This window comes from Theropithecus gelada, chromosome 10, assembly GCF_003255815.1.
Source record: "Theropithecus gelada isolate Dixy chromosome 10, Tgel_1.0, whole genome shotgun sequence".
NCBI classification, from domain to species: Eukaryota; Metazoa; Chordata; class Mammalia; order Primates; family Cercopithecidae; genus Theropithecus; species Theropithecus gelada.
Window position 1 is genome coordinate 56,758,808 of NC_037678.1, and position 67,336 is coordinate 56,826,143.

The following is a 67,336-nucleotide window of genomic DNA, read 5'->3' on the forward strand; positions in this document are numbered from 1 at the left end:
AATCACACAGATGTAGTCTTTCACAGCTTGCATCTTTCACTTTGCATTATGTTTTTGAGCTTCATCCGTTTTGAAGCATGGATCAGTAGCTGATTCTTTTTTTAATGCTGAATAGTGTTGCATTATACAGCTATACCACATTTTGTTTGTTTACCAATTGATAGTTGGATTGTTTCCACGTTTTGGCTGTTATGAATAACACTCCTATCAACATTCAGGTACAAATGCATTCATTTTCCTTTTCTCTGGGTAGACCCTTAGGAGCAAAATTGCTGTATGGGAAATTTGTGTTCAACTTTTTTGTTGTTGTTGTTGTTGTTGTTGTTGTTGTTTTTTTGAGACGGAGTCTCGCTGTGTCGCCCAGGCTGGAGTGCAGTGGCCAGATCTCAGCTCACTGCAAGCTCAGCCTCATGGGTTCACGCCCTTCTCCTGCCTCAGCCCCGAGTGGCTGGGATTACAGGCGCCCGCCCGCCACCTCGCCCGGCTAGTTTTTTGTATTTTGTAGTAGAGACGGGATTTCACCGTGTTAGCCAGGATGGTCTCGATCTCCTGACCTCGTGATCCGCCCGTCTTGGCCTCCCAAAGTGCTGGGATTACAGGCTTGAGCCACCGCGCCCAGCCTTTGTTGTTGTTTTTAAGATGGAGTCCTGCTCTGTCACCCAGGCTGGAGCGCAGCAGCGTGATCTTGGCTCACTGCAACCTCTGCGTCCTGGGTTCAAGCAATTCTCCTGCCTCAGCCTCCTGAGTAGCTGGGATTACAGGCGCTCGCCACCACACCCAGCTAATGCTTTTATTTTTAGTAGAGTTGGGGTTTCACCATGTTGGTCAGGCTAGTCTGGAACTCCTCCTGACCTCAGGTGATTCGCCCACCATGGCCTCCCAAAGTGTTGGGAGTACAGCACCGTGCCGGGCTGTGTTCAACTTTTAAAGAAACTGCCAAACTATTTTCCAAAGCAGCTGTACCATTTTACCTTTCTACCAACAATGTGTGAGGGTGCTAATTTCTCTGCGACACTTGTTAGTGTTAGTCCTTTTTTATCCCATCCTACTACAGGACTTCTTTTTACAAAAAACACCCACCAATGCCCCGGCTCCATCCCAAACCAATTAAACCAGAAGCTTGGGGTCTGGGGCCCAGGCACAGGTGTTCAAAACAAAACAAAAACCTCCTGACTTTATTTATTTATTTATTTATTTGAGACAGGGTTTCACTCTTGTCACCCAGGCTGGAGTGCAGTGGCGCGATCTCGGCTCACCGCAACCTCCACCTCCCGGGTTCAAGGGATTCTCCTGCCTCAGCCTCCCGAGTAGCTGGGATTACAGGCATGCGCCACAACACCCGTCTAATTTTGTGTTTTTAGTAGAGATGGGGTTTCTACATGTTGGTCAGACTGGTCTCGAACTTCCAACCTCAGATGATCCGCCTGCCTCTGCCTCCCAAAGTGCTGGGATCACAGGTATGAGCCACCGCGCCCGGTCAACTCTCGACTTTAAAAGCTGCTAATGTGCAGAAGGTTTGGGAACCAGCAATCTAGCTTCAGGTCTGAAGTTGTGTCCTCCAGGGCACTGAGAGAGAGCTCCAGCTGGCCAGCAGCCTCTCCCACACCAGGAAAAAACATAAGTGGGAGACAAGACACCCCCACAAGAAGGCATATGCAGGGACCCAGAGTAGACCGGCCTGCTGGAAGGTGAAATAGAAGGGGCCTGGGTGTGGGTTAGGTCAAGGAGTCCCAATTTCTGCTCAGTCCACTGAGATCCTGTCGGGGCACCTCCCATGACCTTAGGCATCTCTCAGGCCTCTGGGGAGATTAGGGAAGTATGACATTCTTGGCTGCAGACCAGCTCCAGATAACTCCGGCTAAATGCAAGGAAATGGGTGGTACCAGCAGGAAGCATAGAGCTTAGAGGCTCAGCCGGGGATTAGATCAGGGCTACAGAGTGCACCATAAAAGCTGCTCCTTCTCAAGGGTGTAGGGAGGATGATAACACCCCATCTTGAATTCAACAAACATCTCATCTTTTTTTTTTTTGAGATGGAGTTTCATTCTCTCACCCAGGCTGGATTGCAGTGGCGTGATCTCAGCTCACTGCAACCTCCGCCTCCCAGGTTCCAGTGATTCTTCTGCCTCAGTCTCCTGAGTAGCTGGGACTACAGATGCCCGCCACCACGCCTGGCTAATTTTTGTATTTTTAGTAGAGATGGAGTTTCACCATGTTGGCCAGGCTGGTCTCGAACTCCTGACCTCGTGATCTGTCCGCCTCGACCTCCTAAAGTGCTGAGATTACAGGCATGAGCCACTGCGCCCGGCCGTCTTGAATTCAGCAAACATCTATTGAGCTCTTTCTGTGTGCCAGACCCTGTGCTGGGCACTGGACATACAGCCAGGAATAAGAGTGGCAGGCTCCTGTCCCTGCCCTGGGGAGCTTACAGTCTACTGGAAGAAACAGGCAATAAAGAATTAAACAAACAGAATGACAGGTAATGACACGGGGGGGGCCTCTCTGTGGGGGTGACATTTGAGTAGGGATCTCAGTAACTCTGCACAGGTATGTGTGTGGGACAATGTGTCTAGTGGAGAAAAGAATTAAGGAAAGCCTGAGGCTGAAGGCACTTGGTGTGTTGCCAACAGTGGTACAAGACGGGCCTGGAGAGGAAGGTTGGCAGGAGCTAGATCACCTGCAGTGTTTACAGGGGTCGTGGCCAGAGTCTGGGTTTTATTTTGTGTGTGATGGGGAGGATGTTGAGCAGGGTAGAAAAATTCTATGATTTCCACTTTTAAAAATACCACTTAGATTGATGCAGAGAGACTAGACCTAGGAGAAATGGTGAGACAGGGAGATGAGTGCAAATGGCTTGGAGCGGTGTGGGTGCTGATGGAGAGAACTGTATAGATGTGGGGCATCTTTTCTTTCTTTTTTTTTTTCGAGGCAGAGTCTCGCTCTGTTGCCCAGGCAGGAGTGCAGCGGCACAGTCAGAGCTCACTGCAGCCTTGACCTCCTGGGCTCAAGTGATCTTCCCACCTCAGCCTCCCAAGTAGTTGGGACTACTGGCGCTTGCTACCACACCTGGCTAATTATTATTTTTGTTTTGTTTTGTTTTTTTGAGACGGAGTCTCACTCTGTCGCCCAGACTGGAGTGCAGTGGCGCGATCTCAGCTCACTGCAAGCTCCGTCTCCCGGGTTCACGCCATTCTCCTGCCTCAGCCTCCCGAGTAGCTGGGACTACAGGCGCCTGCCACCTCGCCTGGCTAATTTTTTTGTATTTTTAGTAGAGACGGGGTTTCACCGTGTTAGCCAGGACGGTCTCGATCTCCTGACCTCGTGATCCGCCCGTCTTGGCCTCCCAAAATGCTGGGATTACAGGCGTGAGCCACCGCACCCGGCCTAATTATTTTTTGTAGAGACAAAGTCTCACTATGTTGCCCAGGCTGGTCTTGAACCCCTGGGCTCAAGTGATCCTCCTGCCTCAGCCTCCCAAAGTGCTTTGATTATAGGCATAAGGTGGGGCATCTTTTGGAGTTAGGGACACCGGGATTTGCTGATGTGGGGTGTAACAAAAAAAGGAAGTCAAGGATGACTCTTATGTTTTTGACTTGAGCACTGGGTAAAGCTGGTGCCATGACGAGTGATAGAGAAACCTGGAAAAGGAGCAGGTTTGGTACTTACTGGGGTTGGAGGGAAGCTAAAATATGGATCTAGCTGGGTGGAAGAGAGGAAGAAGGCCAGAGGGCGGTGACATCCTCATGATTCCTGGCTAAGGGTTGGCAATCCTTGTTAGACCAAAGCCTGCATTATGTGGAGGACTCCAAAGACTGCAGTATTAGGGCACGTGGAAAAATTTGAGTTGGATTATGTTGGCCACTTCTTGTAACATTTCGGCAGGTCCTGCAGAAAAGAGACAAGCTTGGGCTGAAGATGGTGGCCTATCCTTATTATCAAAGGAAAAAATCCCTACCTTTGGGGCCCCCTCCCTTCACTTACTTTGAAATGTTGTGACTGGCCTATGAAATCCAAACATCTAGGCAGCACTGCTATGGATCCTCCACCTCTTCCTCAAAACAAGTAGAGGCTGGAAAGCCCACGGGGAGTATAATGAAAGCACAGACGGTTATGAGGCTTAGAGGACCACAGAAAGAGGGCCGCATGAGTCAGTCAGCTAGCAGACTGACAGAGGCATAGAAACTGGGAAGGAGGGTGGGATATGAAGAAGAAAAGAAAAGGGAAGTCAGAGAGAGAGTGAGCTGCCCAAGGTTGACATCCAAGCCCCGATGGAGAGGCACCAGGTGTGGGGATACAATGCCCTAGGACCGAGGACGCTGGGAAAGCCACACCTCGTAAGAAACCTTAGAATCCTTGAGTTTCAAATCCGGAAGTGACTTCAGACACCAAATGGCCCGTTCTTCACACAGAAAAGGGACTGGTCTTCAAGGAGGAAACTGGAAAGAAAGAAGAAAACAACAGTTCTCCCAGCTTTAGAAATCACGGAAAGTCAGTCCACAGCTTTGCCCTGGCTGAACTCAGCAAGCCCCACTCCTTTAGATCCCTTTTTCCCATTTGGTAAATGTCCAACCCTCATGCAGACTGTTCTGTCCAGCTGCATTCTGGAAACAGATGATCATTTCACCTGTCTGGAGAGATGTAATCGGGGTCTTCCTGGCCTGAGATCTGTCCCCAGATACTCCTCCTCTCATTCCAACTGGGTCCCCTGTCACATGTCCCCAGATGCGGCCATGCTGACCAACACAGGCACATGAGCTGTGGTGTTCATGAGCTCAGGCACAGTGAGGAGAAGGGGGTCACTTCCTGAGAGGTAGCGTGGGTGGGCATTGGGGGTGGGGAATGTGCAGGAGAGGAGATGGGCTGACGCAGCTTCTCCAAGCCATGCAGAGATCCAAAGAAAACATAGCTGAGGCACAGCGGGGGAGGAGGGAGCCAGGGCAGTGCATGTTGACATGGTGGGCAGCAATCCAGCTTGGCCTTCTGTGGTCAGTGGAGCCCGTGTTTACTTACTTGGACCAGTTATTTCCTCGTACTGAACCTCAGTTTCCGAATCTGCAAAACAGGGTCAATAATAGCTATCTCAAGGCATTGCTGTGAGAGTTAAATGGGATAATGAAAAACAGAGAGAGAGAGAGAGAGAGAGAGAAACCTAGTTAAAAGCATGGGCTCTGGGGCCAGACTGACTTGAGCTTTTAACTGCTGGGCCTCGGTTTCCTTATCTGTAAACTGAGGGTGATGATACCTATCTTGTAGGATGCTATGAAGTGGAAGTGAGTTAATATTTAGAATCAGTTTCTGTCCAAGTGTGGTGGTATGTAATCCCAACACTTAGGGAGGCCAAGGCAGGCAGATCGCTTGAGACCAGGAGTTTGAGATCAGCTTGGTCTACAGTGAGATTCTATCTCTACAAAAAATCTTTAAAAGTTAGCTGAGCATGGTGGTACATGCCTATAGTTCTAGCTACTCGGGAGGCTGAGATGGGAGGATTACCTGAGCCCAAGGAGGATGAGGCTGCAGTGAGCCATGATCATGCCACTGCCTTCCAGCCTGGGTAACAGAGTGAGACCCTGTCTCAAAAAAAAAAAAGAAAAAGAAAAAGAAAGAAAAAAGAAAAAGCAAAAAGCACTTTCTGTTTGTTAAGCAATTGTTACAACTATTAATACTAATAATCAGGCCAGGCACGGTGACTCATGCCTGTAATCCCAGCACTTTGAGAGGCCAAGGCGAGAGGATCGCTGGAGCCCAGGAATTCTAGACCAGCCTGGGCAACAAAGTGAGAGCGCTCCACCCCGCTAGGTTCCGCGCTAACTTTATCACTTTAAATCCTCACTGCCACCCAGGGAGGTAGGTAAGTACCAGATCATCCCATTTTACAGATGTGGAAACTGAGATTCAAAAAGTGTTTTTTTGTTTGTTTGTTTGTTTTTCAGAGACAGGATCTTGCTCTGTTACCCAGGCTGGAGTACAGTGGCACACCGTACATCGTAGCTCACTATAGCCTCGAGCTCCTGGGCTTAAGTGATCCTCCTTCCTCAGCCTCCTAAAGTGCTGAGATTATAGGCATGAGCCACCATGCCTAGCGCAGAAAAAGATTTTTCATTTCCTCTGGAACAGGGGTTGGTAAACTATGGCCTGTGTGCTAACTCCAGCCCCCAGCCTGTTCGTTAGATATTTATGGCTGCTTTCATGCTAAAGTGTAGTAGGGCTGAGCAGCTGCGATAGAGACCACAGGGTATGGAAAGCCTAAAATACGTACTCTTTGGCCTTTTCAGGAACAGCTTGCTGACATTTGTTCTAGAAAAAAGCAGAAACGGCCGGGCACGGTGGCTCACGCCTGTAATCCCAGCACTTTGGGAGGCCGAGGCGGGCGGAGCACGAGGTCAGGAGATCGAGACCATCCTGGCTAACACGGTGAAACCCCGTCTCTACTAAAAATACAAAAACTTAGCCAGGCCTGGTGGCGGGCGCCTGTAGTCCCAGCTACTTGGGAGGCTGAGGCAGGAGAATGGCGTGAACCCGGGAGGCGAAGCTTGCAGTGAGCCGAGATCATGCCACTGCACTCCAGCCTGGGCGATAAAGCAAAAATTCCGTCTCAAAAAAAAAAAAAAAAGAAAAAGAAAAAGGCAGAAACAGGACTTTGCTATCCTGGTTCCTTTACAGGAACAGCTTGCTGACATTTGTTCTAGAAAAAGGCAGAAGCAGGACTTTGCTATCCTGGTTTTTTTTTTTTTGTTTTTTTTGTTTTTTTTTTTTACCAGTATTGCTGTGCTGGGTACACAACTGAGGCTGGAAGGACATTTCTTTCCTGTCCCTCTGAGTGCTGGGAAGCCTCTCCTTTGCTCTTCAAAGCCAAGGATGAAGCCGGGCACAGTGGCTCATGCCTGTAATCTGAACACTTTCAGAGGCCAAGGTGGGAGATTCCTTGAGGCCAGGAGATGGAGACTAGCCTGAGTAACATAGCAAGACCTCATCTCTAAAGAAAAAAAAAAAACAAAAAAAAAAAACAAAAAAAACAAGCATTAGTCAGTTGTGCTGGTGCACACCTGTAGTCCCAGCTACTCTGGAGGCTGAGGTGGGAGGATTGCTGGAGCCCAGGAGGTCAAGACTGCAATGAGCCAAGATTGGACCTCTGCACTCCAGCTTAAGAGGCAGAGCAAGACTCTGCCTCAAAAGACAAACAACAACAAAACCAAGAGTGAAAGTGCGAAGGAACTTGGGGATTTGGCTCTCTCCATGTCTCAAGCCCAGTGATGAGGACTCGAGGCGGCTGCCAGATCCCATCCCACACGGCACACCTGCTGACATCACTCTTACGTGTGAGGGTTGTGTGCACCATGTTTCACAGGAAAAGGGAAATCCATGTAACAAAGATGGGCAGGTTGAGTGGGGAAGGCCCTGGATTCAAGACCAGTGACTGTACCTTCTCCTCCCCCAGCCCAGGTCAGGGCTGTATTTATTTATTTATTTATTTAGAGACAGAGTTTCACTCTTGTTGCCCAGGCTGGGGTGCAATGGTGTGATCTCGGCTCACTGAAACCTCTGCCTCCTGGGTTCAAGTGATTCTCCTGCCTCAGCCTCCCAAGTAGCTGGGATTATAGGCACCTGCTTCCACATTCGGCTAATTCTGTATTTTTAGTAAAGATGGGGTTTCACCATTTTGGTCAGGTTGATCTTGAACTCCTGACCTCGGGTGATCCACCTGTCTCAGCCTCCCAAAGTGCTGAGATTACAGGCATGAGCCACTGTGCCCGGCCGGTAAGGGCTGTGTTTAGGGTCAATTGAACTGAGGCTAACATGGTACAGGAGGAGATAAAGGATCTGGGTTGGCATAGGGATCACCTGCTGCCCAAGGACATTCAAGGACTTCAAACCAGTTCAATCACTCAGTAAATATTTATTCAGTACCTACTATGTGCCAGGCATGGTTCTAGGCACTAAGGACACAGTGTTGAACAAAATTCCAGCTCTCACAGGGACAGACAACAAACAAGAAAGAAAATATTCAATAGTAATAAGATCTATAAAGAAAATAAACCAGGCTGATATGATTGAGAACAACTAATAGATAGGCAGGCAGGGAAGGCCTCTCTGAAAAAGCATCATTTAAACTGAGACAAAATGCCGGGGGTCATGGCTCATGCCTGTAATCCCAGCACTTTGGGAGGCCGAGGCGGGCAAATCACTTGAGGTCAGGAGTTCGAGACCAGCCTGGCCGACATGTGAAATCCCATCTCTACTAAAAATACAAAATTAGCTGGGCGTGGTGGTGCCTGTAATCCCAGCTACTCAGGAGACTAAGGTAGGAGAATTGCTTGTACTCTGGAGGTGGAGTTTATAGTGAGCCGAGATCGCACCACTGCACTCCAGCCTGGGTGACAGAGTGAAGCTCCATCCCAAAAAATAAATAAATAAACTGAGACAAAATGACAAGGAAGATCAGGTGGAAAAGCATTCCAGGTAGAGGGAACAGCAAATGCAAAAGCCCTGAGCAAGAAGAACTTGAACATTCAAGGAACAGAAAAACCAGTGTGACTGGAGTTGAATGCAAAGGGCAAGAGAGGTGAGAGGTGAGCGAGAGAGAGGAGGCCCTATCACATGCTGGGGAATCAGGGTACCGAGGCAGGAGTCTTTTCCAGTATAGTGAAAAGTCACTGATGGCTGACAATGCTAACGATTGTAGCTAACATTTTTTGAGCCCTTAGGAAATGCCAAATACTTATTAAACCCTTTCAATGCATTAACTCATTTAATCCTCACAAGCAATCCTAAGAGGGAGGTGCTTGGATTATCCTCATCTTAAAGATGAGGAAACTGAGACCCAGAGGGGTTAGGCCACTGGCCAGTGAATTGCATGTAAGAGATAAAAATGATACAAAGATGAAGCCCAGATTTATCTGGGTACACAGCTGAGGCTAGAAAAGCCTTTTTTTCCCGTCCCTCTGATTGCTGGGAAGCCTCTCCTTCACTCTTCAAAGCCAGGAAGAGTGAGGCCAGGTGAAGTGGCTTACGCCTGTAATATCAGTATTTTGGGAAGCCAAGATGGGAGGATCTTTTGAGGCCAAGAGATTGAGACCAGCATGGGCAACATAGCGAGAAATATTTCAGCTAAGAAAACGAGAGGAAGCCTGGGCACAGTGGTTCACACCTGTAAACCCAGCACTTTGGTAGGTCAGGAGTTCGAGACCAGCCTGGCCAACATGGTGAAACACCATCTCTGCTAAAAACACAAAATAAGCCAGGCGTGGTGGTGTGCGCCTGTAATCCTAGCTACTCCGGAGACTGAGGCGGGAGAATCGCTTAGAACCCGGGAGGTGGAGGTTGCAGTGAGCCAAGATAGTGCCACTGCACTCCAGCCTAGGTGACAGAGTGAGACTCTGTCTCAAAAAAAAAAAAAAAAAAAAGAAGAATAAAGGCCAGACGCGATGTAACACCAGCACTTTGGGAGGCTGAGGTGGGTAGATCTCTTGAGCTCAGGAGTTCAAGACCAGCCTGGGCAACATGGTGAAATCTCGTCTCTACGAAAAATACAAAAATTAGCTGGGTATGGTGGCACATACCTGTAGTCTCAGTTACTCAGGAGGCTGAGGTGGGAGGATCACCTGAGCCTGGGGAGGTTGAGGCTACAGTGAGCCATAACTGCACCACTGCACAGCAGTCTGGGCAACAGAATGACACCCTGTCTCAAAAAAGAGGGAAAAAAAGAAAGAAAATGAGAGAAAACAGCCAGGCATGGTGGTGCACACCTGTAGTCCCAGCTACTTGGGGGGCTGAGGCGGGAGGATTGCTTGAGCCCAGGAGTTGGAGATCAGCCTGAGCACATAGTGACACCCTGTCTTAAATAAATAAAATAAGGCCGGGCGCGGTGGCTCAAGCTGTAATCCCAGCACTTTGGGAGGCCAAGATGGGTGGATCACGAGGTCAGGAGATTGAGACCATCCTGGCTAACACGGTGAAACCCCGTCTCTGCTAAAAAATACAAAAAACTAGCCGGGCGAGGTGGCGGGCGCCTGTAGTCCCAGGTACTCGGAAGGCTGAGGCAGGAGAATGGCGTGAACCTGGGAGGCGGAGCTTGCAGTGAGCTGAGATCCGGCCACTGCACCCCAGCCTGGGCAACAGAGCAAGACTCCGTCTCAAAAAAATAAAAATTAAAATAAATAAAATAATTTTTTTTGTTGTTAAAAAAAATAAAGGGCCAGGTGCACTGGCTCATGCCTGTAATCCCAGCACTTTGGGAGGCCAAGGCGGGTGGACCACCCAAGGTCAGAAGTTCAAGACCAACCTGGCCAACACAGTGAAACCCTGCCTCTAAAAATACGAAAATTAGCTGGGCATTGTGGCGGTGCCTCTAGTCCCAGCTACTCGGGAAGCTTAGGCAAGAGAATCACTTGAACCTGGGAGGTGGAGTTGCAGTGAGCCGAGATCGTGCCACTACACTCCAGCCTGGGCGAGAGCAAGACTCCACTGCACAAAAAAAAAAAAAAAAAAAAAAAGAAAGAAAGAAAGAAAGAAAGGAAATGCAAGGAAAGAAAACTAACATCCACCAGGTTTTCTGCTGAGCCAGGCTCTAGGAAGGTTACTAGAGTTCAAAGGAACACAGATACTTCCTCCTCTGGATACGCTTAACACTTTCTCTGTTCTCCCTCTCCACCTTTCCTGCTTTGTTTGCTCGTGGTATGTGCCCCTGATTAAGATAGCTAGCGTTTATTTAGCACTAATGGTGTGTCATGTACCATGCCCATTTATTCTTGAAATAACCTTAAATTATTGTTTCCATTTTAGGGTGAGGAAATTGAAGCTCTGAGTGCTTAAGCAAGGGATCAATGTCATACACCTAAGAACTGACAACATGGGATGTAAACTCTTGTCTGTCAGACACAAGGGTCTAAGTACATAACTACTGGTCTATAATGCCCACCTTCCACTCTTCCATGAACACTCTACAGATTCCGTCATAGCAGCCACAGAACTGCTTCAACCTCTACTTCCTGTTAAAGAGGGTTCATAATAGTGCCAATCTGACAGGTTGTTAAGGTTAAATAAATTACCTAGAATTCAGATGACCAGCTGTAAGGTTTGCCAGGTTTGAGTGGGTTCCCAGGAATGGTTTCAAAATGAGAATGGCTGGGTGTGTGGCTCACGCCTGTAATCCCAGCACTTTGGGAGCCCAAGGCAAGAGGATCACTTGGGTCCAGGAGTTCAAGATCAGCCTGGGCAACATGGTGAGACCCTGTCTCTACAAAAAAATACAAAACTTAGCTGGATGTGGTACTACCTGCCTGTAGTCCCAGCTACTCAGGAGGCTGAGGTGGGAAGATCACTTGAGCCCAAGAGGTGGAGGCTTCAGTGAGCCTTGATTGCACCACTGCACTCCAGCCTGCGCAATAGAATGAGACCCTGTATCAAAACAAAACAAAACAAAAAGCCAGGCATGGTGGCACATACCTGTGGTTCGAACTACTGGGGAGGCTGAGGTGGGAGGGTCATTTGAGCCTGGAAGGTCAAGGCTGCAGTGAGCCATGATCATGCCACTGCACTCCAGCCTGAGCAACAGAGCAAGACCCTGCCTCTAAAAAAATAAATAGGTGGCCGGGCACGGTGGCTCACGCCTGTAATCCCAGCACTTTGGGAGGCCAAGGCAGGTGGGTTGTCTGAGGTCGGGAGTTTGGGACCAGCCTGGCCAACATAATGAAATCATATCTCTACTAAAAATACAAAAAATTAGCCGGGCGTGGTTGTGGGCGCCTATAATCCCAGCTACTCGGGAGGCTGAGGCAGGAAATTGCTTGAACCTGGTAGGCGGAGGTTGCAGTGAGTCGAGATTGCGCCGTTGCACTCCAGCCTGGGCAACAAGAGAGAAACTCTGTCTTAAATAAATAAATAAATAAATAAAAATAAATAGGCTGGGCATGATGGCTCACACCTGTAATCCCAGCACTTTGGGAGGCTAAGGCAGGCAGATCACTTGAGGGCAGGAGTTCAAGACCAGCCTGGCCAAAATGGCAAAACCCCGTCTCCACTAAAAATATAAAAATTAGCCAGGTGTGGTGGCACACGGCTGTAGTCCCAGCTACTTGGGAGGCTGAGGCAGGAGAATCCCTTGAACCCAGGAGGCAGAGGTTGCAGTGAGCCAAGATTGCACCACTGCACGGCAGCCTGGTGACAGAGCAAGACCCTGTCTCCAAAAAATAATTAATTAATTAATTAATTAAATAAAAAAGGAAATGGAACTATTTTTGTGAATCTGTGGGTTATATCAGCAAAAAAAAAAAAAAAAAAAAAAAGACACAATGGGGAAAGTCCTAGGCAAATCAGGACGAGTTAGTCATCCTTCCTAGATGAGTGCTTGGTGCAAAATACATGCTCAGCAGACATGATTATTGCTTCCCCTTTCTTTCATCCATTTGGTAACAAACAGGTGGCAAGCACCCACTCTGTGCCCTGTCCTAGGGTCCAGGAACCCTGTAAGCAATAGGTGGAGGTGAGGGTGGGGGCAGGGGTGCTGTTCAAAGCACCTTGCTCCAAAGGTTCATTAAAAAATCCACCAATGGATTATCTGAGATCAGGAGTTGGAGATCAACCTGACCAATATGGTGAAACCTCATCTCTTCTAAAAATACAAAAATTAGGCAGGAGTGGTGGTGGGCACCTATAGTCCCAGCTACTCAGGAGGCTGAGACAAGAGAATTGCTTGGACCCAGGAGGTGGAGGTTGCAGTGAGCCGAGATCATGCCACTGCACTCCAGCCTGGGCGGCAGAGTGAGACTCCACCTCAAACCAAAAAAAAAAAAAAAAAAAAAAAAAAAATCCACCAGCCATAAGAAATGGCAGACCTCCCTCTGGAGTGATTTCAGCCGGTGTGGTATGTTCCTGGGCTGACAGCACTTGCCTAGACTTGCTTTTCCAAGTGGGAAAGGTCTCTGGGACCTTAAGGTCCCCAGATGGTGACACAGAGACAAGTAGGGGGGCCCATAGCAAAGCCAGGCAAGGAGGTCCTGAGATGATTGTGGGTGGCAGGGAAGGAAAAAATATTCCTTGACTTTGTGCCTGGACCTGGTTGCAATAAAGGCTCAAGAGGTAGTTCCTATCATCGTGCACATTTCGCTGAAGGAAGAAACTGAGGGTCAGTGACCCAAGTGAAGTGACTTGCCCAAGATCCTGCAGGAAGACATGGGTAATTGTAATTTGAACCGAGGTCCCAGCAAAGCGGGATTGTTGGGGCTGAATGGGAGGGCTCCTGCACTTCCTTCCCTCTCCCTGGGCTTGGGTCCCCCACTTGTCCAGACAGCGGCCGGACTTGTCACGGGGCTCTGTACAGCCTTTTCCACTCTCCTGGCTGCCAGCGTCCCGCCCCGTCCCCTCCCAGCCCCCAAGGGAGGAGGGGAGAGCTGCAGAGAGGAGGAGGAGGGGTCGGGGAGGCCCGGCTTTATAAGGGCGGCTGGAACAGCCCTGCCCGCCAGACCCCGTCGCCCGGATACCTTGAGCTGCCCGCCACCCCACGTGACCGCGCCGCCCCCCAGCTCCACCGCTGAGTGAGTTGGGGCGCGTCCCCATCCCGTCCACAGTCCCTCGCCGAGCCGCGTGGTGCACTGAAGCCGGGGTGGGGAGGAGAGCCGATGAAGGAAAACGCTAACATGGGGGGCTCCAGGCAGACTCTCTAACGGGAGAGATTTAGGACCTGAGGGAGCCGGGAGACCCGGGAGCCCACGGTCTGGTCGGCCACCTCGTCTCCTCCCCGGGCGCGAGGCCTAGGAGACCGCAAGCCACCCTCCAGGAATGCGCGTGCAGTCGTTGCCGTGGCAACGTGCAAGCCTGCGCGAGCCCACCGCTAAAGGAAAGGGGAGGTTGTTGGGGGTGTGGGGGCTGGTCCCCTGGAGGTCCAAACTCATCACGCGGCGGTAGCACGAGGGAACTGGGGACGTCCCCTCCCCCGTGTCCCAAATCCTCTGGGAGCCAGAACGCAAGTCGCATTGCCTCTCTGAGCCTCAGTTTCCACATCTGCCAAATGGAGGCAAGATTATTGGTTCCAAGTTCCCCGAAGAGTTATCTGGAGGGCCACGATCCAGGCTAGTCCCCACTTATGGCTGGACGTCCAAGGAATGGGTTTAAGCGGCTCAGACAACTCCTGCGACCCCACCCCACCCCCAGGCCCGCTCGCCATGGCCCTCTTCGGGGCTCTCTTCCTGGCGCTGCTGGCAGGCGCTCACGCAGAGTTCCCAGGCTGCAAGATCCGCGTCACCTCCAAGGCGCTGGAGCTGGGTAAGGCGCAGGGGCAGACAGGGACGGACGGGAGCGGACGGGGTTGGGGTCGCCCCAGTGGGCACGGGAGCTAAGGATTTCGCTGCTGCCTCAGTGAAGCAAGAGGGACTGCGCTTTCTGGAACAAGAGCTGGAGACCATCACCATTCCGGACCTGCGGGGCAAAGAAGGCCACTTCTACTACAACATCTCTGAGTAAGTGGGGGGCGGGGCCTCGCGATCCGGGGCGGGGCCTTCGGCGGTGGAGGCGGGGCCCAAGAAATCTCGGGGTCTCGGGAGACTGGAGGCTGAGTGGGAGGGGGCGTGGCCAAATCGATGAGGCACGACTTAAGAAACCGGATGGGGCCGAAAAGATAAAGGCCAAGCCAGCCATCATAGGCGGGACCGGGCAGATGGGCGTGGCTTTGAAAACGTCGAGGGGGCCAGGAAGGAAGCAGGACCGGTAGATGTGAGGCGTGGCCGAAGAGCACCAGAAAGGTGGAGTCAAGGAACTTGCCAATAGATGAGAGTGGAGTCTTGGGCACCGGGTGGAGATAATGGGAGGGGTGGGGGAACTGAAGACTCTTAAGTATGGTTTAGGATGAGGGCGGAGCTTAGGTGATGGAGGCAAAGTGAATGGACTCTATTAAAAGTCCGGGTGAGGGAACCCCAGGGTGTGGGAGGGGAGGGGGTGCAAGCAAACAAGACTTTTTTTTTTTCTCTCTGAGAGGGAGTCTTGCTCTGTTGCCCAGGCTGGAGTGCAGTGGTGCGATCTTGGCTCACTGCGACTTCTGCATCCCCAGCTCAAGTGATTCTCCTGCCTTGGCCTCCCAAGTAGCTATGACTACAGGCGCGTGCCACCACGCTCTGCTAAGTTTTGTATTTTTAGTAAAGACAGGGGTTTCACTATGTTGGCTAGACTTTCGAACTCCTGACCTCAAGTGATTTGCCCGCCTTGGCCTCCCAAAGTGCTGGGATTACAGGCATGAGCCACCACGCCCGGCAAACAAACAAACACAAGACTTCTAAGTGATGGGGTGAAGCTCCCTTTTAACACCTGCGTCAGGAAGACCTCATCTCTCTCAGCCACCCAAGTTCAACTTTGAGCCACCCAAGTCTAAGTTGGGTACTTGAGGGACAATGGAAGAATTCATTCTACCCATTCCTGCTTCCCCAGACCTGGACTTGAAAGGGGAGCAGACAAATTTCCTGTGGTTGGGGGGAGTTCCCTCTTCTTGGCCCTGGATCTGACCCTGAGGCCTCCCGTAGGGTGAAGGTCACAGAGCTGCAGCTGACATCTTCCGAGCTCGATTTCCAGCCACAGCAGGAGCTGATGCTACAAATCACCAACGCCTCCTTGGGGCTGCGCTTCCGGAGACAGCTGCTCTACTGGTTCTTGTAAGGACCCAGCACCTTCAGGGGAGTGGAGAGTTGGTAGGGAGGGCTGGAAGTGCTGTGGGGCTGTAGGCAGCCCCCTTAGCCTTCCTGAGTTTAAGTTTCTTCATCTGTATAATGGGGACAAGCATACCCATTTCATAAGAGTTGATAGGAGGGTTTGGTAGGATGTGTGGAAGGAAGTGAAACCTTATTAGGAGGTATCATGATGCAAGGGGCACTGAAGACTCAACTGAGCTCCTACCTGGAGTGAATATTAACCCCCTTGGCAGCTATGATGGTGGCTACATCAACGCCTCAGCTGAGGGTGTGTCCATCCGCACTGGTCTGGAGCTCTCCCGGGATCCTGCTGGACGGATGAAAGTGTCCAATGTCTCCTGCCAGGCCTCTGTCTCCAGAATGCACGTGGCCTTCGGGGGAACCTTCAAGTAAGCCCCAGCCCCAACCCCAGCTTACCCCTTTTGAGCCCCACAGCTCATCTGCCTAGCACAATGCAAAGTGCACAGGCTTGGGAATCAGACCAACTGTGTCCAAAGCTCAGCTCTGTCACTTCCTGGCTGTGTGAACTTGGCCACATCGCTGAAGCTCGGTGCCTCAATATCCTCATTAGTAACATGGGGATAATGATAAAGCCTATTTTATAAGGTCATTGCCAGGATTATTTGTGTTGGTATATGTAAAAATATTTAGAACAAGGCTGGGTACGGTGGCTCACGCCTGTAATCCCAGCAATTTGGGAGGTCAAGGCAGGCGAGTCATGAGGTCAACAGATCGACGCCATCCTGGCCAACATGGTGAAACCCTGTCTCTACTAAAAATACAAAAATTAGCTGAGTGTGGTGGCACATGCCTGTAGTCCCAGCTGCATGGGAGGCTGAGGTAGGAGAATCGCTTGAACCCGGGAGGCGGAGGTTGCAGTGAGCCGAGATTGTGCTACTGCACTCTGGCCTGGCGACAGAGCAAGACTCCATCTCAAAAAAAAAAAAAAAAATTTTAGAACAGCACCTGGCATATGATAAATGCATATTTAAGTGCTGGCCACTTAGATAAGAGTAATTGTGAGGACTAATATGCACAGCTGGCCATGTACTGGATTCTCAATAATTGGTGTCTCTAAATAATAATAACAAAAATAATACTTTTTTTTTTTGAGATGGAGTCTTGTTCTGTCACCAGGCTAGAGTGCAGTGGCACAATCTCGGCTCACTGCAACCTCCGCCTCCCGGGTTCAAGTGATTCTCCTGCCTAAGCCTCCCAAGTAGCTGGGACTACAGGCATGCGCCACCATGCCCAGCTACTTTTTTTGTATTTTTAGTAGAGACAGGGTTTTGCCATATTGGCCAAGTTGGTCTCAAACTCCTGACCTCAGGTGGTCCGCCTGCCTCGGCCTACCAAAGTGCTGGGATTACAGGTGTGAGCCACTGTGCCTGGCCTATTTTTTAATTTTTGCCGCTGAGAAGGGGATACTGTTCTTGTTCTGGAAGACAGTTGGGGAAAGAAGATGATGGATTATTGCCTGGTGTTGGTATACTGTCAGTACTATTTATTCATCAAAGTGTATGCCAGGCCCTGAGGATGCAGGAAGAAGCTCAGAGCCTATCTGGAATAAAAAGCATTTGTTATCAGGGCCTGGAGAGAAGGACTAAGAAAGTGCTTTGGGGATTCAGAGGAGAGGAATCTGGGAAGACTGCCTGGAAGAGGAAGCATCTGAGCTCAGATGGGGAAATACAGGGTAGGAACGCAGAGGGTAGAAGGGTTGTAAGCGGATCAGTAAGCAGATGGATGTGGGGATGCTCAGAGCGGGTTTGAGGCAATGTGGGTGGATTCATTTGGCTGATGGGACCAGCGGGAGGTCTTGAGAATTATGCTGGAGAGGGAATTCGGGCCTGGTTCTTGGAAAACCTATGTGGAGGACCTGTTATTCAGGCTGATGCTGAGGAATCCCACTGCCACTATTTCCCTGGTCTCTGATTTCTCCTGGACCTGGACTGGGGTGGAGGCAGGTTCTGGGCTCACCCGGCCTCTCCTTTCCTCACAGGAAGGTGTATGATTTTCTCTCCACGTTCATCACCTCAGGGATGCGCTTCCTCCTCAACCAGCAGGTGTGGGCAGTGACAGGTCGCAGGGTGGCAAGGGTGGGCCTGGTCTCACTTTGAGAAGGCCCTGACTCTGGCTCCCACCTCGCAGATCTGCCCCGTACTCTACCACGCAGGGACGGTCTTGCTCAACGCCCTCCTGGACACCGTGCCTGGTGAGTTGGTTGGGGGTGAGGCCAGGTGTGCAGCTGTCATGCAGCACCTCAGAGCAGGCCCCTTCCAAGCCCTGCTGTCGAACAGTCCTGGGTTCAAATGTGGCCCCTGGAGCTGACTTGCTGTGTGATTTTGGGTAAAGTGCTCATTTCTCTCTGGGCAAAGTGCTTGTTTCCTCACTTGCCTGGCAGCGCTTCCTCCTGGAGTTACTGTGAGGATTATCTGAGAGAATAGTTGTCAAGGTCCTCATTATGTGCGTGCTAATCACTGGCGTCCCATTTGTCTTCATCACCTAGCACCTAATAGGTGCTCAATTAACATGAATACATTAATTCCCTTTTTCTCTTTTTTTTTTTTTTTTTTTTGATATGGAGTCTCACTCTGTTGCCAGGCTGGAGTCCAGTGGCGTGATCTCAGCTCACTGCAGTCTCCACCTCCCGGGTTCAAGCGATTCCCCTGCCTCGGCATCCCGAGTAGCTGGGACTACAGGCGTGTACCACCATGCCCGACTAAGTTTTTGTATTTTAGTAGAGACAGGGTTTCACCACGTTGGCCGGGATGGTCTCAATCTCCTGACCTCGTGATCCGCCCACCTTGGCCTCCCAAAGTGCTGGGATTACAGGCATGAGCCACTGTGCCTGGCCATGAATTCCCTTTTTCTAAGCCATGACCTCTGTCTACTGTGGGGCAAAGTTATTGTCCCATCACACCCAACACACAGGCAGGGGAAGAGAAGGAGGAGGTAGGAGAAACCAAGGGAAAGGAACCCCATGCCATCTTTTTTTTCTTTCTTTTTTTTTTTTTTGAGATGGAGTCTCACTCTGTCACCCAGGCTGGAGTACAGTGGTGCAATTCTGGCTCCCTGCAACCTCCACCTCCCAGATTCAAGCGATTCTCCTGCCTCAGCCTCCCGAGTAGCTGGGATTACAGGCGCCCACCACCACGCCCAGCTAATTTTTGTATTTTTAGTAGAGACGGGGTTTCACCATGGTGGACCAGGCTGGTCTCGAACGCCTGACCTCAGGTGATCTGCCTGCCGTGGCCTCCCTAAGTGCTGGGATTACAGGTGTGAGCCACTGTGCGCGGCGCCCCCAGTGATTTGATGAAACCTCTGTGGTAGTAGTAATAATAATAACTAACATTAATGGGCACTTACTACACAGCAGGCCCTAAGTGCTTTCCACATAAAATTAATTTGACCCTCCTGACAACCCTGCGAGGGATGTATCCTCATTTTATGGGTGGGACTCTGAGCCTGGAGAGGTTAAGCACCTTGTCCCACATCACACAGCTGTGAGTGACTTGAGCCTCTTCCTGCAGTGCGCAGTTCTGTGGACGAGCTTGTTGGCATTGACTATTCCCTCATGAAGGATCCTGTGGCTTCCACCAGCAACCTGGACATGGACTTCCGGGTGAGCTGCTCGGGCTGGTGTATGACCTCTGACCTCCTAACAGGACCTCTTTCTCCGCTAAGTTGTGAGATTTTACTTCCTAAAGCACAGCTCTGATGAGGCCACTCTCATTGCTGAGAATGCTATGGCTCCCTGTTACTACAGAATTAGGTTCAGCCTCCTGGGTCTGGTATTTGAGCCCTGTTAATCTTACCTGGCCCCACCTTTTATATCTCATCCTGTTTCTTTGCAGCTGCTCTTTCCCAAATTGGACCCTCGCTTCCCACCTCAGGGCCTTTGCTCATGCACGGTCTTTCCCCAACTCCCCTGAAGGAGCTGGACACAAATTTCTACACAAATCATCTCATTTCATTCTCTCACAACCCTGTGAGTCAGGTACTAACATCATCCTCATTTTAGGAATGTGGAGACTTACTTATAGAGGTGACATCACTTGCCCAAGGCCACATAGCTAGTGTGTAGCCACTACCTTTGGTCTCCCAGAGTAGTATAGCAGTTTCAGAGTGCAGACTTGGGAGCTAGAATCAGTCGGGTGCAGTGGCTCATGCCTGTAATCCCAATACTTTGGGAGACCCAGGCCAGAGGATCGCTTGAGCCCAGGAGTTTGAGACCAGCTGGGGCATCATAGTGAGACCTCCTTCTCTACAAAAAGAAAAAGAATGCCTGAAGTTCAAATCCTAGCTCTGCCACTGACTAGCTGCATGGCCCTAAGCATAACTTTTCAGTTGGCCAGTTTCCTAACACGTAAATGGAAATAATCTAGTAAGAAAGCACACGTAGTTAATGCAGAGTAAAGGAGTTGATCTATGTGAAGAGCTTACAGTACTTGGCACAGAAGCATGAGTATGCACACTATATGTAAATAGTAGCTGTTGTTACTGCCTCTGGCTTTCAAGACCCACTCAGATGCCACCTCTTCCATGAAACCTTTCCTGACCCTCCCTCTTCCAGTGTGACAGGCTTGCCCCCTGATAGCAGGTGTCCTCCTTTCAATGCCTTTTAAGAGATGTGCTTGTGAGTGCCCCAAGAACAGCAGCTGGGTTCCCACTGTCTCCCCACAGTGCCTAGCACAGGGCTGGGAGACACCTGCTGTCAGTCCAGGTGCCAGGCCAGTCTGCCTTGACCCTGACCGTGAATGCCCCACCCCAGGGGGCCTTCTTCCCCCTGACCGAGAGGAACTGGAGCCTCCCCAACCGGGCGGTGGAGCCCCAGCTGCAGGAGGAGGAGCGGATGGTGTATGTGGCCTTCTCTGAGTTCTTCTTCGATTCTGCCATGGAGAGCTACTTCCGGGCGGGGGCGCTGCAACTGTCGCTGGTGGGGGACAAGGTATGCCAGGGCCTGTGTGTGGGATGGGCAAAAGAGGGTCTGTGACAGAGCTCACTCCCTCACTCCTGATTCCCCTGTTCAGGTGCCCCATGACCTGGACATACTGCTGAGGGCCACCTACTTTGGGAGCATTGTCCTGCTGGTGAGTGCTGGCGGGGGACCGGGATAGGGCCACCTGCACACCAGTGAGACCAGGGAGGGGTACAGGCGGGGCCCCCAGTGGCAGCCACTCAGACAGGGCTCTGGCCTCTTGTCTTTGGCCAGTCGCCCTCGCCTTGTCATGGCTGTTCCGTCTGTGAAGGAGGCTTCCCCTTCCTGCTCCTTCCTGTCCTATCTCCTTCGCAGAGCTGCTGTGAGGATTAGCGAGAACCCACGCTTTGCAAGTGTGAGGGCTTTAATAATAATTAACATATACTATTGTTTATTTGTGTATTGGGGAGGAGAGTGTTACACATTTTATTTATTTATTTTTTTGAGACAGAGTCTCACTTTGTCATCCAAGTTGGAATGCAGTGGCACAATCTAGGCTCACTGCAACCTCTGCCTCCCAGGGCTCAAGCTGTTCTCCTGCTTCAGCCTCTTGACTAGCTGGAATTACAGGCTTGTGCTACCACGCCCCACTAATTTTTAAAATTTTGTTGAGACAGCGTTTCATCATGTTGCTCAGGCTGGTCTTGAACTCCTGGGCTCAAGTGGTCACCCATCTTGGCCTCCCAAAGTGCTGGGATTACAGGTGTGAGCCACTGCGCCCAGCAAAATTACAAATTTTAGAAGAAATAATTCAGTCATTATCATCATCAAATTCATGGCTAAGAAATTAAGGGCAGGGTCTCTATTGTCAGACTGCCTGGGCTTCAAGCCTAGTTCTGAAACTGAATGACTGCATAACCTCTACAAGTTACTTAACCTCTCTGTGCCTCAATTTTCCCATCTCAAAAATGGGGATATGGCTGGGCATGATGGCTTATGCCTATACTCTGAGCACTTTGAGAGGTCAAGGTAGGAAAATTGCTTGAGCCCAGGAGTTTGAGACCAGCCTGGGCAACATAGTGAGACCCTGTCTCTATTGAAGAATAAATTTTTAGTCAGATCTTTTTTTTTTGGGTCGGGGGACAGAGTCGCACTCTGTCACCCAGGCTGGAGTGCAGTGGCACAATCTTGGCTCACTGCAACCTCTGCCTCCTGGGTTCAAGCAATTCTCTGCCATGACACCCAGCCTGAAAAATAAATTTGTAAAAAATAAACAACAACAACAAAATTGGCAGTAATATCTGCCTCACGTGGTTATTATGAGTTTTTTTTTTGTTTTTTTTTTGTTTTTTTTGGTGAAATGGAGTCTCTCTCTGTCACCCAGGCTGGAGTGCAATGGCGTGATCTCAGCTCACTGCAAGCTCCACCTCCCGGGTTCACGCCATTCTCCTGCCTCAGCCTCCCCAGTAGCTGGGACTACAGGCGCCTGCCACCGTGCCTGGCTAATTTTTTGTATTTTTAGTAGAGATGGGGTTTCACCGTGGTCTTGATCTCCTGACCTTGTGATCTGCCCACCTCGGCCTCCCAAAGTGCTGGTATTACAGGCGTGAGCCACCGTGCCTGGTCCTTATGAGGTTTAAAGGAGCCAACACATATACAGTGTTTAGAATCATGTTTGGTGAAGATTAGGCAAGTTGCATCTTATAGTATTCCTTCACTGCCTATAGAAGAAAGCACAGCAGTCTAGAGAAAGAAGATATGGCCAGGCATGGTGGCTCACGCCTGTAATCCCAACATTCTGGGAGGCTGAAGCCGGCAGATCGCTTGAGCCCAGGAGTTTGAGACCAGCATGGGCAACATGGCCAAACCCCATCTCTACAAAAAAACGAAAGCAAAAACAAAAACAAAATACAAATACAAAAATAAGCCTGGCATGGTGGCATGAACCTGTGGTCTCAGCTGTTCAGGAGGCTGATGTGGCAGGACCACTTGAGCTGAGGAGGTTGAGGCTGCAGTGAGCCATGATCATGGCACTGCACTCCAGCCTGGGCGACAGAGACTCTGTCTCAAAAAAAAGAAAAAGAAAGGAGAGAGAGAGCAAAAATATGGCAAGTGGTCTGGGCATGGTGGCTCATGCCTGTAATCCCAACACTTTGGGAGGCCGAAGTGGGCGAATCACCTGAAGTCAGGAGTTCGAGACCAGCCTGGCCAACATGGTGAAACCCCGTTTCTACTAAAAATACAAAACTTAGCCGGGCATGGCGGCAGGTGCCTGTAATCCCAGCTACTTGGGAGACTGAGGCGGGAGAATCGCCTGAACCTGGGAGACAGAGTTGCAGTGAGCCGATATTGTGCCACTGCACTCCAGCCTGGGCAACAGAGTGAGACTCCATATCCAAAACAGAAGACATGGCAAGGGGCTGAGATACTAATGCAAAAAGGACATCCACGAAGAGTCTGGATTGGCGATGGACCTGAATATTGAGATGTATTTAGGAAGCAGAAAGAGAAGAATACATTGCTGTTTCTTTGTGTGGCAATGGCATGAAGGCTAGATGCAGATTTGAGGGTTTTGGAAGCCAGAACTGTCTCTGTATTTGCAATATGAGAGTCCCCAGAGGCAGAAGCTGCACCTGCCTTCGTCCTCTTCTTCCCTGGGGGCTCCACAGGAAATGGCAGGGACTTGACCCACCCCTGCTGCTCATCCCCCAGAGCCCAGCAGTGATTGACTCCCCACTGAAGCTGGAGCTGCGGGTCCTGGCCCCACCACGCTGCACCATCAAGCCCTCTGGCACCACCGTCTCTGTCACTGCTAGCGTCACCATCGCCCTGGTCCCACCCGACAAGCCTGAGGTCCAGCTGTCCAGCATGACTATGGTATGGGTCCTGGAGTGGGGGCTGCTAGCTGGGGGTCAGGGAAAAATTGACTGTGGGTTACTGACCTTCTGGGTAACATCCTCCTCCCCATGTTCCTGCAGGACGCCCGTCTCAGCGCCAAGATGGCTCTCCGGGGGAAGGCCCTGCGCACACAGCTGGACCTGCGCAGGTATGCAGGCACACCTCCCTGCACCTCAGTGTCTTGAGGACAATCACACCTGTCCACAGGGATGTTGAGTTAAAATTCGTTCATACCTGTAAGTCACTGAGAGCTGGGGTCTATCTTTGTTAATGCATGCTAAAGTGCTTTGGTAAAATCTAACTCCTCTGCATTCTCACATGTCCCAGAGGCAGGCAGGGCAGGTATTATGAGAGATGAACAAATGGGTCCAGCAATGTTAAATAACATGCCCACAGTCACACAGCAAAGATCAGAACATGGGTTTTGACAAAAACCTCCGCACAACACGGCTTTGTGACCTTGAGGCCATTTTATCTTTCTTTTTAAAAAATGTTATTATTCTTTTTTTTTTTTTTTTGAGGAGTTTCGCTCTTGTTGCCCAGGCTGGAGTGCAATAGCGTGATCTTGGCTCACTGCAACCTCCGCCTCCCAGGTTTAGGCAATTCTCCTGCCTCCGCTTCCTGAGTAGCTGGGATTACAAGTGTGCGCCACCACGCCCGGCTAATTTTTGCATTTTTAGTAGAGATGGGGTTTCATCATGTTGGTCAGGCTGGTCTCGAACTCCTGACCTTAGGTGATTCACCTGCCCCGGCCTCCCAAAGTGCTGGGATTATAGGTATGAGCCACTGCGCTCAGCCTTATTTTATTTTTATTGTATTTATTTATTTTTGAGACAGAGTCTCACTCTGTTGCCCAGGCTGGAGTGCAGTAATGCAATAATAGCTCACTGCAGCCTTGACCTCCTGGGTTCAAGTAATCCTCCAGCCTCAGCCTCCCGAGTAACTGGGACTACATGCATGCACCACCATGGCTGACTATTTTATTTTTTGTAGAGACAGGGTCTCACTTTGTTGCCCAGGCTGGTCTCCAATTCTTGGGGCTCAAGTGATTGTCCCACCTCAGCCTCCCAAAGTGCTGGGATTATAGCCATGAGCCACCGCACCCAGCCCATTTTGTCTTTCTAGGCCTCATTTTCTCCATGTGTTTAATACAGGTAAAAGTAGCATCTGCCTTCTAGGGCTGTGCTGTCCAATATGGTAGATACTAACCACATGTGACTATTTACATTTAAATTAATTATAATTAAAGTTTTTCAGTTGTACCAAGCCACATTTCATTAGCCACATGTGGCTAGTGACTACCACAGTGGACAATGCAGATACAAAACATTTTATAGAAAATCTGACTGGACAGTGCTGTTCTAAGGTTAAAGGAGGTAATGTAGGTTAGGACCCTAGATTTTAGAGGCAAGTTCTGACACTTCCCAGCTGTGTGACTTCAGGCAAATTACGTAACCTTGTGGGGCCTCATTTTCCTCATCTATAAAGTACAAATCGTAATAGTGCCCACTCCTTAGGCTTGTTATGAGGACTGAACCAGTTGGTACTGTATTTTAAAACAGTTTACTAATATTACCTTTTTTTTTTTTTTTTTTTTTTGAGACACAGTCTCGCTCTGTCGCCCAGGCTGGAGTGCAGTGGTGCAATCTCGGCTCACTACAAGCTCCGCCTCCCGGGTTCACGCCATTCTCCTGCCTCAGCCTCCCGAGTAGCTGGGACTACAGGCGCCCACCACCACACCCGGCTAATTTTTGTTGTATTTTTTAGTAGAGACAGGGTTTCACTATGTTAGCCAGGATGGTCTTGATCTCCTGACCTTGTGATCCACCCGCCTCGGCCTCCCAAAATGCTGGGATTACAGGCACGAGCCACCGCGCCCAACCTACTAATATTAACTTTTTAAACACGTTGGCTGGGTGCAGTGGCTCACACCTGTGATCTCAACACTTTGGGAGACCAAGGCAGGTAGATCACTTGAGGCCAGGAGTTCGATACCAGCCGGAGCTACAAAGTGAGATCCCGTCTCCACAAAAAAATTTACAAGTTAGCCATTCATGGTGATGCACGCCTGCGGTCCCAGCTACTTGGGAGCCTGAGGTGGGAGGCTGACTTGAGCCCTGGAGGTCAAAGCCACTGCGAGTTAAATTGCACCACTGCCCTCCAGCCTGGGCAACACAGTGAGACGCTGTCTCAAAAATAAATAAAAAGAAAAAAAGAAAATAAATACGCTTAGTGTCTGACGGGAACTAAGCAATGTGAGTTTTGTTACATAAAATAAATAACACCTGCAAAGCTACCAGCAGAAGTCTGGCACATTAGAAGTGCTCAATAAATAAAAAGTAGCAGCCTTGGAGAAAAGGAGACCCAAGTGGCAGCCATAACTGGCCCGAGGATACTTGGAAAGTTGTAGCACCTGGAAAGGTGCCTACGTGGGGCATCTGAGCCTGCAACTCAGGCACCTCTGGCAGGTAGGCCTGGGTGGTCTGAGGAAGGGGAGCTTCCAGGCTTCCTGCCCACAGGGCTCCTTTCTCTCCCGCAGGTTCCGAATCTATTCCAACCATTCTGCACTGGAGTCGCTGGCTGTGAGTGGGGAAGGGTGGGTGGGCTGGGCTGGGTTCGTGAGATCCTGATCCTCACCATTCCCTCCTCATATAACTGCTCACCCATGGGCAACTAAACCCACCCCTGACTGGCTGCCCTGTTTCCCCCCTTGCCCCCCCAGCTGATCCCCTTACAGGCCCCTCTGAAGACCATGTTGCAGATCGGGGTGATGCCCATGCTCAACGGTAAGGCTGGGGTGTGAGGACGGAGGAAGAAAGGAGGGGTGAACTGGGCGGGCCCAGACTGAGCGGGGTGCTCCCACCCACAGAGCGGACCTGGCGTGGGGTGCAGATCCCACTACCTGAGGGCATCAACTTTGTGCGTGAAGTGGTGACGAACCATGCGGTGAGTGGGGGCAGGATGGGGAAGGAGGGCAGGGCCTTCCCCTCTCTCTGTAGTTCCCCAGTGCCCTCCACTACCTGACCCCAGCTCCCCCATTACCAGCCGTCCCCTCCCGTTTTAATCTTAGACTCCTAAAAGCCTTTGCACACACAGTGACTTCTCCTTGGAGCACTCTTCTCCCATCCCAATACCTACTAATCGTTCAGGTCTTAGCTCAGAGGTCACCTTCTCCAAGAAGCCCTCCTTGACACCCATAGTCTACACTCCTACAACCTCATTTGAGCACCTTGACATGGAATTATCCATTAGATTGAGTCCCTGAAAGACAAAGACTCTGTCTCTTGATCTCTAAACGCTGGCCTCAGTAACTGAATGAATAAATGAGGCTCCCCTGTCCCCCACACAGGGCTTCCTCACCATCGGGGCTGATCTCCACTTTGCCAAAGGGCTGCGAGAGGTGATTGAGAAGAACCGGCCTGCCGACATCGGGGCGTCCACTGCCCCCCCACCCTCCACAGCTGCTGTGTGAGCCCCCAACCCCCACGCTGGCAGCTGTCATTCAGGACTCCAACCCCTCTCAGCCCCTCTTTTCCCACATTCATAGCCTGTAGTGCCCCCTCTAACCCCCAGTGCCACAGAGAAGACGGGGTTTGAAGCTGTACCCAATTTAATTCCATAATCAGTCAATCCATCAATTACAGTCCGTCCACCACCTCCCTGTGGGCTGTCCTGAGCTCTGTTGGGTTCCTGGGATGGGATCAGTGCATCGTAAAGGGCATTCTTTAAGCAGAGAGGGGGCCAGGCCACCCCATTCAGGAACTGTTATGGGAATAAAGTGCTCACTTGCCCCCAGGCTGTCTGTGGGAGACCCTGGCCCAGTCTGGGATGCACAGGGCTGTGGGAAGCGGGCAGTCCTGAAGGCAGAACCTGGCCTGTAGGGGCACTCCTAGCAGGAGTGGCTGGGAGGGGCTGCATCAGGCCGTGGAGCTGGTTGCTGTGGTCCTCAGTATGGCTGCTTGTTCAGGAAGCGGGAGAACATGGTGAAGGCAGCGAGGGGCTTGTCGGTGGGAACCATGTGGCCGGCGCCCTGAGGAGCAATGTTCGTGAGCTCCTGACCCCCACCATTCCCTCCTCCCCATATAACTGCTCACCCGTGGGGAATTCCTTCATCCCAAGCCCTTTATTCTTCCCAGAACCCTCCCCACCCCTCTCCAAAAAAGCTTGCCCATACAGGGGCCAGATAGTGACCCATGACCCAGCCTAAAAGGCAGCCGGAGGGAAAGGACGGGTGGGTCCTGCTCCTTCGCCTCCGGCCCAGTTATCCCTCAGCAGGGCCAGTCCCTACCTTGATCGTGAGAAAGGCGATGTGGGAGAACTCCTTCACAAAGCCGGCAATCTGCTCCCCGCTGTCCCCATACTTCACTAACCAGGGCCGGCGCTGCACCTCCATCTGCCCCATCAGAAAAGACATCAGCCTACAGCAGCTGCATCCTTGCTCACAGCTACCAGCAAGACCTTAGGGCTGGGAATTCCTCCACACTTGCCCTCTGTGGACCAGAGCCAGGTAGCCAGCCAGCCACTCCCAGGCATACCCGCCCCTGATCCTCCACAGCAGCCCCTATCCCAGGGCCAGGAATCTCTGTCTTACCTTCTGGTTGAGGGAATCCACAAACCACTCATCCCCCATGAAATTGCAGGCCATGTCTACATCTCCATTATATAACAGGATCTGGTATTTCTAAAGCAGAACGGGGTGAGAATGAGTGGTGTGGAAGAAGCCTAGGCCTTAGCCCTTCCCTAGTTCAAGGCCTACCCCTCAGGGAATTCAAGGGGCTGAGCTAGATAGCACGAACCAGGGAATTCTCATGTTTTCTGATGACTTACTGCATGTCCAGTATTCTACTAAATGTTTTACCTATGAGGTAGATATCATTGTCTACCATTATCCCCATTTTACAGATGGGGAACCTGAGGCTCATATTTAAGAAATTTGCCCAAGATTATGTGTCTAGTACAGGGACTTGCACCCAGGCCATGTGACTCCAGAGCCCATGCTATGAACTACTGTGCTGGACAGAACCTGGTCCTAACCTGGCTCTGCCAGTGCCTCCTATATCACCTTGGACAAGGTCTGCTCCCACCCTGGACCTCAGCTAGCCCATTTTTGGCATGAATGAAGCTCTTCTCACCCTTAAGGCTCCTTGGCTGATCCAGACCACTTGGCCTCCTATAGCAGTGCAGCATGGGTGGGGACAAACCCAGGTTCAAATTCTGACCCCACCAATCACAGTACCCTGGGCTTCACCTTTTGGAGTTTCAGCTTCCCTTGTCCTGACAGGAAGTCTAAAGGGCCCCCAGCTTGCTGTGCTACTCTGGGGTCCTAAGGCTGCTGGTGGATCCAGCTGTGCTGTCCCCACTCACCTGTGAGCTAAGCAGCTTCAGATACTGGGAGTTCATGCTTCGGTAGAGACGGCGGTACTGTAAGTTTACCAGAAAGCTGCCGGGAACATACGCGCAGGCCCCAGGAAGACCAGGTAGGGGCAAAAAGTAGTCAACAGATCAGACCTTCTCTCCTATCTCCAAGCTCCAACCCAGAAAGCAGACAGCTGGGTTCCACTCCTCTTTTTGGGGGGCCACCTCTCTAGGACTGACCTGGATGATGGGCTGGGATTCAGAGAGCCTCAACTCATCCCCATTTAGAAATGTACAGGGATGCCAGGTGCGGTGGCTCACACCTGTAATCCCAGCACTTTGGGAGACCGAGGTGAGTGGATCACGAGGCCAGGAGTTCGCGACCAGCCTGACCAACATGGTGAAACCCCATCTCTACTAAAAAAAAATACAAAAATTAGCCAGGCATGGTGGTACATGCCTGTAATCCCAGCTACTCAGAAGGCTGAAGCAGGGAGGCGGGAGGCAGAGGTTGCAGTGAGCAAGATTGCACCACTGCACTCCAGCCTGGGCAATAGAGTAAGACTCCATCTCAAAAAACAAAAAAACAAAAAAACAAAAAAACACCTACAGGGACACGTTTTGGTTGTTACAGGGACTGGGATGCATCTGGCATTTAGTGTCTAGGGGCCAGCAGGTGTGAGAGTCACAACATATAACAAGGTAGAGTGTGAGCACTGACCAATCAAAATGGACCTGAGCAGCCCCAGATGGGCCCAGTGTCACCCTTTTACTTGCGGTGGCGGGGGGCTCACAGGAGATTGGACATGGAAGTAATAGTTTGTTGTTGTTGTTGTTTGAGATGGAGTTTCACTCTTGTTGCCCAGGCTGGAGTGCAGTAGCATGATCTTGGCTCACTGTGACCTCCACCTCCCGGGTTCAAGTGATTCTCCTCCCTCAGCCTCCTGAATAGCTAGGATTACAGGCACCCACCACCACACCTGACTAATTGTGTATTTTTAGTAGAGATGGGGTTTTACCATGTTGGCCAGGCTGGTCTCGAACTCCTGACGTCAGGTGATCCGCCCACCTCAGCCTCCCAGAGTGCTGGGATAACAGGCATGAGCCACTGCGCCAGGTCAGAAGTAATAGTTATTAACCAATGTGGTGGCTGGGTGGGTAATCTCAGCACTTTGGGAGGCCAAGGAGGGAGGATTGCTTGAGACCAAGAGTTCAAGACCAACCTGGACAACATAGTGAGACCCTGTCTCTACAAAAAATTTTTTTAAAAATTAGCCAGGAATGGTGGCATGTGCCTGTAGACCCAGCTACTCAGGAGACTAAGGTCGGAGGATCGCTTGAGCTAGGAGGTTGAGGCTGTAGTGAACTGTGAAACAACAACCAATGTGGCTATGTAATGAATTGGGGCTGGGTGGGGTGGCTCAAGCCTGTAATGCCAGTACTTTGGGAGGCTGAGGTGGGCGGATCACTTGAGCCCCAGAGTTCAAAACCAGCCTGGGCAATATGGTAAAACACCATCTCTACAAAAAAATACAAACATTAGCTGGGGGTGGTGGTGTGCGTCTGTAGTCCCAGCTACTGAGGAGGTGGGAGGATTACTTGAGCCCATGAGTTCGAGGCTGCAGTGAGCTGTGATCACGCCACTGCACTCCAGCCTAGGTGACAGAGTCTCAAACAAAAACATTTAAATTTTGTCTCAAACAAAAACATTTAAAATTTAAAAAAGAAAAAAGAATTGGCTGTCAATCCACTGAGGGGTCAGGGATGGATGTTAAACATCCTGTACAGCTCATCTCATCAAGAAACCCTACACAGAAGATCCCTGGGAACCTGCTGATGCCCACAAGCCCCAGCAACCCACCACCCCAAGTCACAGGTGGCCACAGAGCCTCACTTGCACATGTCCCATTGCGGCAGCTGTTCCGGGATGTGGAGGGCCTTCCGCACGTACGGGTTGTTGAGGTAGGTGGAAGCAGCTGTCGTGTTGGTGCAGGGGGGGTCCATGCGCACTTTGTCCCCTGAGCGCAGCAATGCCTGGAGGGCACACACAGAGGGTCAGGGCCTCTGCTTCCCTGCCCCTGCCCCTGTCCCCACCTCACCAGGAGGAAGCCCACGCCCTTGCACACCTGATGCCATGTCCGCTTGAGTGGCAGGCGAGTGAAGATGTTGCCCAAATCCTGGACCACAACAGTGTCCTTCTCATACCTGCATGTGAGGTGGGGGGATGGGTGGAGCCTCCAGATGGGGCTGGGGTTGGCCCCAGGGGCACCCAGCAGCACCTACCTAAAATGGCTGGGCACCCCTCCAGCACAAGGGGCATAGAGGTTGTAGATGTTGAGGCCAGAGTTGCCCACGATGCGGGCCACTTCCTGAAGCTGCAATGATACACCGAGCCACCATGCTTTACAGATCCCTAGCCTCTCCACAACCCCACCAAGTTGTCCCAAGATTTATTGCTCTTGAATTTCACCTCTTCACCCACTTTTTTTTCACAGGTAGGGAAACTGAGGCTCAGTGGCAGGAATCTTCCCAGCCCTAGGTCCAAATCCTAGCATCACTGCCTCCCAACACTGACTTCAGACAGTGATTTCAAAATTCATGGCCCTCAGGTTTCCTTATCTGGAAAATGTGGGTAGTACGATCTCATTTGAGGGGGAATCTTGAAGCTTAAGTAATCTACATAGACACAGTTCAGCACAGTGCCCGCCACACTGCAGGTGTTTGATAAATGTGAAGAAGTCCTTTCTCCCTCACACAGGTTATGGGATTTGCCGCCATAGGAGGTGGTGGTGGGAATACACACTTAGACACATGTCCCAGAGAACACTAAATTGCTTAAAGGTGCAAGAAGGCAATGAGGGATGGAGAACAAGGAGTCCCCAAGGAGGGAATGTGGTCCCATTCTTGGGATTAGGGATGGGAGGGCTGATGATGCGGAGTGACGGCAGAACCTCACATTGGTCACGCATTCCGGGTCTTTGTTGTCATAGAAGTTACACTTGTTTTGAGAGCAGCAGTGGGTCTGGAGAGAAGACCAAAGCCTGTAGGAGATGAGAGTGAAAAGTGCATCAGCCTCTGGTGGGAAGAGGAGGGCAGAGGAGGCGAGCATACCCCCACCTCCCACCAACCTCCCTGACCCTAGGAGACTAGGAAAGGTATCACAGGGTGTGGTCTGCACGTCACCTAAGCTAGCTCCCAAAGAGGTGCCCCAGGGTCATACAGAAAGGCCTCCTTAGTTCCTTTAAAATCTGATCTCTGGCTGGGCGCCGTGGCTCACGCCTGTAATCCCAGCACTTTGGGAAGCCAAGGCGGGCAGATCATTTGAGGCCACGAGTTCGCGTCTAGCCTGGCCAACACAGCAAAATCCCATCTCTACTAAAAATACAAAAAAATTAAGCAGGTGTGGTGGTACGTGCCTGTAGTCCCAGCTGCTTGGGATGCTGAGGCACAAGAATTGCTTGAACCTGGGAGGTGGAAGTTACAGTGAGCTAAGATCGCGCCACTGCACTCCAGCCTGGATGACAAAGTGAGACTCTGTCTCAAAAAAAAAAAGAAAAAAAAGAAAAATCTGATCTCTATTCTTTGGCCTTTCAGCACTGTGTTCTTTCTGCAACCCACCTGCTGCTCATAAACCTGGGCTGGGCCTGTCATATCATGTGCCTGGAGGACAGACTCGAGATCATGTGACCCTAGAGATTGCCCAATTGCCCTATCCCATACCTGTTCCCCAGAAGGCCATGGTAGTAGGCAAAGTAGACCAGGGAGTTGTCATTCTGCTCATAGGAGGAGAGTCCATTGCCCACAGCCAGCCCCTGTGAAACACCCAGGGCGCTCAGCTCATGTGGAGGGCGAAGAGGAGGAGCCTCCCTCACCCTAACACCCAGACCTTCAGCAATCCGGAAGCTGAAACCCAGGGTGTTTTATGGGGGCGGTTGGGTGTGGGAGGTCACTCAATGCAAAGCACAGAGCTGGCAGCCTGACAGATGAGTTTCCTGTTGTGGGAGGCACACTAGACAGACCTAGGGCAGCTGGTGGTGGGGAGGGTATGCAGGGAGCTGGGTTGGATGGGGCTGTTGACCAGTCTGACCTTGCTAACTGCAAGGCCACAGCCTCAAGGTGCCTCCCTTCCCTCCTGCAGCTGCCCTGCACCTGAAGGTTCATGCTGGGGTCCTGCATGACCAGCACGGCCAGGGTGGGGATGTAGATGCCAGCATAGCTCTCCCCGGTCAGGAAAAGTTTGTTGTTCTTGTACTCCGGAAAGAGGTGGAAGAAATCTTGAAGGGCCTCAAAATTGCTCTGGGCGACCTGGGGATGGGAGAGCAAGACAGAGGGAATCAGGAAGCTTTGGTATTTGAACTGGAAAGAACTTCAGAGATAATGACATCAACCCACCCTGTTTGTGTAAGAGGAAGTGACTGGCCACCATACCACAAGCATATGACAGAGCGAAAAGTGGACTCCAAGGCCATGCTCTCTCTCCCAGCATCATGCCATGGATGGAGGACTGGGGAGCCTGGGGCAGATGGGCAGGCACCGGACTCACCTCAGTGTCATTAGTTGCATAAAACTTGTCATCGGAGTAGGAGAAGCCCACCCCAGCTGGGGACTCCAGATATAACACATTAGCAATCTAGAAGGGAGGGAAAAATTAGTCAACTGCCACTCCATCCAAGTGCCCAGACACCCCCACAGGACCCACAGCTCCAGCTATACCAGATTCCAAGAATAGGGGTTGTACTCCAGGGTGACACCATCTGGCTGGACCTGAGGAGGAAAGAGATGGCTGAGTAAGTCCCAAGGGCCAGCTGGGTGGAGGGAAAGGGCCACCGTGAGAGGCACTTTACGTGTGGGCAAAACCCCTGAGAGGTACAAGCAGCAAAGCCAATGGCATAGAGGAAAATCCCAAGACTTAGAAGGAAGGAAACTTTCTGGAAAATCACAAAGTCCGTTTCTCCCTTTCCCCAGCCTTTTGCTTTAGGAACTGTGCTTTACCCCTGCTGTCCACTCACCAGGAAAGGGCCATGCTCTGTGAGGAGCCCATCTAGGGAGCTGCAGCCGGGACCCCCATTGAGCCAAAGCACCACAGGGCTGTTCTCGGGATCCTTCTGGGACTCCACAAACCTGGGAAGGGGTGTCAGGGCAGTGTTGGTGCAGTTGTAGGGGTCCTTTCCAGCCCTCCCGGCTCCCAGGCGTCTTCAGGGGTCTGCAGAACTACCCCCCACCCCTCATCCGTCATCTCTCCTCCCAGTCCCGCCCGGGAGGCAGGGCGGCAGACCAGTAGTGGAGGTGCTTGGAGCCGGAGCCTTTGAGGTAGCCGGAGTACTGGCGGAAGGACGGCTGCTTGGCCAGCCCGGGGAGGCGTTGGATCTCGTCCTGGTCCGGGGCTGCCTCGCCTCGGGGCGCCCAGGACACTAGCAGCAGCAGCAGGAACAGCAGCGGCGGCGCGGCTCGGATCATCTACGGGAGGCAGAAGAGGGGCTGTTGCCTCACTCCTCAGCGCTTCCGTGAAGCAGCACCCGGGGAGGAGCTGGCGGCGCCTCCGCGAGGGAAGCCCCGGCCCCAGCGCCAGCTCCCACCCTCAAGCCTCCTCTACCGCGCACCGATCCCGGGCTCGGGGATCCCCTCCAGCCTCCGGTGCCAGCTCACCTCTGCTCCCCAGTGTCCTTGCTCTCCAGGAGGCGCCCGGGGACTGGAAGTCATGTGTACTCCGAGTCACGTGAACTCCGGCGCCACGTGACAGTCTTCCCCCCGCCCCTTCTTTGGTCCCTACCGGCCTGGGGGGCGGTGGCGGTCAATGCCGGGTCAAGGTCCGCGGGCCTCGCGGATCGTAGCCCGGGCGCACGCGATCAGATGATCCGGGTGTGGATGGCCAAGTTCTAGGAGGGATGGCTGAGCAAGCGGCGCTAGGACCCCCGGGCAGAGGCTCGGGGAAGGGAGGCAGGGGGGAAATGCCTTACAAGGTCCCCTTGCGGTCACCATCTGAGCCCGCCGCCCAAAATAGCCCCCGGCGCCCGCCAGCCTGCCTTATGGCCGAGAGATGGCTGCTGCCTCCGAGCCCGTGGATTCGGGTGCACTCTGGGGACCTGCGCGCCCGGAGCCCCCTCCCACCCGCTTCCATTGGGTGCACGGTGACAACATCCGCGTGGACCCCTCTGGGATGCGGGCCACACGCGTGGAGAGCTTCGCCCACGGCGTGTGCTTCAGCCGTGAGCCCCTGGCCCCGGGCCAGGTCTTCCTGGTCGAGATCGAAGAGAAAGAGCTGGGCTGGTGCGGACATCTGCGTCTCGGTCTGACGGCGCTGGACCCCGCCAGTCTGGCCCCCGTTCCCGAGTTTTCTCTGCCCGACCTAGTCAACCTGGGCCACACCTGGGTCTTCGCCATCACGCGCCACCACAACCGCGTGCCCCGGGAGGGCCGCCCGGAGGCCGAGGCAGCGGCCCCCAGCCGACCTCCAACCCTCCTGGTGGAACCGTATCTGCGCATTGAGCAGTTTCGCATTCCCCGGGACCGCCTGGTGGGCCGCAGTCGGCCAGGGCTCTACAGCCATCTCTTGGACCAGCTCTATGAGCTGAACGTGCTGCCTCCGACGGCGCGCCGTAGCCGCCTGGGCGTCCTCTTCTGCCCGCGCCCCGATGGCACGGCCGACATGCACATCATCATCAACGGCGAGGACATGGGCCCCAGCGCCCGGGGGCTGCCAGCTGCGCAGCCCCTCTACGCGGTGGTGGACGTGTTTGCTTCCACCAAGAGCGTGCGCCTTGTCCAGCTCGAGTATGGCTGTAGGTATCCCTGGGCAGCGACCCCTCCTGGCGCAATGTGGGGACAGGAATCTGCTAGGGCTCCTAGTCAGTGTGCTAGGCCTCCGTCTGTCCAGCACTAGTTTAAGAGTGGGAGAATCTAGCTTCAAATTACACTTCTGCTTGTGATCTTGCACAAGCCTCTACCTGGTTTTGGGCCTTGGTACCCATCTTGGCTGATGGATTAAGATGCCCTACAAGTTCGCTTTTAGTTTTGAGAATGTTTCCTGTATTCACCTAGGGCAGGGATTCTAAACTGATTTTAGATATTAGGGGCCTCTTTGAGAATTGTTTGCCCTTTTCTTAGAAACATGCTTGGCCGGGCATGGTGGCTCACACCTGTAATCCCAGCACTTTGGGAGGCCGAGGCAGGCGGATCATTTGAGGCCAGGAGTTTGAGACCAGCCTGGCCAACATGGTGAAAGTCTGTCTCTACTAAAAATACAAAAATTAGCTGGGTGTAGTGGCATGTGCCTATAATCCCAGCTATTCGGGAGGCTGAGGCAGAGAATCACTTGAACCTGAGAGGTGGAGGTTGCAATGAGCCGAGATCTCACCAGTGCACTCCAGCCTAGGCAACAGAGTGAGACTCTGAAAAAGAAAAAAAAAAAAGAAAGAAAGAAAGGAAGAGAGAGAGAGAGAAGGCAGGCAGGCAAGGAAGGGAAGGGAAGGGGAGGGGAGGGGAGGGGAGGGGAGGGAAGCGAAGCTCAAGCCTGGGCAACCAAGTGAGACCCCTTCTGTACAAAAAATTAAATAATTATCTGGGCATGGTGGTGCATGCCTGTAGTCCCAGCTATTTGGGAGGCTAAAGCAGGAGGATCGCTTGAGCCCAAGAATTGAAGGCTGCACTTCACTGACCACTGCACTTCAGCCTGGGTGACAGAGCAAGACCCTCTCTCTTTAAATAAAAAAAAGAAAAGAAAGAAACACGCTTATAGACTTGGGCATATTGGCTTCGAGGAAAAACAAACCCCAGACTGAGAGCTTTTTAATGCTGAGGTATGATTCATTATACCCCTGGTAAGCATTGTAGTTATACCTCTGATCACATTTCATGAATTCAGTGCACCAGAACCCTCTTTGTGCCAGGCCTGTACTGGAGGCTGCAGTTGCACAGGCAAATCAGACACTACTCCTGCCCCCAGAAGCTGCTAAGTGAACGAGGATGGGATTGTGCTGTGTTATGATATAAACAGGGTTGCAGCTTTGTGATAGCCCTTGGGAAGAGGTGCTTCTCTCAGCCCCATGAACAGCTCCATGAAGCAGGCTGGGCCCAGAGAGCAGTAAGGACTTGCCCACATTTAATGGCAAAGTGAGGACCATGACCTAGATCTTCTGGGTCTTGGCCTCAGACCCACCCTCCAGTTCAGTTTGCCTTTCACAGTCTTCTTCCCACAGTGCCGTCCCTGCAGACGCTGTGCCGCCTAGTGATACAGAGAAGCATGGTGCACCGGCTGGCCATTGATGGGCTCCACCTGCCCAAAGAACTTAAGGATTTCTGCAAGTATGAGTGAAGACCCACAGCGCACCGAAGCAGAGCTGCATCCTGGGGCCTCAGACCTGTGGCTGGCTGGTCTGAAGTTGGCCATATTGCTGCCAACCAGGACCAGAAATAAACAGCCAATGCTGACATCTTGATCATTGGAAGGTCTCCTTGTCCTCCAGCCTAGGAGAGGCACTTCGTTTAGAATCACTGCAGGTCAGCAGGTCGGAGCAAGAGAGCAGGGGTTCCTAGGCTGGCTGCTTGTTAGAGTCATCTTAGGATACGTAAAGAGGGCTGGTGTCCCACATCCCATCCCTAGGGATTTGTATTTGATTTGTTGGGAAATTAGGCCTAGACATTGTTTTTTGTAAAAGCTTCTCAAGAGATTCTCATGTACAGCCAGGGTTGAGAAGTATGTCCCTAGAATAGAGGTTCCAACTTTGTCATATATTATAATCACTTGAGGAACTTTGAAAAATACCAATACCTGGCCTGTAATCCCAGCACTTTGGGAGGCCGAGGCGGGCGGATCACTTGAGGTCAGGAGTTTGAGACCAGCCTGGCCAACATGGTGAAACCCTGTCTCTACTAAAAATACAAAAGTTAGCCAGGCATGGTGGTGGGTGCCTGTAGTCCCAGCTACTTGGGAGGCTGAGGTAGGAAAATCACATGAACCCAGGAGGCAGAGGTTGCAGTGAGCTGAGGTCTTGCCATTGCACTCCAGCCTTCCAGCCATGGTGACAAAGTGAGACTCCATCTCAAAAAAAAGAAAAAGAAAAATACTAATACTGGGTCTGACCCCAAGTCTTACTCTACAAGGCACAAAGCACTTGGCTCCTGTATTTCCATCTCTGGTCATTTGCTTTTATACAAATGACCTCATTTCATCCTCAAAACTTCTAATGAGATAGTGGGCAGTCATCAGACCCACTTTACATATAAGGGTATCAAGGAACAAAACTGTCCGGGTGACTCATCCAAGGTTAGGGCAAGAACCTAGAACACCCAGCTCCTGGTCTGGTGCTCTTTTAACCTCATCCTATTGTCATGTTCAGGTTCTAGAATGAATAGGTCAATGCTGTAAGGTAGGTTCCAAGTGTAAAGAGGAGGGTCTATGAGGTGACGTTCTAGAAGGGCGAAGAAGGGAGGATAGGAGGCAGATTACTATTCCCTCACAAACCGGGGCTCTGGGGAAGCCATGTCCTACTTCAGGACTCCACAAACTCATCCAGGTCTTCTGCCTTCTGGCCAAGGTGAGCAGGGGGCACCTGCAATTGGAGGGAGCGCTGCAGCTTCCCCTGAGAAGTTGCTTTCTGGCTCTGGGGAGGTGGTGGTTCTGCTGGGCATTTGGGGGCTGGCCCTAGAATCAATTCTTTTAGAAGAAAAGCCATTCCAAATGTCCTTGCCAATCAATAACTACCTGCTTGCTCACTGTTCATTAATTCAACAAACACTTCTCCATCACCTACTCTGTGTTGGGGACTGGGAGTATGGATATGAGTAACACCTAGTTCCCAACCTCTAGACAGTCCGCTGGGGCTGGTCTTTGTTACTCCCCCAAGCTCTGCTCCCATGCCCTGCCCCTCGGGGGCCACTCCTCAAAGAGACCGAGAATAACGTTCCATTTCATTCCTGTCTCTGCAGGTGGGACTGCTTCTCCAGGCCTGTCCCTTGGCCTCTGTAGTCCTATAGAGCCAGTGGTGGTGGCCTCTGGCGGAACAGGCCCACTGAGCCAGAAAGCTGAGCAGGTGGCACCTGCTGCCCAGGCCTGGGGCCCAGCCCTGGCAATGCCACAAGCCAGGGGCTGCCCTGGGGGGACTAGCTGGGAGACACTACGGAAGGAATACAGCCGAAACTGCCACAAATTCCCGCATGTGAGGCAGCCGGAGAGCTTGGGCTGGGACAATGGCTACTCCAGAAGCAGAGCCCCCGACCTGGGTGGCCCCAGCAGGCCTAGGCCCCTGATGCTGTGTGGGCTGTCACCAAGGGTTCTACCAGTACCCTCTGAGGCAGTGGGGAAGGAGGCCAGCTCCCAGCCTGACATCTGCATCCTCACCCTCGCTATGATGATCGCTGGCATCCCCACCGTGCCCGTCCCAGGCGTTCGGGAAGAGGACCTGATCTGGGCTGCTCAAGCTTTCATGATGGCCCATCCGGAGCCAGAGGGTGCTGTGGAGGGGGCGCGGTGGGAGCAGGCGCATGCCCACACAGCCTCTGGGAAGATGCCGCTAGTGAGATCTAAGAGGGGCCAGCCTTCTGGCTCCTGCTTGTAGATGGATGAAATAGCACCAGATACGTAGGGTGGCTTCTCTGTATGGTTCTTGGGCAGACAGGGTTGGGAGGAGGGCCTATGGCAGGGATGGGAATAGAGCTGGTGGTTGAGCCATTCTGACAAATTCCAGTCCTTCATCAGGGACTTCCAGACCCTAAGGTTTCTCCAGATACCACTAAGACAGGAGATAGGTTTTGTCAGGTATATACAATGGAAATTATGTGAGGTAGGGGCCCCTGCTTGGAGAGTTGAGGCTGCTTTTATGTTTTGAAGACTTGATCAGATTTTTTTTTTTTTTTTGAGATAGGGTCTTACTCTGTCACCCATGCTGGAGTGCAGTGGCATGATCACAGCTCACTGCAGCCTCAACCTCCTGGGCACAAGTGATCTTCCCACCTCAGCCTTCCTGAGTAGCTGGGACTACAGGCACGTGCTACATCCAGCAAATTTTTGTATTTATTGTAGAGAAGGGGTTTTGCCATGCTGCCCAGGCTGCTCTAATCTGCCTGTTTTGGCCTCCCAAGGTGTTGGGATTATAGGCGTGAGCCACCGTACCTGGCCTACCCAGAATTTCTTCTTCTTATTATTTTTTTAATTTTTATTTTTTAGACACAACCTTGCTCTGTCACCCAGGCTGGAGTGCAATGGCGCGATCTCGGCTCACTGCAACCTCCGCCTCCCAGGTTCATGCGATTCTCCTGCCTCAGCTTATCGAGTAGCTGGGATTACAGGTGCCTGCCACTACGCCCGGCTAATTTTTGTATTTTTAGTAGAGACACAGTTTCACCATGTTGGTCAGCCTGATCTCAAACTCCCAACCTCAGGTGTTCCGCCCGCCTTGGCCTCTCAAAGTGCTGGGATTACAGGTGTGAGCCGCCACGCCTGACCAGAATTTCTTATATTAAGTCCTAGTCATGTGAATTCTCCTCTTGCCTTAAATTTTCCAGCATGTTGAAGGCAGATCATAGGACCATAGGCAAGGAAGGAAAATTAATACTTAATTGAGCACCCACTAGGTATGCCTGCTCTGTAAACGTACCCTGTGGAAATCCCCATTTTTACAGACAATCAGGTTGAGGTTTAGCGGGGTAACTTACCCTAATAAGACTCATGGCTAGTAAAAGGCAGAACCAGGCACAAAAATCAAGCAGGGAAGGAATCAACCAGGATTCACATGTTGTATAACACTCTAAAGTCTATTATTTCCATGATATACCCTAAACTGCCTTCTATGGAACAAAAAAAAAACTAGACAAGTGATAGAATATGCAGCATTCAGTTTTATTGACCCCAGGATAGGACAAGGAAAGAAGTTCAGGGAGCCTGGCTAAGCCAGCTCCCCAGAGGGGCCTCTTCCCCTGTAGGAAGCCTCCCAGCCCAGTTCACTCAAAGGAGATGGGTTAAGTGAGTCATCTCATGACTAGGGCAATTGCTACCACGCCCCAAACCTCAACCTGATGTTTAATCTCTTATCTTAGACCAGGGGTTGCCGTTATTTTATTTTTAGATGGAGTCTCTCCCTCCCAGGCTGGAGTGCAGTGGCAGCAGGATCTTGGCCTACTGCAACCTCTACCTCCCGGGTTCAAGCGATTCTCCTGCCTCCGTCTCCTGAGTAGCTGGGATTATAGGTGCCCGCCACCATGCCTGGCTAATTTTTGTATTTTTAGTAGAGACGGGGTTTTACTATGTTGGCCAGGCTGGTCTTGAACTCCTGACCTCAAGGGATCTGTCCACCTCAGCCTCCCAAAGTGCTGGGATTACAGGCGTGAGCCACCACGCCCAGCTGGATTGCCTGTTTTTATAAGACCTTTGAGGGCCGGGCGCGGTGGCTCAAGCCTGTAATCCCAGCACTTTGGGAGGCTGAGATGGGCGGATCACGAGGTCAGGAGATCGAGACCATCCTGGCTAACACGGTGAAACCCCGTCTCTACTAAAAAATACAAAAAACTAGCCGGGCGAGGTGGCGGGCGCCTGTGGTCCCAGCTACTCCGGAGGCTGAGGCAGGAGAATGGCGTAAACCCGGGAGGCGGAGCTTGCAGTGAGCTGAGATCCGGCCACTGCACTCCAGCCTGGGCGACAGAGCCAGACTCAGTCTCAAAAAAAAAAAAAAAAAAAAAGACCTTTGAGCTAAGAATGTTTTTTACCTTATGAAAATGTTAAAACAAAACCAAGAATATACAATAGAGACTGTATGTGGCCACCTGAGTAAACTAAACAGATAAGATCTGCTGACTCCTGTCTCATTGAGCTAGACACATGCTAGGTAGCAGGCCATGGTAGATGAGAAGACCTTTGAACCTTGTCCTTATTCTAGAAGGAGGGCCCAAGGAAATACAACAGTATAAGTGAGAGAGAGAGAGAGAGTGTGTGTGTGTATGTGTGTGTGTGTGTGTACAGGTGGATGTGAGTGTGCAGTGTGCACAGGTGCATGAGCATCTCTGGGCATCGAGAATAATCAGAGTTGGACCTGCTCATAAGGCCCAATCCAGCTGTCAGCCAGTTCCCGCAGGGTGCTGTACCTCCGCTCAAACTCCTCCTTGCTGCAGTGCTGCAACAGCTGACCCACCTCCTCAGTGAGGTGAGTCACTGCCAGGTGCTTATCCAGGGTCTCACTCCACTTGCTGCCCAGGATGCTGTCTAGACTGGTGGCACAGCCTGCCGTCCACTGAGCCGGCAGCATGTCGGGCTGGAGCACCTGGCGGCGGGCGCTGAGCATGGCTAGGATGTGGCGGCAGGGCAGGTGGAAGGCCTGGTTAAAGTAGCAGCTGCAGCTGGCAGGGGGCTGGGGCTGCACCTTGTGGGTATCTTCCAGGATCTGTATGTTCATCTTTTCTGAGCCAGAGCCAATGAGGTGTGTGGATTTCTGGACCACAGCAAGCTCGCCCAGGCAGAGTTGGGCTGCTGGCCCTGTGCAGATGGCATTAAGGGAGTGCTGGATATGGGATTCTACCAGCTGCTCCACTTTGGGGCTTTCGGGGATGGTGTCTGAGGGGGCATGATTGTTCTGGGCACACAGGCCCTGGTTGAAGTTTGCCATGTCTGCAGAGTTCTGCTGCATGTAACGGAACAGAGAAGCCATACCTTGTTTCTCAGATGGGGTGGTGCCAAAGAACTGGCTGAGGATGCGGGTGGTGACCTCGAGGCTCTGGAAGTAGCGGCTGCTCTCAGCTCGGCTTCTCCAGCGGTGAGCCAGCCAGATGCGGTCGTTGAGCAGCCAGTGTGAGTGAAGCTCAGGCAGCTTGGCTGGGGGGATGCAGTTGCTCAGAAGTGTGTACAACTTTCTCAGGTTGCCTGCTGTGGCTGAGCACATTGTGCTCTGCAGGGAGGTCAGGAGCAGCCTTTCCATGGGTCGTTCAAGGGACAGCTGATAGAACTTGGCCTGGAGGAACTTACAAATGTGGAAGGCTGAGAGCAGGACCTCAGCTGCGGGGAACTCCATGGCTAGGGTGGGCAGTGGAAGGAAATGGGGATCCACCAGGATGGTACAGACTCTCTCCCATGCTGGGTTAAACTTCTTGAATACCTGAAACATCTGGGCCAGGCCTTCAGTGTCCTCCTTGGCAGGGATGGCAAAGTAGACTGCTCGCGCAAGATGACCCTCCAGCTGCACCCGAGGTCCATCCACCAGGAAGGTATATAAGACCTTACCCCTTGGGTTATAGGTCCGGTGGATAAATAAGATCTCAGGGAAATGGTCAAAGATACTCTGCATAAAGCAGCTCTGGTAGTTGAAGGTATCTAACTGGGCAGTCTTATTAACCTGGTGCAGCAGCATAGGTGGGCTTGAGTCCTTAATCAGGAGCCCATTCAGCATTGTCAGGGCCATGGGGGAGATGGGAGATGTCCAAATGCCAAGGTCAAAATACTTTCTTTGCAGGGCAGCTGTGCATGAGGCTTTGAGTCTCTCAAGCTTCAAGTAAGTTGAGGCTTGAGGCTAGACAATCATTCCCAGATCTTTTTCCAAAGACGGGCCTATGGAGAGGAACAGAGGTTTAAGGAGACAGCAGGCACTTGGCTCTTCAATTATTCATCCACACAATATTTGTTGAACACTTACTATATGTCAGCACTGTTCTAGGGGAAGATACATAATAAACATGTGAATAAACATGTGAACAAATAAGCAAAAATATATCCAATAATGAAGCTTACAAGGACCATAAACCTGAGTAACATGTCAGAGAGTAAGCTGGGGAAGGGAGGGATACTTTAGTTAAAGTGCTAATGGAAGGCCTCTCAGGGGAGAAGGATGATATTGGAGCTGAGATCTAAATGATAAGAAGCTAGCTATGGAAAGATATGGTTACAGGGGATTTAAATAGGTACGGCCAGAGCTGCATATGGCCTTTTAAAAAAAATAGCATTCTGGCCAGGTGCAGTGGCTCATGCCTGTAATCCCAGCACTCTGGGAGGCCTAGGTGGGCAGATAACTTGAGGTTGGGAGTTCGAGACCAGCCTGGCCAACATGGTGAAACCCTGTCTCTACTAAAAATACAAAAAGAATTAGCCGGGCATGGTGGCCCATGCCTGTAGTCTCAGCTACTCGGGAGGCTGAGGCAGGAGACTCGCTTGAACCCAGGAGGCCGAGGTTGCGTCACTGCACTCCAGCTCTGGGTGACAGAGTGAAACTCCGTCTCAAAAGATAAAATAAAATAAAAATATGATTTTATATTTATAAATGACTGATCGGCATCCATTCTTTCCTTTGGTCCTGGTATGCATAAGACTTGAACTGCAATTGCTCCAAACTTGCTGTGTGATCTTGGGCAAGTCAGTGACCCTCTCTGAGCCTCAATCCCTTCCACCATAAAATATGGCTAACAAATGTACATAGCTTCTCCTGCCTCTACTATATCCCTCTTTTAGCAGCAATGGTCTATTCCAGCGTTTCCTCTATTTGGCCCCAGACCGAGTTACCGTCCTCATTTTACAGATGATAAACTAAAGCTCAAAGAAGCTAAATAACTTGCCCACCATTACTCTGTAAGTAGCTGAAAGCTGAGTCTTTGGTTCCGGATCCTGACCGCTGTCCACAGTACCTGAGTCCAAAAACCAACAGAGAGGGAATACGGCCTTTGACCTCTCACCTCTAACCTGGGTGGGAGATGTGGATGTCTGACGTTCCGAGTCCGGCTGGAGCCGGATGAGAAGAAAACCTCCCTCACACCCCTTTGGGAGCTGTATGACGGCTGACCGCGGTGATCCACTGTCTCACACTTCCACCCCTTCAGGAATCACTCACCCACAGCCTGGCTCCGTCGCCATTTCTCCCTATTTGACCCTGCCTCCGACTCTGACTGACATCCAAACTCACCAACCACGGTGTCAGCATCGCAGTGACTCGGGCCAATGTCTGAGGAATTCACTTTCAGGCTTTAGCGCCATGGACCAATTGTAGCGCGAGGATTCGCGGGCGGGCAGTGTTGCCAGGGTTACAAGGGGCTCGGCGGCGGTAACCAATGAGAGTCTAACGATACTTGCATCTGGGAGAGCCGAGCCTTGAAGCTGGAGCTCTGGGGCCTCCCTTCAGGCTAGGCGACTGGAAGGACACGTTACTATGGAAGCTCCTTCAAAGGCAGAAAATGAAAAGGAAAATAAATAGCAATTTTATAGATTTTTTTTTTTTTGAGATGGAGTCTCGCACTGTCGCCTGGGATGGAGTGCAGTGGCACGATCTCGGCTCACTGCGACCTCCACCTCCCGGGTTCAAGCGATGATTCTCCTGCCCCAGCCTCCTGAGTACCTGGGATTACTGGCACCTGCCACCAAGCCCAGCTGATTTTTTGCATTTTTAGTAGAGATGGGGTTTCACCCTGTTGGCCAGGCTGGTCTCGAACTCCTGACCTCGTGATTCGCCCACCTCAGCCTCCCAAAGTGCTGGGATTACAGGTGTGAGCCACTGCGATTTTTTGTTTTGTTTTGTTCTGTGTATGTGTGTGTGTCAGACTCTAAAGCCCCTGGAGTTTAGGAAACGGTGCATATATAGTCGTAATGCATATTCTACCTTATGAGGAAACTGAGTTCCAGGTCTCAAATTCTACTGCTCCTTCGGGGATCGGGAGCCCAACTTTTAGAGCTGAGGAAATCCAGATCCCCTTAAACAAGCCAAAATTTGGCATTCGCTAGCCCGACCCCCTCCAGTATTCTTCAGAATGGTGCCATGACTTATTTAGGGTCCTACTACACTAGTGTAAGGGCCTACTGACTGGTCTCTTGTCCTCAGTTCCCTTGAAGATGGCAGACTTAGAAAGCTGGGTGTTTACCAGGCCTTGGAGGATTAAGTTTACCAACTAGCAACATCAAATCAGTGTTGGTACTTTGCATCAACAATGTTATTGGGCCGGGTGCGATAGGTGATGCCTTTAATCCCAGCACTTTGGGAGGCCAAAGCAGGTGGATTGTCTGAGATGAGGAGTTCAAGACCAAGCGGACCAACATGGTGAAATCCCTTCTCTAAATACAAAAAATTAGCCAGGCGTGGTGGCACATGCTTGTAATCCCAACTACTCGGGAGGCTGAGGCAGGAGAATCGCTTGAACCCAGGAGGCGGAGGTTGCAGTGACCCGAGATTCTGCCATTGCACTCCAGCCTGGGCAACAAGCAACAAGAGCGAAACTCCATCTCATTAGGAAAAAAAGAAAGAAAGAAAGAAAAAAAGGTGCTTATGTAAACCTAGAGGGGAAATTTGGGATTAGAACAGGTCAACATGCTAATTTTTACAGAGGAAACTGAGGTCAAAGAAATTGCCCACAGTTCTCCAGCAAGTTGCTGCCAGTCAAGTCTAAGATTCAGGTTTTTTCCCCCACACCCTCCAGTCTATTTGGCCTCTTCCCGCTAGAACATAAGGCAACCTGAAATCAACCTTGAAAGCTTGGTTGTAGGAAGGGGGCAAGGTAAGAGGCAGATTGCTAAATCCTTGAATGTGAGGCATCAGGTTCTATTTGGCTCCACAACCCCACTAGGTTGCTAATACTCAATTTTCCCTTTTTTTTTTTTTGAGATAGAGTCTCATTCTGTCACCCAGGCTGGAGTGCAGTGGCGCGATCTAGGCTCACTGCAACCTCTGCCTCCTGGGTTCAAGTGATTCTCCTGCCTCAGTCTCCCAAGTAGCTGGGATTATAGGTGGGCCACCGTGCCTGGCTAATTTTTGTATTTTTAGTAGAACAGGGTTTCACCATGTTGGCCAGGCTGGTCTTGAACTCCTGACCTCAGATGATCCACCCACCTCGACATCCCAAATGCTGGGATTATGGGCATGAGCCACTACGCCCGGCCTCAATTTTCTTTAAAATTAGTAAATCCACCCTAGAGCATCCACTTCCTAACTGTAAAGTCGAGTCCTATTGCTATGCAATTCCTCTTCCTTCCCTGATCAAGCAGAACACATTTCCCTTGTTTACTTAATTTTATTAAAAACAACTTCAATATGAAAAGTTACAAATAAGATTCTTCATAAAGAGCAGCAACAGCCAAAGATCATCCTCATTCCCTTTGTCCCTGAAAACAGGCCCTTTTACCAGACCGATTTTGTCTCACCCTATCCTGAGGCAGGGATTCATCTTTGCAGGGCAAATAAGATCTGATCTCAGGGGCTGGGGGAGGAAGAGGGTGACCTTGCAGCACGGAGATAACTTTGGCCTTGAACAACAACTGAGGCTCCCAAGGAATGCCAAAAGTAGGGCTGAAAAGGGCAGATTGAAAGGACTGTCACACAGTGGAGTTCCTTTCCTCTCTACTGTAACAATATTCCTAGCCCTACCTAGGAAGACATTGGCTAAAATGCTGACCCCTAGCATGTCCTGCCCACTTTAAACTCTCACTTCTTCCAAGGAGAAGTGTTGGTGGTCCAATGCCTCAGCTAAAGTGCTTCAATAATGCATCACAGCTGTAGCGGGAGGGAATCCCTCCCCTTCTTCTTGCTTTCCCCAGAGGAAAGGGAGGCTGCCCACATCCTTAAAGTCTCCTGGCTGCTGAACGAACTCAGACGGCTGGGAGGGGTCAGCCCAGATATCTACAATCTTGCGCAGGGTGGAGTAGCGTTCCTCCAGCTCCGGCCCCTCAGTCTGCATGAGCAGGTTTGCTAACTCCCTGCTTAGGTCCTGAATCATGTCGTTCCGTCCCTGCTTCTCAGGCTGGCCTGTGTTTGGGACCACGCTATGATCCTGGAGCTCCCCATTGGGCCCAAGGAGGTGCTGGTACTTCTTCTGCCACCGGCGGCACACCATGGCTTCACCAACTGGCTGCTGGCTGGTGTGCAGCAGAGCCAAAATGTGTCGGCATGGCAGGTGGTACCATTGTTGAAAGGAACAGCTGCAGCTACAGCCATCTTTGCTAACCTGGTGAGAGTCCTCTAGCAGCTGAACGTCCACTGAAGAGCCAGCCATGTCCACCAGCTGGGTGGAGTTCTGTACCACCTCCCACTCATTGTGGCACAGCTTGTAGGCTAGTTCAGAGCCACTCTGGTGCAAGGTGTCCAGCATGCCAACCTGCGAGGGTGGCACCTGTGACCGCTGCTGCACCTGTACCTGCTGTGAGTCTGGCTTGGTCTCTTCTACAGGGAGGCTGGTAAGGCTTTCTCCACAGATTCCAAAAGCCTTTTTGGACTTCAGTGGCACGCTTGCTGGCCGAGCTCTCTTTAACTTGGGAGGAGCTGTGGGCAGGTTCTTCAAGCCTTTGGTATTAAAGAAGTCTATGTAATCCACAAAGCAGAGGATGCAGTCCAGCAGGGACTGCTGTTCCCGAAAGAGGCTTGACACCTTGCTGGTGACAATGTCTAGGCTGTCCATGTAGGTGTTACACGCAAGCAGGCCCTTCCTAACATGCATGTACCACAGCAGTTCACAGGTGAACCAGTGGGCCTGCAGGAAGTTGAAGAGATCCTCATCCAGTAGGGCCTGGGACATCTGGCAGAGATTTTTCAGGCTGGCTTCGGAAGTGACAAACACAGCCTCCCGCAGGGCTTCCTTCATGAGCCTTTTAAAGGATGGATTTGCTGAACTACGATGCAGCTTCTTCTCCAAGAGTCGGGTTGTGTGGTAGATGGAAAGGAGGATGCGGGCAGCAGGAAAGATCTCCTGCAGGATAGCCCGGTGATGGAATGAAGGGTCCACAAAGACCACCTTGACCTTGGGCCAATCGGAGTTGAACTCTGTGAAGATGCTCAGCATCTTGGCCACAGAGGTGGCTGTCTCCGCCTTGAGCACAGCAAAGTGCACCACTCGACTTTCTCGTTCCTTGTTCTCCACCAAGAAAGCATAGAGGATGTGGCCCTGGGTGTTCTCCACCCGGTGTAGCAAGAGATTCTCTGGAAAGCGGATAAACAGGTCACTCATCTTACTGCTCTGGAAGCTGAGTCGGTCCAGGTGTTGGCTGTCACCCACACTAAAGGAAGCCATGGAACCCTCATCTACCTTAAGAAAGTTCTTCATCACTTTTGCTATCTTGGCCAGGTCAGAAGGAGTGATGCCTTCCTGCTCTGGCTTTGAGGACACTTGTACTTTATCTAGGCAAAACGATGGCTCAACCAGGGACTTATCGGCAGTGTCAAGGTCTTTTTTGCTTGTGGGTTGCACAGGCTGGAATCTCTGCAGGCACATTGTCTTTTGAGATTTGCCAGTGGTATCTCCTCCAAGACTAGCCACTTTAGAGTCACTATGTATGTGCTGTGTGTTCAGTTCACTGATAAATAGTCTATCTAGTCTCTCGTTGTACCTTAGGAGCAAGTACGCTGGGCACATGTCTGCCTCCTGGGTTCTCCTCCTGTTTGACTGGGTCCGAATGCAGACAAATTTCACCTGCACATACCTAGGGAAGGTAGAGGTGACAATGAGAAAGGTGCTGACCATCCCCCATGCCTTATAAAGATAAGACACCCCTTATAAAGATAAGACCCTGAAGGGGTCTGGGTACAGTGGCTCATGCCTATAACCCCAGCACTTTGGGAGGCCGAGGCGGGAGGATCACTTGAGCCCAGGAGTTTGAGACCAGCCTGGGCAACATGGTAAGACCCTGGCTCTAAAAAAATGTAAAAATCAGCCAGGTGCGGTGATGTGTTCCTGTAGTCCCAGCTATTCAGGAGGCTGAGAAGGGAGGACTGCTTGAGCCTGGGAGGTCAAGCCTGCAGTAAGCCATGTTCATGCCACTGCACTCCAGCCTGGGCAACAGAGTGAGACCCTGTCTCAAAAAAACAAACAAATGGCTGGGCACGGTGGCTCACGCCTGTAATCCCAGCACTTCAGGAGGCCGAGATGGGCAGAGGTCAGGAGTTCAAGACCAGCCTGACCACCAACATGGAGAAACCCTGACTCTACTAAAAGTACAGAATTAGCTGGGCGTGGTGGTGCATGCCTGTAGTCCCAGCTACTCGGGAGGCTGAGGCAGGAGAATCGCTTGAACCTGGGAGGCAGAGGTTGCGGTGAGTTGAGATCGCACCATTGCACTCCAGCCTGGGCAACAAGAGCAAAATTCGGTCTTAAAACAAAAAAACAAACAAATAGAAAAAACTCCATAGGGCCAAGTGTAGTGGTTCCCAACTGTGGTCCCAACTACTCGGAAGGCTGAGGCTGGAGGATTGCTTGAGTTCAGGAGTTTGAGGCTGCAGTTAACTCTGATTTGTGCCACTGCACTCCAGCCTAAGCAACAGACCAAGAGTCTGTTTTTTTGTTTTTGTTTTTTTTTAAAAGTAAAGGATTTATATATTAATAGAATTACGGCTGGGCATGGTGGTTCACGCCTGTAATCCCCACACTTTGGGAGGCCAAGGTGGGCAAGTCACAGGTCAGGAGTTTGAGACCAGCCTGGCCAACATAGTGAAACGCCATTTCTGCTAAAAATACAAAAAATTAGCCAGGCGTGGTGGCAGCCACCTGTAATCCCAGCTACTCAGGAGGCTGAGGCAAGAGAATCCCTTGAACCTGGGAGGCAGAGATTGCAGGGAGCCGAGATCATGACACTGTACTCCAGCCGGGGCGACAGCCCAAGACTCCGTCTCAAAAACAAACAAACGAACAGACAAATAGAATTAAGGAAAGAAGGAAGGCTGGGCGCTGTAGCTTACGCCTGTAATCCCAGCACTTTGGGAGGCCAAGGTGGGAGGACTGCTTGAGAACAGCCTGGGCAACACAGCAAGAGACTGTCTCTAATTAAAAAAAAATGTTGGCCAGGCATGGTGGCTCATGCCTGTAATCCCAGCACTTTGGGAGGCCAAGGCAGGTAGATCACGAGGTCAGGAGATCGAGACCATTCTGGCTAACATAGTGAAACCCCATCTCTATTAAAAATACAAAAAATTAGCCGGGTGTGGTGGTGGGCGCCTGTACTCCCAGCTACTTGGGAGGCTGAAGCAGAAGAATGGCGTGAACACGGGAGGCGGAGCTTGCAGTGAGCCGAGATCGCACCACAGCATTCCAGCCTGGGCGACAGAGCGAGAGTCCGTCTCAAAAAAAATTTTTTTAAATTAAAAACCCCCAAATCAGGGCACGTGTTCTCATGATCTCCTGAGGGTTGCATCATGGGGAAAAAAACAATAACAACAACAACAACAACAACAAAATCCCCATGAACCAAGAAGAGATTTACATTAACTCTCCAGTCCCAAATTACTCAGCTGTTTCTTTAAGAGTCTCTCCAACTCCAGCTCCCTTCATATTCCTCTACTGCACATTCTCAAGAGAGAATGGAGCCCCAACTCCATTCTCTCTTGGTTGCCATTTGTAGCTGCCAACAATTCACCCTGAGGCAGGACAAGAGGGCAAATAGATAAGCAGCAGCAGCAGAGTGCTCAGTTGGTTACTCCCATTTAAAACGTCCCCATCATTTGTGTATTTTGGGAACTACTGCTGTCTCTTCCTTATCCAGATAGCAAAGATAAAATGAAGCTCCAAGGACATTGGACTAATCAGTGGTTCTCAATTGAACTTTTCAGGGCCTTTTTGGGCTAGAGAATGTTTGGTCCTCCTTTTGAAGAGACAAGGTCACTGCTCATCTTTCTTTTTGAGACAAAGTCTCACTCTGTCACCCAGGCTGGAGTGCAGTGCTGTAATCTCAGCTCGCTGCAACCTCCACCTCCAGGGTTCAAGGGATTCTCCTGCCTCAGCCTCTTGAGTAGCTGGGATGATAGGCATGCAGCACTGCACCTGGCTAATTTTTGTATTTTCAGTAGAGTCAGGGTTTCACCATGTTGGCCAGGCTGGTCTCGAACCCCTGATCTCAAGTGATCCACCCACCTCAGCCTCCCAAAGTGCTGAGATTACAGGCATGAGCCACCGCGCTCGGCCTTTGTTTCTTTTTTGAGACAAGGTCTCACTGTTGCCCAGGCTGGTGTCGAACTTCTGGGCTTGAGCAATCCTCCCATCTTAGCCTCCCAAGTAGCTGGGATTACAGGCATGAGCCACTGCACCTGGCTTCTGCTCATGCTACATTTAACGAAAAATGTCCACATCCTAAGAAAATTTGATAATCACTGGGCTAGATGATATCTAGGGTCTTTTCTAGCTTTGTCATTCTAGGCTTAAAGTGATGACTCAAAAGACAGGGGCAGTTAAATTGAGCATCTGTTCTTTTCCTATCTCTATTCAACCAGTTTCAAGGCCCAAATCAGGTGCCACCATCTTAGAAAGCCTTTGTGGATGCCCCCAAGCCACAGTAATTGCTCCTGCTTCTGAATTCATAGCATTTATCTATAAGGCTTAGCAGATTCTCTGGGTGGCTAATGGCTAAAGAGGGGGGACACTGGAGGCTGACTGGATTTGAATGCTGGCTCTACTACTCATAAGCCGTTCAACCTTAGGCAAGTCAATCACCTCTCTGTATACAGTTTCCTCCTCATGAAATGAGATAATCTCATTACGGTTGTTATTAAGATTAAATGAGCCATAGGCAAAATATTTAGTTCAAAGCCTGATTAGGCCTTTTGTTTATGCTAAATACAAGTTAGCTGTTATTATTACAGCTTTTATGCCTTGTGACATTTTCTGAGATGTTTATCCAGTGCTTTTCCAATTGGATGGGGATGTCCTCAAGTCTCAGGACTATTATTCCTCAGGGTAGTCCAAGCCTCTAACACAATGCTGTGCCTTCAGCAGATGCTTTTTTTTTTTTTTTTCGGATGGAATTTCACTCTTGTTGCCCAGGCTGGAGAGCAATGGCTCGATCTCGACTCACTGCAACCTCCAAACTCCGCCTCCTGGGTTCAAGCGATTCTCCTGCCTCAGCCTCCCGAGTAGCTGGGATTACAGGCATGCGCTACCATGCCCGGCTAATTTTGTATTTTTAGTAGAGATGGGGTTTCAGCATGTTGGCCAGGCTGGTCTTGAACTCCCGACCTCAGATGATCCACCCACCTCAGCCTCCCAAAGTGCTGGGATTACAGGTGTGAGCCACTCTGCCCGGCCCAGCAGATGCTTATGGCTGATGTACTGGATGAACGGATCACGGACCACCAATGGGTGGGATGGGTCACACTCCTGCCTCCTCAGGGAGTGCCCCAGTCCAAAGACCAGGGAAGGGGAAAAAAATCTCACCCCCTGGCCTGACGTGGCATAGCCTAGAAGCCCTACCTGTACTTTTCCAAATACTCTAATCCAGCTGGTCCAGTTTGCTCACCCTGTGGGGCAAGCTTGGGAAAACAGGATGTGTGAGTCTCACAGTAACAGGGTGGAGGGGCTTGGGGCTGAGAGTGTCTGTACCTATTGCCTACACAGTGCGGGGGTGGTGCCACCTCTAGCTCTGGGCCAGGATGGGTTGGAGCAGTCCAGTAGTACAGTGAGGCCAGTGAGGGGTGACCACTCTGTGGTCACCACTTGTCTCTCCAGCCTTGTTTTCATCACCTTGTTTTTTGTGTCCTAGAAAGACAAAATGCCTACAACTTTGTGTGTTCACCATGCTCTGTCTCACCTTTGTGCATGTTTGTGCCTTTGTCCAGAATGGCCTTCCTACCTTCCCTCCTCACAAAGCTTGCTTATCCTTAAGGACTATGTGCACCCATCATCTTTTCTAGGAAGCCTTCCTCAAGCCCTTAGTTGGGTACCACTCTTCTGCTGACTCGACATCTTAGCCTAACTCTAGCTCGTCAAGTTATATTGACTTTATGTGTACTTAGTGAACATTTGTTGAACTATTCCAAAGGAAGGTACTAGTGAGTGCCCACCACAAAGCTCCTTGAACCATTCCTGGCTCCATTTATGTCTGCCCCTTCCAGGGTGGGAACCTGGATATTCTTTTTGATTCTTCTTTCTCACCTACATCCAATAAGTTAACAAGTCTTTATGAGTTCCCCCCACCACTGCTACATGTATCGAGGATTTATTATATAGCCAACTACATTAAGCCCCCAATGTGCATTATTTTATAGTAGGAAAAGGATTCTGTTATCATCTACATTTTACAGATGGGAAAACAAGCTTAAAGAGGTTCTCAAGGATGAGAATCTGGGATTTAATCCTCCAGCTAAGACCTGGGGACATGGGATTTATACTGCTTGCTTGTCTGCAGTCTGACTAGTTAACCATTATGCTGCCTGTCTTCCTTCAAAATATTTATCCTTTCTCTGAATTCCCACTTTTACCCCCTCATCTTGACTCCCAACACACTGGATAGGTTCAAAACTTCCTTAAGGATCTCTAAACATACTGTGTTTTTTTATTTGTTTTAGTTTTGAGACAGAAATTCGTTTTGTTGCCCAGGCTGTAGTGGTGCGATCTTGACTCACTGCAACCTCCACCTCCTGGGTTCAAGCGATTCTTCTACCTCAGCCTCCCAAGTAGCTGGGATTATAGGTGCCTGCCACCATGCCTGGCTATTTTTTTTCTTTTTTTTTTCTTTTTTTTTTTTTTTTTTAGTAGAGATGGGGTTTCACTCCTGTGTAATCTCTCCCCTGACTAGACTTTGAGAGTAGAGACTCTGTAGCCTTTTGAACTTGTACAGTGTTTGGTACACAGAACTCAGTAAATGTTTGAAATTAAACAAATGACTTGTCCAAAGTTATATTCAGTAAGAGTAATAGTGCTAGGACTAGGAATCATGTCTTCTAAGAGAATTCTATCCCAGTGATCTTCCTATTATACTACTTACGTTATAGGAAGTACTTTTTATGCCTCAGTCATTCACTTGACATTCATAGAGCACCTATTATGTGCCAGACACTGGAAACACCAATGGCTCCTTTACCTCTGTAGTTACAGCAGAAAACCACAAACATCTACAGAGAAAATTGGAAGGAAGCAAGACTGGCTGACCCCCTCCAGATCCTGGTTAAGTGCTGTTAGATATAAGCACTAAAGGATATTCAGGAAAGTATAAAACCTTGTCCCCATCTTGAAGGGAGTTTATGCCTTTACCAGGGAGACAATAAGTACAGATGAATATAACTATAGTGCTCAATGAATTCTTGCAAAAGATTTCGGCACTTCAATACATGTTATATCTCAATAGATTAAGGGAAACAGAAAAAAATAACTTCAACCTAGCACTCATTAAGTTTGGAATTCATGATGCAAACAATAACAGCTTGCATAATGACTTCCAATAGCTGGGCGCCGTGGCTCACACCTGTAATCCCAGCATTTTGGGAGGCCAAGGTAGGTGGACCACTTGAGGCCAAGAGTTCGTGACCAGCCTGGCCAACATGGAGAAACTCCATCTCTACTAAAAAAACAAAAAATTAGCTGGGCATGCTGATGCACACCTGTAATCCCAGCTACTCAGGTGGCTGAGACAGGAGAATCACTTGAACCCGGGAGGCAGAGGTTGCAGTGAGTCAAGATAGTGCCACTGCACTCCAGCTTGGGTGACAGAGTGAGACTGTCTCAAAAAAGTAAAAAAAATAAATAAATTCCACTTAGCTATGTGACCTTGGTTAAGTCACTTCACTTCCTCTAAGCCTCCAATTTCTTATCCCTCTATATATGGAAATAACAATATGAATAATCAGTACCACTTAAAGTAAATTAATTTAAAAGGCTATAACAAGAATTGTCGGTTGCCAACTCAACATCCTTTGTTCCTTCTTTTCTATTTTCTTCAGTTGTCATTCCTCCCTCATATAGCTACTTGCTTCAGAGCTAGTCTAAGCCAATTAAGGTAATTGTATTAGGAATGGGCATGGATATTGGCCCAATTCGGGACAAAGAAACATGATAGGAAATCGGCAGGAAACTAAGGCAGGCTTTTTTTTTTTTTTTTTGAGATGGAGTCTCCCTCTGTCACCCAGGCTGGAGTGCACTGGCACGGTCTTGGCTCACTGCAACCTCCACCTCCCGTGTTCAGGCGATTCTCCAGCCTCAGCCTCCTGAGTAGCTAGAATTACAGGCATGTGCCACCACACCCGGCTAATTTTCGTACTTTTAGCAGAGATGGGGTTTTACCATGTTGGTCAGGCTGGTCTTGAACTCCTGACCTCGTGATCTGCCTGCCTCAGCCTCCCAAAGTGCTGGGATTACAGGCGTGAGCCACCACACTCGGCTTTTTTTTTTTTTTTTTTTTTTTGAGACGGAGTCTTGCTCTGTTGCCCAGGCTGGAGTACAGTGGCACAATCTCAACTCACTGCAACCTTCGTCTCCCGGGTTCCAGCAATTCTCCTGGCTTAGCCTCCCGAATAGCTGGGATTACAGGCGCCCACCACCACGCCTGGCTAATATTTGTAGTTTTAGTAGAGATGGGGTTTCACCGTGTTGGCCAGGCTGGTCTTGAACGCCTGACCTCGTGATCTGCCTGCCTCGGCCTCCCAAAGCACTGGGATTACAGGCGTGATCCACCGCGCCTGGCNCCACCACGCCTGGCTAATATTTGTAGTTTTAGTAGAGATGGGGTTTCACCGTGTTGGCCAGGCTGGTCTTGAACGCCTGACCTCGTGATCTGCCTGCCTCGGCCTCCCAAAGCACTGGGATTACAGGCGTGATCCACCGCGCCTGGCAAGGAAGGCTTTTTCTTCTGGATGTCACTCTTGCATTTGTGCCACGAGGGGAGCTTTCCTAAGGACAAAGCTGAGACCTGAACATGGCAGAGTGGAAAAATGCAGAGTCCAGGTCACTGAGACAACGACCTTTGGAGGCCCACCTCTGGGCTTCTAAGTATCTGCAATAAGCCATTTTGAGTCACGGTTTTCAGCTAATTGCAGCCAAAAACATACCCAGAAACATTTCTTTCTTTTTTTTTTTTTTTTCTTTTGAGACAGAGTTTCGCTCTTATTGCCCAGTCTGGAGTGCAGTGGCATGATCTCGCCTCACTGCAACCCCTGCCTCGCAGATTCAAGTGATTCTCCTGTCTCAGTCTCCTGAGTAGCTGGGATTACAGGCGCCCACCATCACATCTGGCTAATTTTTTGTACTTTCAGTCGTGACAGGGTTTCACCATGTGGCCAGGCTGGTTTTGAACTCCAGGCCTCAAGCAATCCAACCATCTTGGCCTCCCAAAGTGCTAGGATTACAGGCGTGAGCCACCACGCCCGGCCACCCAGAAACATTTCATAGGGAATAGTGATAAATAAGATCTGGGTGGAACTTTACCTTTAAAAAGGAGACTAAAATTATAAAGTTAATATTATATTTAGCGGGGCCTGGCGCAGTAGCTCACGCCTGTAATCCCAGCACTTTGGGAGGCCGAGGCGGGTGGATCACCTGAGGTCAGGAGTTCAAGATAAGCCTGACCAACATGGTGAAACCCTATCTCTACAAAAATTAGCTGGGTGTGGTGGCTCGTGCCCGTAATCCCAGCCACTCAAGAGGCTGAGGCAGGAGAATTGCTTGCACCAGGAGGCGAAGGTTGCAGTGAGCCGAGATCGCACCACTTCACTCCAGCCTGGGTGACAAAACAAGACCCTGTCTCAAAATATAATTATAATAATTATTATTATATTTAGCAAAAGTAGGTTATAATGGCAGCTATACGCCAATTCTCAGAATAATCAAAGAATGACTTAAAGCAACTATTCTTTTCCTAGTATAGTTTTCCCAAACACTAGGCCAGGTGCAGTGGTTCACGCCTGTAATCCCAACACTTTGGGAGACCGAGGCGGGTGGATAACCTGAGGTCAGGAGTTCAAGACCAGCCTGGCCAATATGGTGAAATCCCATCTCTACTAAAATACAAAAATTAGCCGGGTGCGGTGGCGCATGCCTGTAATCCCAGCTACTCAGGAGGCCGAGGTTGCAGTAAGCCAAGTTTGCGCCACTGCACTCCAGCCTGGACAAGAGAGCAAAACTCTGTCTTTAAAAAAAAAAAAAAAAAAGAATCATAAACACTATACTTCATTTCCTGTCTCACTTTTGCAACATACAAAGGATGGTTTTGCCAAAATATTCCTGAGCTTTACTAAGTTTCCCAAGGGCTTAATTTTTCCTAAGCAAATCCTCTACTTCTCAAGTTTTTGTCATCTCATCATCCTTGTTGATTTCCCCTCTTCCTTTGTTAACTGGTATAAGGCTGAAAGTTTTCTATCATCACTTTCAGGGATTTCGCCCTAGTCCTACAACTTTTGGGAGATGTGCCATTTCAGTCTGCAGTCAGTTTTATTTACATTTGTATTACCTTGATGCTTAATGTATCTCTTCGTCAGCCAGAAATTGACTACCAAACATGTTAATTGGACTGGCAGGGATAAGCAGAGGAATGGTTAAGTAGCGACTAATTTTATAAGTAGTTTGTTAGCAAGATTTTTGTGTGATGACTTTTGCTTTTCTATATAGCCTTGTAACTATGGATACATGGATAATGAAAACTCTGATAACAAAGGTCCTGCCAAAGGTGCTGTAGGATTAACTGAGACAATGCTTGTAAAGTTCCTAGCAGAGAAGGAATGAGCTCCAACAAAGTGTTTGCAAATGGTGGCTGTTAACCTGAATAGCAATGGAGAGAGACAGCCGAGTACTTTAATCCCTCAAATGGCATAACAAAAAGAAAAACAACCGTCATAAAAATATGAGAGGGGAAACTGGGCATAAAGTCACAGACTCTTCCCAGTTGATAGCGATGTTTCAAGAAAAATGAAAGTGGAGGCCACAGTTTAGATATACTCCAAGGCCAACTGCCCACAGCCACATAGCCAGAATTTAAGATATCCTGATTCCCTGAAATGCTAGCTCTCATCAATCATAAACAGAACACAAAGTTTTACATCCTTGTCAGCATGATTCAGTAAAATTAAAGGAATCAGTTATAGACAAAACAGTTTGAACAGCTCTACTGGCTGTAAACAGAATGTTAATGTATAACAGCCAATCACAAAAAAGGTCAAAATACTTCCTTCCTTAGGCTTTATTAGCACTGCCCTTACTACAGTGACTGGAGTGTCTTACCAATCTCCAACTGTTCTTTTGTGGGCATAATAAAAATTTTTCTGGCCAGGTGTGGTGGCTCATGCCTGTAATCCCAGAACTTTGAGAGGCTGAGGTGGGTGGATCACTTGAGATCAGGAGTTCGAGACCAGCCTGGTCAACATGGTGAAACCCTGTCTCTATTAAAACTACAAAAATTAGCCCGGCATGGTGGCAGGCACCTCTAATCCCAGCTGCTCAGGAGGCTGAGGCAGGAGAATCGCTGGAACCCGGGAGGCGGAGGTTGCAGTGAGCTGAGATAGCGCCACTGCGCTCCAGCCTGGGTGACAAGAGCGAGACTCCATCTCAAAGAAAAAAAAAAAAAATTCTAACTTGATCTGATTTTATTTTTTTGACATGCACTTTTGGTCATTTAGTGGTAATTCCCAGAGCACATACCTTTGACTCTTTTTCAAATAACTACCGCTTTCTATTATATACTATAGTTACAGCTTCAGCAAACATTTACTGAGCACTGTTTTAGCTGCTACATGCATTTTCCTTTCCTTTTCTTCTTTCTTTTGTTGAGACAAGGTCTCTGTTGCTCAGGTAGGAGTGCAGTGGTGCAAACATGGCTCACTGTAGCTTCAAACTTCTGGGCTCAAGTGATCCTCCGGCTTCAGCTTCCTGAGTAGCTGGGACCACAAAAGCATGCCACCACGACCAGTTAATTTATTTTTTGTAGAAATGGGGTCTCGCCATGTTGCCCAGGCTCGTCTTAAACTTCTGGGCTCAAGCAATCCTCCCACCTTGGTCTCCCAAGTGCTGGGATTACAGGCATGAGCCACTGCCCCTAGCTTGAATTTTCTTAATCATCGCCACACCCTTCTCATTTTGTAAAGGACAAAACTGTGTAAGTTTTGCCCAAGGTCAAGGGCAAAGGGGGTCTCTTTTACTCCAGAGCTCCAACCGTTAGGCCAGCTTTTCTAGAAAAAGAATTCCCAATGACCTTTACATCTGCCATAGCCACCCATATAATATTTGCACTATTATTTTCAATTTTTTTTTTTTTTTTTTTTTTTTTTGAGACGGAGTCTCGCTGTGTCGCCCAGGCTGGAGTGCAGTGGCGCGATCTCAGCTCACTGCAAGCTCCGCCTCCCGGGTTCACGCCATTCTCCCGCCTCAGCCTCCGAGTAGCTGGGACTACAGGCGCCCGCCACCACGCCCGGCTAGTTTTTTGTATTTTTAGTAGAGACGGGGTTTCACCATGTTAGCCAGGATGGTCTCGATCTCCTGACCTCGTGATCCACCCGCCTCGGCCTCCCAAAGTGCTGGGATTACAGGCTTGAGCCACCGCGCCCGGCCTAATTTTTTTTTTTTTTTGAGATAGGAGTCTTGCTCTGTCACCCAGACTGGAGCGCTGTGGTGTGATCTCAGCTCACTGCAACCTCTGCCGGGTCCAAGTGATCCTCCTGCCTCAGCCCCGAGTAGCTGGGATTACAGGTGCCAATCACCACACCCGGCTAATCTGTGTATTTCTAGTAGAGATGGTTTCACCATGTTGGCCAGGCTGGTCTTGAACTCCTGGGCTCAAGCAATCCACTCACTTTGGCCTCCCAAGTGCTGAGATTACAGGCATGAGCCACTGCCCCCTAGCCTGAATTTTTTTTTTTTTTTTTTTTTTTGAGACGAAGTCTCACTCTGTTGCCCACGCTGAAGTGCAATGGCGTGATCTTGGCTCACTGCAACCTCTGCCTCCCAGGTTCCAGTGATTCTCCTGCCTCAGCCTCCCGAGTAGCTGGGATTACATGCGCCGGCCACCACGCCCGGCTAATTTTTGTCTTTTTAGTAGAGACGGGGTTTCACCATATTGACCATGGCTGGTCTCAAACTCCTGACCTCAGGTGATCCGCCTGCCTTGGCCTCCCAAAGTGCTGGGATTACAAGCGTGAGCCACCATGCCCGCTCTGAATTTTCCTAATCATCGCCACACCCTTCTCATTTCGTAAAGGATGAAACTATATCAAGAGGTTAAGTTTTGCCCAAGGTCAAGGGCAAAGGCAGTCTCTTTTACTCCAGCACTCTTCCTTTTAACCATTAGGCCAGCTTTCCCAGATAAAGAATTGCCAATCACCTTTACATCTGCCATAGCCACTCATATAATATTTGCACTATTCTTTTCTTTTCTTTTTTTCTTTTGAAATGAAGTCTCACTCTGTCACCCAGGCTGGAGTGTAGTGGTGTGATCTTGGCTCACTGCAAGCTCTGCCTCCCGGGTTCATGCCATTCTCCTGCCTCAGCCTCCCGAGTAGCTGGGAATATAGGCGCCCGCCACCAAGCCTGGATAATTTTTTTTCTGAGATAGAGTTTTGCTCTTGTTGCCTAGGCTGGAGTGCAATGGTGTGATCTCAGTTCACTGCAACCTCTGCCTCCCGGGTTCAAGTGATTCTCCTGCCTCAGCCTCCCAAGTAGCTGGGATTGCAGGTGTACGCCACCATGCCCGGCTATTTTTTGTATTTTTAGTAGAGATGGGGTTTTGCCATATTGGCCAGGCTGGTCTTGAACTCCTGACCTCAGGTGTCTACCCACCTTGGCCTCCCAAAGTGCTGGGATTATAGGTGTGAGCCACTGCGCCCGGCTACATGCCCGGCTAATTATTTTGTATTTTTAGTAGAGATGGGGTTTCTCTGTGTTAGCCAGGATGGTCTCGATCTCCTGACCTCGTGATCCGCCTGCCTCAGCCTCCCAAAGTGCTGGTATTACAGGCATGAGCCACCGCACCCGGTCCTGCCCTATTTTCAAAAAGTTTTTTGAGATGGAGTCTCACTCTGTCACCCAGGCTGGAGTGCAGTGGCGTGATCTCAGCTCACTGCAACCTCCGCCTCTCAGGTTCAAGGGATCCTCCTGTCTTAGCCCCCTGAGTAGCTGGGATTATAGATGCCCACCACGGCACCTGGCTAATTTATGTATTTTTAGTAGAGATGGTTTCACCATGTTGGGCAGGCTGGTCTCGAACTCCCGACTTCAAGTGATTCACCTGCCTCAGCCTCCCAAAGTGCTGGGATTACAGGTGTGCGCCACCACATCCAGCTGTAAATGGTTTTCTTTAAATTAGTTCACTTGCTTTACTTCGCTTGTCAGGGAACTTTATGTCTACATATTCACATAAGTATTAATATCATCTCACCTGACCACCCAGTAATATGTGTATTTGACTGCAGAAACATGTACTAAATTACCTCCTAAAAACATTTTCCCCACCAACCCTCCAGTCCTCCAAGACATCCATGTATTACTCAAAAAGCCCAAGACAGTGAGCTCTGCACAGAGCCAGTGTGCAATAAATGATCCAAGAATGTCCTTTATAACATCACAACTAGCAGTCAACTTGTTTCTGCGAAAGACCTGTGCTGCTCATGAATTCACTGCCTCCTAAGCTATCTCAGTCCACTACTGTCCTCAGGGGTGGAGCCAACAATTTACCCATCTTTGTACTCTAGCTCATCTTTGTACTCCTGGCCCATGGTAAACACGTAGCCTCTTACTACAAGTTTGTTGAGGGAAAAACGGACAAGTGACATTAGAAAACTATTAGAGCCCAGTGGCTAAGTACAACAATGAAGAGCTCTGTCAGTAGATAGGCTGGGTCTAATCTTCATTTCTTTTTGTTATTGTTTTGAGACAGTCTCGCTCTGCTGCTCAGGCTGGAGTGCAGTGGTGCCATCTCAGCTCACTTAAGCCTCCTCTTCCTGGGTTAAAGCGATTCTCCTGCCTCAGCCTCCTGAGTAGCTGGGATTACAGATGCGCACCACCATGCCTGGCTAATTTTTTTATTTTTAGTAGAGACAGGGTTTCAGCATGTTGGCCTGGCTGGTCTCGAACTCCTGACCTCCAGTGATCTGTCCACCCTGGCCTCCCAAAGTGCTGGGATTACAGACATGAGCCACTGCGCCTGGCCCTAAACTATTTGTCTCTTAATGTTTGACTTCTCCTGGCTCTGTCTCGCCATCTGTAAAATAATACAATGTTTATGGACTAGTTTCTGTCTACAAGCCACTGCTGTTAGCACTTTACTTGTATTAACTAATTTAACGGGAATAGCAAAATTTGCCTCTGACAAGGTGATTCAGAGAACCAGGTCAGAAAGTGCTTTGTAAAGTATCTGCAAAATCTCAGGGCTGACAGTTGTTTCTGAGCAAGAGCCTGCATTGGTTCAGGGTGTCAACCAGCACCCCCACCCTGTTCCTGACAACCAGAATAAGTGTCACCATCACCCCTCCACACGGCACCCTGGGTTTGTCCTTTGGAGCTCTACTACCACCTTAACGAAATTATTATTTCTGTGATTATAGATTAGTATTTGTCTCCACAAGAGCAGAGATTCAATTTATATTTTTCAACAACATATCTCCAGACACTAGCATGCAGTAACTTTTTAGTCAACAATTGCAATAAATAAATAAATAAATACATAAAAATAAAGGAAATAAACAGAAGTCAAATCAAACTGCCCACACAGTGGGATAATAGCCAAGATATATTGATAAGTGAGAAGAGCCAGGTCCAGCAGGTACAGAAGGCTATGTCTAAATAGTATGCTGCCACTGTGTTAAAACAACAAAAAGATGCATATCCATATACAAGACATGTTTGTTCAGCCTCAGTATCTCTCAGGAAGGTAACGCTGATTGTGTCTATATAACGCAGTGGGCCAGGCACAGTGACTCATGCCTGTAATCCTAGCACTTTGGGAGGCCGAGAAGGGAGGATCGCTCGAGCCTCGGAGTTCAATATCAGTTTGGGCAACATAGTGAGACCTCGTCTCTACAAAAATAAAAATAAATAAATAGGCTGGGCATGGCAGCTCACAGCTGTAATCCCAGCCCTTTGGAAGGCTGAGACGGGTGTATCACTTGAGGTCAGGAGTTCCACACCAGCCTAGCCAACATGGCGAAACCTACTAAAAGTACAACAAAACTCTACTAAAAATACAACAATTAGCCAGGCGTGGTGGTGCATGCCTGTAGTCCCAGCTCCTTGGGAAGCTGAGGCAGGAGAATCACTTGAACCCAGGAGGCAGAGGTTGCAGTGAGCCAAGATCGCGCCACTGCACTCCAGCCTGGGTGACAGAGCAAGACTCTATCTCAAAATAAGTAAGTAAGTAAATAAATAAATAAATAAATATGGATAAAAAAGATAATGCAGGCTGGGCACAGTGGCTCACACCTATAATCCCAGCACTTTGGGAGGCCGAGGTGGGTGGACGAGGTCAGGAGATCAAGACCATCCTGGCAAACATGGTGGAACCCTGTCTCCACTAAAAATACAAAAATTAGCTGGGTGTGGGGTGCGTGCATGTAATCTCGGGAGGCTGAGGCAGGAGAATTGCTTGAACCAGGGAGTCAAAAGTTGCAGTGAGCTGAGATCACGCCACTGCACTCCAGCCTGGCAACAGAGTGAAACTCCATCTCAAAAAAAAAAAAAAAAAAAAAGCTAACACAGTGGAAATGACCCTTTTAGTCCCTTCTGTTCTGTACTGTTTGAAAAAATTTCTTAATTATGTTAACCACTCAAAAACAAAAACACTTTTTATTTATTTATTTTGAGACAGAGTCTCACTGTGTCACCCAGGCTGGAGAGTAGTGGCATGATCTCGACTCACTGCAACCTCTGCCTCTTGGGTTCAAGTGACTGAATTGTGCCTGGCCCCAAAACACTTTTAAAATTGTTCACCTTTAAAAACAAAAATAGGTCCAGCATGGTGGCTCACATCTGTAATCCCAGCACTTTGGGAGGCCGAGGCAGGAGGACAGCTTGAGGCTACGAGTTCAAGACCAGCCTGGGCAACATAGCAAGACCCTGTCTCAACACAAAAAATAAAAAAATTAAAAAAAATTAGCCTGGCATGGGGGTGCATGCCTGTAGTCCTAGCTACTTAGGAGGCTGAGGTAGTATGATTACTTGAGGCCAGAATTTCAAGGTTACAGTGAACTATGATCCTCCCACTGTACTCTATCCTGGGCAACAGAGCGAGACCTTGTGTTCTAAAACAAACAAAACAAACCCCAACCCACCAACCTGCTTATCAACCTTCCAATTTCCTTTCCTGCTGCTCCAGCATAAATCCTTCCTTCTAACTAAGCAGGTCTCCTCATGGCTTTTGTATGTGCGTGCAAACATACATCACTGCTTTTTTTTTTTTTTTGAGATAGGATCTTACTCTGTTGTTGCCCAGGCTAGAATGTAGTGTGCAGTGGTGCGATCATAGCTCACTGCAACCTCTGACTCCTGGGATCAAGTAATCCTCCTGCCTCAGACTCCAGAGTAGCTGGTACTACAGGCACACACTACTATACCTGGCTACCTTTTGTATTTTTTGTAGAGATGGGGTTTTGGCATATTGCCCAGGCTGGTCTAGAACTCCTGGCCTCATTCCATCTGCCTGCCTCAGCCTACCAAAGTGCTGGAATTATAGGTGTGAGCCGCCACAAGTGGCCCCTAATTTTAAAATTTTTTTGTGGAGATGGGGATCTCATTTTGTTGCCCAGGCTGGTCTTGAACTCTTGATTTCAAGCAATCTCCCTGTCTCAGCTTCCCAAAGTATTAGGATTACAAGTGTGAGCCACTGTGCCCAGCCCATCACTGTTTTCTAATTGAAGTACATCATGTTTACATCTGCACTGACTCACACCATTTTTCCCTCCAGGATATTAATCTTTTTGTGGCAGGCAGAATAGTCCCTTGAAGATGTCCTTGTCCTAATCCTAGAATCTGTGAATATGTTAGGTTACATGGCAAAGGAGAATTAAGGTTGCAGATAGAATTAAGGTTGCTATCAGCTGACTTGAAAATAGGGAAATTATCTGGGATTATCTGGGTAGGCCCAATATAATCACGAGGATCCTGAAAAGTGGAAAAGGGCCGGGCACAGTGGCTCACGCCTGTAATCCCAGCACTTTGGGAGGCCGAGGCAGGTGGATCACCTGAGGTCAGGAGTTCAAGACCAGCCTGACCAACATGGAGAAACCCCATCTCTACTAAAAATGCAAAATTAGCCGGGGTGGTGGCGCATGCCTGTAATCCAAGCTACTCGGGAGGCTGAGGCAGGAGAATCACTTGAACCCGGGAAGCAGAGGTTGCGGTGAGCCGAGACTCCAGCCTCGGCAAAAAGAGCAAAACTCTATCTCAAAAAAAAAAAAAAAAAAAAAAAAGTGGAAAAGGGAGGCAGAAGAGGGAGTCAGAGACGTGATGACAGAAATAAGGTCAGAGTGATATGATGACTCAACCTGCTACTGCTGGCTTTGAAGATGGAGGAAGGGGGCCATGACCCAAGGTGCGCTGGGCAGCCTCTAGGAGGTGGAAAAGGAAAGGAAATGGATTCTTTTTTTTTTTTCTTGCAGCACCTATTTCCCTGAATCACATGGTTAGTACTTGCTAACTCACTCATTCAATAATGATTTAATGCCTGCTATGGGCCACACCTTGTGCTAGACACTGGATATGGTCTTCCTGAAGGGTGTTTAGGGGCAACTGTGATTTTTTTTTTTTTTTTTGTATTCTTCTCATTGCTTAGTAAGGTCTTACCCATAAAGGACAAGGTCCAAACACCTCACAATGGTCACTAAAGACCCTTAGACTGCAAATGACTTAATCTCCCGCCAAACATGGCATCCCTCACTGTTACTCTAATATGCCACCTTCTTTCATGTATCTTTGTCTTTGCTTCTGCAGGTCCTTCTGCACAGCAACTTCTGGTCAAATGCCTCCATACTACTCAGTAATTAACCACAGAGCTACTCTAGCACTCTACATTCATTCACAGCCCAGGGAAACCATCAATTCCAGTGTGAAGACTTTCCCCACCTCCCAGGCATTTGTCATTTCTTTTTCTGCACATTTCTTCTTTCTTTCTTTTTTTTTGCACATTCCTTTTAAAGCATTTATCACATGCCAGTTTGCTTGAGTTCAACTTTATCCTAGTTCTCTGGGGATAGTCTGAACACTTATTCATCTTTATGTCATCTATACCTAGCATAACACTGGATTTCAGAATAATGGAAAGAATAGAGCCTGGCTCTCTAATTGAGGAGCTTTGGTTGAGTATTTCAATCCAAGTTTCAAACTCGGATATGCTTTAACTCTGAGTTGGCCCGCATGCTCTGAGTTAAAATTTGAACTGATATTCAATTTTTTTAAATGGAAAAATCCACATAAAGTGTGGATTTCTGATAACTCTTGCCCCAAATTCTGGCAACACTAGATCTTTATTTTCATATGGCAGCCATCAGCTGGAGCTGATTAGATGGCATCTGCTCTCCATTTTGCCCATTTCACACTTCTGTTGTCCCTAGCACAAAGACCTGGTGTTGGTTGCTATTTCAACATTCTTTTTCTTAAAGTAAAATTCGAAGTTAAAACTTTATCACACTAGGCTGTTTCACCTAAGCCCTGAAGGCATTTGAGTTTTCAACTCCTGTCTTAACTTATAAGCCTGACTTCTCATCTGTCAAATGGGAAACAATAACGTTTATCTCTAATCCTGAAAAAAAAGCCCTGCAGGGTAAAGCATGCATAGAGAACACTGCCTGGCACATGGAAAGTGTTTGAAAAACGGTTGATATAAGGAGCTCAAAAACCATTTACAAAATGAATGAATAGGCCAGGCGCAGTGGCTCATGCCTGTTAATCCTAACACCTT

The 67,336-nt window shown here is 49.9% G+C and overlaps 6 protein-coding genes across 21 annotated transcripts in view; 3 read left to right on the plus strand and 3 right to left on the minus strand.

Moving 5' to 3' along the window:
• Positions 1–13,240: 13,240 nt before the first annotated feature.
• PLTP (phospholipid transfer protein) lies at positions 13,241–27,145 on the plus strand. 10 transcript variants are annotated; one of them, XM_025399091.1, is made up of 16 exons: positions 13,241–13,529; positions 14,146–14,256; positions 14,351–14,450; positions 15,504–15,632; positions 15,902–16,057; positions 17,668–17,731; positions 17,817–17,880; positions 19,199–19,290; positions 20,440–20,616; positions 20,699–20,758; positions 23,299–23,463; positions 23,565–23,632; positions 26,024–26,066; positions 26,207–26,270; positions 26,354–26,430; positions 26,834–27,144. In XM_025399091.1, the coding sequence occupies exons 2-16, from the start codon at positions 14,157–14,159 to the stop codon at positions 26,954–26,956; spliced, it is 1,482 nt and encodes a 493-aa protein (XP_025254876.1). In that variant the 5' UTR covers positions 13,241–13,529; positions 14,146–14,156; the 3' UTR covers positions 26,957–27,144. The 10 variants fall into 10 exon arrangements, with proteins under 10 accessions (XP_025254876.1, XP_025254880.1, XP_025254884.1 ...); XM_025399092.1 differs by having other exon boundaries at positions 13,415–13,533; XM_025399097.1 differs by having other exon boundaries at positions 13,415–13,529; positions 14,356–14,450.
• Positions 27,077–35,723, minus strand: CTSA (cathepsin A). 3 transcript variants are annotated; one of them, XM_025399100.1, is made up of 15 exons: positions 34,486–35,723; positions 34,115–34,296; positions 33,849–33,960; positions 33,553–33,603; positions 33,383–33,469; positions 32,989–33,144; positions 32,560–32,651; positions 31,796–31,880; positions 31,123–31,214; positions 30,966–31,044; positions 30,734–30,873; positions 28,849–28,924; positions 28,076–28,165; positions 27,773–27,877; positions 27,077–27,514 (listed from the first exon to the last, which is right to left on the minus strand). In XM_025399100.1, the coding sequence occupies exons 1-15, from the start codon at positions 34,537–34,539 to the stop codon at positions 27,431–27,433; spliced, it is 1,485 nt and encodes a 494-aa protein (XP_025254885.1). In that variant the 5' UTR covers positions 34,540–35,723; the 3' UTR covers positions 27,077–27,430. The 3 variants fall into 3 exon arrangements, with proteins under 3 accessions (XP_025254885.1, XP_025254887.1, XP_025254886.1); XM_025399102.1 differs by having other exon boundaries at positions 34,440–35,723; XM_025399101.1 differs by lacking the exon at positions 33,553–33,603.
• Positions 34,528–37,714, plus strand: NEURL2 (neuralized E3 ubiquitin protein ligase 2). 2 transcript variants are annotated; one of them, XM_025399105.1, is made up of 2 exons: positions 34,528–35,618; positions 37,021–37,714. In XM_025399105.1, exons 1-2 carry the CDS (start codon positions 34,877–34,879, stop codon positions 37,062–37,064), a joined length of 786 nt encoding a protein of 261 aa, XP_025254890.1. In that variant the 5' UTR covers positions 34,528–34,876; the 3' UTR covers positions 37,065–37,714. The 2 variants fall into 2 exon arrangements, with proteins under 2 accessions (XP_025254890.1, XP_025254888.1); XM_025399103.1 differs by having other exon boundaries at positions 37,035–37,714.
• Positions 37,715–38,244: 530 nt separating this feature from the next.
• Positions 38,245–39,418, plus strand: SPATA25 (spermatogenesis associated 25). The gene is made up of 2 exons (XM_025400234.1): positions 38,245–38,372; positions 38,764–39,418. The coding sequence occupies exons 1-2, from the start codon at positions 38,318–38,320 to the stop codon at positions 39,390–39,392; spliced, it is 684 nt and encodes a 227-aa protein (XP_025256019.1). The 5' UTR covers positions 38,245–38,317; the 3' UTR covers positions 39,393–39,418.
• A 2,114-nt stretch (positions 39,419–41,532) lies between these two features.
• Positions 41,533–44,686, minus strand: ZSWIM1 (zinc finger SWIM-type containing 1). Of its 3 annotated transcripts, none has more exons than XM_025399609.1 (2): positions 44,634–44,686; positions 41,533–43,363 (listed from the first exon to the last, which is right to left on the minus strand). In XM_025399609.1, exon 2 carries the CDS (start codon positions 43,215–43,217, stop codon positions 41,847–41,849), a length of 1,371 nt encoding a protein of 456 aa, XP_025255394.1. In that variant the 5' UTR covers positions 43,218–43,363; positions 44,634–44,686; the 3' UTR covers positions 41,533–41,846. The 3 variants fall into 3 exon arrangements, with proteins under 3 accessions (XP_025255394.1, XP_025255395.1, XP_025255396.1); XM_025399610.1 differs by having other exon boundaries at positions 44,479–44,668; XM_025399611.1 differs by having other exon boundaries at positions 44,366–44,646.
• Positions 44,687–46,777: 2,091 nt separating this feature from the next.
• ZSWIM3 (zinc finger SWIM-type containing 3) overlaps positions 46,778–67,336 on the minus strand; it is a 21,617-nt gene continuing 1,058 nt past the window's right edge. Inside the window, exons 2-3 of one of the 2 annotated variants that reach the window (XM_025399507.1) lie at positions 53,077–53,232; positions 46,792–49,195 (exon numbers count right to left, since the gene is read on the minus strand). In XM_025399507.1, the coding sequence (XP_025255292.1) occupies positions 47,260–49,128 (1,869 nt within the window). In that variant the 5' untranslated portion in view covers positions 49,129–49,195; positions 53,077–53,232 and the 3' untranslated portion in view covers positions 46,792–47,259. Of the gene's footprint in view, positions 49,196–53,076; positions 53,233–67,336 lie in introns of both variants that reach the window. The other variant, XM_025399506.1, reaches the window with a different exon arrangement.

What these genes read in the sequence shown, in the direction of transcription:
- PLTP (XM_025399089.1), top strand. Translation starts at nt 14,097, where the DNA reads ATGGGTTTAAGCGGCTCAGACAACTCCTGCGACCCCACCCCACCCCCA. An exon ending in TTCTACTACAACATCTCTGA is followed by an intron (nt 14,451 to 15,503) that starts GTAAGTGGGGGG and finishes GGCCTCCCGTAG; the next exon opens with GGTGAAGGTCACAGAGCTGC. An exon ending in TTGGGAGCATTGTCCTGCTG is followed by an intron (nt 20,759 to 23,298) that starts GTGAGTGCTGGC and finishes CTCATCCCCCAG; the next exon opens with AGCCCAGCAGTGATTGACTC.
- CTSA (XM_025399100.1), bottom strand. Translation starts at nt 34,539, where the DNA reads ATGACTTCCAGTCCCCGGGCGCCTCCTGGAGAGCAAGGACACTGGGGA. An exon ending in AAGGACACTGGGGAGCAGAG is followed by an intron (nt 34,297 to 34,485) that starts GTGAGCTGGCAC and finishes TGCCTCCCGTAG; the next exon opens with ATGATCCGAGCCGCGCCGCC. An exon ending in TCAAGCGGACATGGCATCAG is followed by an intron (nt 30,874 to 30,965) that starts GTGTGCAAGGGC and finishes TGTGCCCTCCAG; the next exon opens with GCATTGCTGCGCTCAGGGGA.
- NEURL2 (XM_025399103.1), top strand. Translation starts at nt 34,877, where the DNA reads ATGGCTGCTGCCTCCGAGCCCGTGGATTCGGGTGCACTCTGGGGACCT. An exon ending in TGTCCAGCTCGAGTATGGCT is followed by an intron (nt 35,619 to 37,034) that starts GTAGGTATCCCT and finishes TTCTTCCCACAG; the next exon opens with TGCCGTCCCTGCAGACGCTG.
- SPATA25 (XM_025400234.1), top strand. Translation starts at nt 38,318, where the DNA reads ATGTCCTACTTCAGGACTCCACAAACTCATCCAGGTCTTCTGCCTTCT. An exon ending in TCTTCTGCCTTCTGGCCAAG is followed by an intron (nt 38,373 to 38,763) that starts GTGAGCAGGGGG and finishes CTGTCTCTGCAG; the next exon opens with GTGGGACTGCTTCTCCAGGC.
- ZSWIM1 (XM_025399609.1), bottom strand. Translation starts at nt 43,217, where the DNA reads ATGGCCCTGACAATGCTGAATGGGCTCCTGATTAAGGACTCAAGCCCA.